This window comes from Haliotis rubra, unplaced genomic scaffold, assembly GCF_003918875.1.
Source record: "Haliotis rubra isolate DU_JTF1 unplaced genomic scaffold, ASM391887v1 Scf572, whole genome shotgun sequence".
Taxonomy (NCBI): Eukaryota; Metazoa; Mollusca; class Gastropoda; order Lepetellida; family Haliotidae; genus Haliotis; species Haliotis rubra.
In genome coordinates, this window is record NW_025767271.1 from 18,697 (window position 1) to 90,785 (window position 72,089).

At 39.5% G+C, this 72,089-nt stretch overlaps 3 protein-coding genes across 3 annotated transcripts; all 3 read left to right on the forward strand.

The window, feature by feature from the left end:
• Positions 1–20,094: 20,094 nt before the first annotated feature.
• LOC124254497 (transient receptor potential cation channel subfamily M member 5-like) lies at positions 20,095–22,904 on the forward strand. Its single transcript, XM_046688307.1, has 7 exons — positions 20,095–20,216; positions 20,577–20,683; positions 20,936–21,027; positions 21,294–21,487; positions 22,009–22,137; positions 22,649–22,797; positions 22,887–22,904. The coding sequence occupies exons 1-7, from the start codon at positions 20,198–20,200 to the stop codon at positions 22,902–22,904; spliced, it is 708 nt and encodes a 235-aa protein (XP_046544263.1). The 5' UTR covers positions 20,095–20,197.
• Positions 22,905–23,021: 117 nt separating this feature from the next.
• LOC124254495 (transient receptor potential cation channel subfamily M member 4-like) lies at positions 23,022–25,210 on the forward strand. Its single transcript, XM_046688306.1, has 5 exons — positions 23,022–23,098; positions 23,517–23,617; positions 23,751–23,970; positions 24,858–24,895; positions 25,050–25,210. Exons 1-5 carry the CDS (start codon positions 23,036–23,038, stop codon positions 25,141–25,143), a joined length of 516 nt encoding a protein of 171 aa, XP_046544262.1. The 5' UTR covers positions 23,022–23,035; the 3' UTR covers positions 25,144–25,210.
• Positions 25,211–25,621: 411 nt separating this feature from the next.
• LOC124254494 (transient receptor potential cation channel subfamily M member-like 2) lies at positions 25,622–32,841 on the forward strand. Its single transcript, XM_046688305.1, has 6 exons — positions 25,622–25,897; positions 26,701–27,021; positions 30,620–30,794; positions 31,106–31,271; positions 31,892–32,068; positions 32,518–32,841. The coding sequence occupies exons 1-6, from the start codon at positions 25,820–25,822 to the stop codon at positions 32,531–32,533; spliced, it is 933 nt and encodes a 310-aa protein (XP_046544261.1). The 5' UTR covers positions 25,622–25,819; the 3' UTR covers positions 32,534–32,841.
• The last annotated feature ends 39,248 nt before the right edge of the window (positions 32,842–72,089 follow it).

A 72,089-nucleotide genomic window follows, 5' to 3' on the forward strand; every position in this document is an offset into this window, starting at 1 on the left:
ATCTAGCATACTTTAAGACAGAGGGGGTGGTGGTGGTTCTAACGGTTATATCTCAACTACATGTAGAGGCGGGAGGCCTAACGGGTATGAACAACAATAAAAACTTTAATGCATTTATGACCCAAATTTTCGAACCTTTTATCAGTCTCTAAAAGGGAGCTGGCAATAGATTTTAATGAGCTTCGTCCTTCAAGCCTGAACACCTTTTAATATGGTTGATTAATCCTTTGTCATTTATCAAAGAAAGTAGTGAGGTTGTGCTTTATTGTTATATATATCTAAAATATATGGACACTATTTGTTGGTAACTGTCATCCGACATTATTTGACGACATTTCTCATGGTTTAAATATAGCCGACTTTATAGAAGATAAATATCAGTTTACTACACAACTGCCTAAATCTTGGTATTTTCGAAACCAGAGAAGGGATATGCCGATATTTAGGTCGTTAACCTAGCATATTATGGTCACGAATATAATTTTCTATTTATTACCGAAGTCTTTAATTGCGGAAATTACGCGATAATCTACTTTCCAACAAATGCAGGCTCCCCGTCATCGTTGCATTTAGAAGGCGGCTTCTTGGAAGCAACATTGTTCATGATGTCATGTCACCATGACAAAGTGATATTTTACCTGGTGCATATTGCATGAAAACAAATTATCCCCGATATGTTTGCCCTCGTATGTTATAAGCATTAACTTGTTTGAGTGGCATTTTAGAAGTTAAGGCGTACAATATGGAACAAGTTTTTATGGATAACAACTTCTTTATTTCGTGAGTGCGACGTTTCGATACAGATTCTTGTACCGTTGTCAATCAAGAGTGATACATGAAGTGGAGGAGCTGCATATTTATACTGTGTATAACAATGAAACTACATACATTGTAATTGACAAAGGAAACAACGTAATTGCCATAATTGGTTAAGCAGTAAGCTGATGAAGCCAGTGAGTACACAAAGGATAGTGAATGGAAGCCAGAGATGTATAAATACAGGAGTGGTACAATGAAGGAGATGTTTATACAATAGGTGCGATGTTTATACAATAGATTGGGCTTGGTGGAGGAGTGGATCATAAGCTGATGGAATGAAGTATCCTTGGTCACGGTTGATGGTGGGCTTATGGCGTTTGATGTGAATGGCTTCGGTGAGCTTGCGTTTAGTGAAGTCCGTTTGGTTGTTGGCGAGAATGGTGAAGTCGGACCACTCTATTTGATGATTGGGGTTTGCTTTGATGTGGTCAGAGATAGCTGATTTGGTGTCGGAGTTAGCAACAGAGGTGCGATGTTCTTTGACTCAGGTGTTGATGGGTCGGGATGTTTCACCTATGTAGCTTTGTCCACAATCACAGTTTATTTTATAAATAACACATTTCGGGTTGTTGTTGTTGACGGTGGGTTGTTTTCTTCCGTTGGCATGGAGGAGGTTGTTGAGGCTGGAGGACGCTGAGAAGGTTGTGTCTATGCCTGCCTGTTGTTTCAGGAGTCGGCTGATTTGATGTGATGGTTTACCTATGTAGGGAATGGATATCTTGATGGGGGCTGATTCTGGTTTAGATCTTTTGGCAGGAGGTGAAAGCGTTGCTTCGATGGTTCTGTTGACTATTTCAGGTGGGTAGTGGTTGCGTTCTACAAAGACTTTCCTTAGGTGTTCAATTTCTTCTTGTAGGTTTGTTGAGCAGATGTTTTGGCTCTTCTGGTCAATGTAGAGATGACGCCGTCTAGATGTAGTTTCTTTGTTATACACAGTATAAATATGCAGCTCCTCCACTTCATGTATCCTCTTGTGACAACGGTACAAGAATCTGTATCGAATTATTCGCTCCACAGAAATAAAAGAAGTTGTTATCCAACAAAACTTGTTCCATATTTTTATAAGCATTGTTATTATCATTCTTTAGGGTTAATGGCCACCCGTTGAATTCTTTGTTGTATTTTGAGCGGTGAAACTAAATAAATGATTTCTTTGGTCCACCCATAACAATTAAGGTGTCAACTTCCACTTTATACCTTACAGAAAGAAGTTTTGACTTTACTTTGATAACCAATGTACATCTGATCGATTCCTTTGAAGCAAATGATGCAATTCAATATCATTTGACATTTTATTTTAAACGCACCCAATCAAATACAACAACTGAGTACCGACAGATTGACAGCTATGTGGCAAAGGAATAACCAGGCGCCAGCGATTTATGATATCCTTAGCAAATGTAACTTAAAATTCCCTCTCATAAAAATACAATAATATGTAGTAATATGATGAAAGAAAATAATACGAACCAGGTTAAACTATGACAACGCAATATATGAATGTATGATCGAAACATAAATCATAATAAATCACATATGATTAAAACATTAAATTAACTTCAAATATGTCATTGCGTCAACATTGAAAATGAAGAAAAGAAACGTGCAAGCGTAAACAAAACAATATCCTGTTATTTTGGGATATGCTATGAAGAACTTCAAAATGTAATAGAAATAACATTAAATTATTGAAAGCTATTGCTCGTAAAATATGTCCTCGCGTCAACATCGAAAATAACTCCATAATGAAAAACAATTAACTTTAATTTTCAAAACATACACAAATAATCTCTGGCTTTTTAAGACGTGTCACGAATAATTTCACAGCTGGTAGAATTAACATGAAATTATAGAAACCATATGCTAACAAAATTAGTAAATTAGTAATGACAAAGCGTTTGTCACAAACATATCGCTATTACCCCCGCCACATGTCGATATCTGAATGTCGCAATTATCCTCTGTCTGACCCTGAAAAATTATGTAAACGTTACCGAAACCGTCATCTGATGCCTTGATACAAAATGCGAACAAATTCCATCCATTAGGTTTGGAGATATCGCAAGAATATTCGCTGTGACCTTGAAAATAATCCGAAGGTCACTGAATTCGACTGGCGTTAGACGATACTCCCAACGCATGTTGGTACTACCTTTAAAGCAAAAAACATATTAATTCTGTCTTGTATTTTCGCACTAAAAGTTAGACACGTGAAAAGACTTTTCACTGTGAACTTAAAATGAGCACAAGTTTCCCAATCAATTGGTGTTGGGGAATCCCGCCAATACACCTTGATATAAGATTGGATCAAAATCTATTAATACTTTCCTGAGTTCACGGCTACCAAGCTTGGCAGCATGTGCAAAACTGTTACACTTTCGCTGTGACCTTTAAATTGACCCCAAGGTCACTAAATTCAAGTGGTGTCGGTAAAATCTCCAATCTACAGTCAATAAACCCTTGGTACCAAATTTAAAACAAAATCCATCATTTCTTTCTCGAGTTCTTTCAGTAAACAGAATGGGAGTCATTTGAACAAGCGATTGTAGTTTTGAAATTGCTTTTTGTGCAGTTTAATATCTAAGTTTGATTCTAGCCGACTTCTACCAATCTCAAACATAGCATATTTTGTTTCCCTGTTTCAGTGATGCATTTTATTGCTGATTTTACGTTTTTTGGAAGTACCAAGCCAAGATACAAAGTCTCACAAAATGGGATCGTGAGGCTGCAACATAGCAAAACCAATTTGCTTGAAGCTGACAGATAATATGTAGACAAATAAAACATAAAAACATCTGCATTTGTATCATATTCTAGGTGAGGCTGACTACTATTTGAACGTCCCTCGTAGTTATACCCGTTAGAAAACCTACCCACCTCTCCGACTCTACATGCATGCAAGTGTGTTAGATATACCCGTTAGAAACCCCCTACTCCCCACCCCTCACTTTATATGTATACATATCAAAACCTCAAAAAGATATTTTGCGAAAAGACATGATACAGAGGACAGTTATATCGATTATATATCAGGACGAATATCATTTTCGTCATTTAGCTAAGATTTGTCAATTCATTCTTAGCTTATCCCGCTTAATAATCTTTATATTGGCAAAACCCTCAGTTTTTGTTGTTGTGACCGTGAAAATCTATCTCAAGGTCACTCCATTTCACTTGTGTCGTGTGAATCTCGCCAATATACCTTGGTACCAAATTTGAACAAAATCCATCATTTCTTCTTGAGTTATCGCCTCAACAAGCTTATTTTGATGTATGAAATGCAACGAAAAAAAAACAAACACCCGCGAATTAACGAGTGATTAAAACTGTTATTACAATTTACGTAAACATTTATTACATTTAACCGCAACGAAAATTATTACAATTTACGTCAATTTTTATTACAATTTGCGTATTACAATTTACGTCAATTGTTATTACAATTTACGTTTTTATTACAATTTACGTCAAGTTTATTACAATTTGCTGCAAGTATTACAATTTGCGTTTTTATTACAATTTACGTCGCAACAGAGCCAATATATATCAAAATATACAAACGAGGAATAACCTTTTGGCATAAGATCGCTACTTGTACCAGTACTTTGAAAATCTCCAGTAAACTGTACAATTATATCCAAGTTAATGTCCCAGATATGTTAGATCGACTGAGATGTGTAATGATTGCGGGTTAAACGAAATATATGATAACCCTTCCACTTGCCCCACCACGTGGCTAGCCTCAACAGTAGAACAGATACTCAAGGACCAAAATTTACAAAATTGGAGAAGTTCCGTCGAACAATGTTCCAAGGGATTTTATTACAAATATTATAAACGGAATTTATCTTTTGAACCGTACCTTTATATGCCAAAATCAATTTACATGCCTATTCTTCAGTTTAGAACTAGTAACCATTATCTACCCGTTGAAACTGGCCGGTGAACAAATACTCCAAGAAATGATCGTTTATGTAAATTATGTAACTCACCCGCTGTCGGTGATGAGTTTCACTATCTTTTCAGGTGCCAAACTCTTCACCAACAGCGGCAGCTGTACATACCTCAGTATGTCAATCGGGCCTGGCCCAACCTTTTATATACACTCTAAAAAGATTACTTTGTTCAAAGGAAGCTAAATATGTTAAAGACTTGTCAAATTTGTTAAATGTATCAATAGAAGTTTAGATATAAATACATGTAATTAAATGTTTGTATCATTCTAATGACACCCTTGTATATATGAATATGTATGTACATGTATATTGTATTGTACATTATCCTGCCTCAATTATATCTCCGATACCATCTTGGTGTATGTGTATATAATGTTTTTCCAGTTCACACTCATGTACCACAGTTGTATTGGTGGAAGTTGAGAAAATTAAAACCTTTGAACCTTTGTTTGCAAAAGGACAACGCGTCCTGCTCTGCCGGTATCACCCGCAAAATAAAAGGTATGTGTTTGTTACCTGACACTGCAAAATAGAACTGTTGAAGCATGTTTTGTAGCTATCAATGGCATGTGTATGACAAAACAACTTACCCCACGCTACGTAATCAATTTAACAAGGCCAGAGCGAAGTGGAGTGCCAGTTGACTGTCAGTGCATGACATCGGTTGATTGGTGACATCCACAGCAGACCAATCGATCTGACTAATTGATAATCAATAGAATTGGAATTTGTGTGACAGTACAGGTGATTGGCGGGACCAGAAAGACACAGCAGTAAGTAGCCATCTGGTTAAATCTTTTTGCTACTATCCAAGAACAGAACTCGAGGCTTAAATGCTTGTACCAAGACTAAGAGGGTATCATGTTTAAGATAGGATAGCAATATATGGATGAACAACTTCTTTATTGCAGTGAGAGAGACGTTTCATTGAAGGTCTTTAAGGAAGGATAACAGCGTATGGATGAACAACTTCTTTATTGCAGTTGGACCCTACACCAAAACGTCACTCACTGCATTAATAAAGTTTACTGCTCCAGCTTCTAAATGCCTCTCAGAGAAGGTATCATGTTTAGAATAAATATGGTAATCAAAATATTAGTAATGCTTGTTAACTTTCCCTAGACCATTCATTTGGGTTTGCAAACATGTATGTGTGTTTCGCTTTGAGTGCGCTGCTGTTTGTGTCTCTGTGTGTTGCTGTTTGTGTCTCTGTGTGGGGTTTATGTCTATCTTGTTTTCTATTTTTGTGCTTTGTATGCAGGTCATATAAAACTACGGCATACATTACAGTAATACACTTTATTGCGTGAGTTAGATCGTTTCATGCTAAAATTCATCAGACCATGCAGCTGGGTTTGTTTACTTAGCAACGTGTTGGGGGTGGGGGTATTGGTCTTGATCTCTGGTTATGTCTATTTATTTGTCTATTTTTGGTATGCTGGCCATCTAAAACCACGGTATACATTGGAGTAATATGTTTTTGTTGAGTTAGTCATATCGATTCATGCATTAACTTTCGTCTTTGTACATTAGGAAATGGATGAAGACAAGTGGATCAGAAAACATATCTGTCAAAGAAAATGTACAGTGTTTTCTCGGTAAGTATGTGAGCTGCATTGCTTTGATCCATTCCATGTACTTATACATTCTTGACCGCCTCCTTATCCGCCCGAGAGCGGAAGGTCGCGGGTTCGATCCCAGGCCGCGTCATACCAAAAGCGACGTTAACCATGGACCGCCTGCCTGGTGGTGTACAACAAGGACTGGTCGGCTCGGGGTGAGTATAATGTGCGTGGGATACGCCGGCATGGAGAGCGGAAGCACTATAAAACCAGCTTAAGTCTGGGGTTCGATCCATGCAGGCCGCGTCATCAAGCACGACGTTAAACCCAATTTCAGCTCACCTCACGTTAAATAACTGATGGTAGTTGTTGGTCCCCTTCGCCTGGCGTTCGGCATCGTGCAAATGACGTTAGTACAACAGGTTTTGACTGGATCGGCTCATATGCACGGGTGAGTATGAAAACACTTGTGTCTGAGTGGGATATTCATGCTTCACTGCGGCATGGTATCTCAGTGTGCTAGCACTATAAAACCAGCTTAAGTCGCAAGAGCTAGTCGTAATTACTACGACTTGCGAGGTCCTACAACAAACTGGACCAGTTCTGATCGCCCAAGGTCGGGTCGTTCGAAATCTGAGATGTTTAGAGGTCGACTGTCCTCACAGACCATTGAAATCGGTTGTGGGCTGCCAATCTCCATTCTCGACGTCCATATCGTGGGCCAATATTGACGCCGTTTCATCAACGTCAACGTCTGCTGTGGGCCCAACGTCACCTCCGATGGACCCAGAGAGACTGGAATCAAGTCGTCTTTAGCGATGAATCCAGGTTTACCCTCAGATTCGCGGACGGCAGGCATAGAGTCTTGAGACCACGTCGTGAACGGTATGCCCAATGGTGTGTACAGGAAGTCGACAGATTCGGGGTGGAAGTTGCATGGTGTGGGGTGCTTTCTGTGGGAACAACCGTTCCCGACTTCTGGTCATCCGTGGGAACCTCACAGCTGCTGCTTACCGCGACCAGGTGTTCACCCCTGCACTCGTTCCTTTCATGGCGGCTCATGGCCCAGGTCTACAGTTCCAGCATGATAATGCTCGGCCGCATACCGCGATGTTGACACGAAATTTCCTTCAAAACGCTGGAATCAACGTCATGGACTGGCCATCGAGGTCCCCTGACCTTAATCCAATAGAGCACGTTTGGGATGCACTTGGGAGAAGGCTTCGTGGTCTTAGCTATAGGAACCAACCTCAGAAATTGCAGGAACTTGGCGAAGCCTTGCAAGAGCAATGGCGCAGAATCCCCAACCACGTGTTCACAAGCATCAGGCAGTCGATGAGGAGACGGTGTTTGGCAGTGGTGAATGCGCGGGGCGGCCATACACGATATTGAACTGAGAAATTTCGCATTTTTATTCTTGTGACTTGACATTCTGTATAGCCATGTTTTGGAACGGCGGTGTAGCATAATGGAACTGATTATGGCACTGTCAGTGTATCGAGTACATTACACAGATCTCAGCAATGAAATAATAACAATTTAACCATCTTACCATCTCTTGTTCTTTTATAGTGCTGAAGAAAGAATGTGAATTTTTTTTTTTGACTCAGTATACATTATTAGTGTTCCGCATATTCATGAGTGAATCTATTGCCATTGGTCGTGACTCCAAGAGGGCTCAGACAATGTATCTCTTTTTGGAATCGAACCCGGGTCTTCAGCGTGACTAGGCAAACAACGAGGTGAACTACCCTTTTGTTTATGGCATTGAAGCTGACAGATATTGTCAGTGGCTGTATACAAATATATGTTGTGGTTTGACAATGTATGGAAACGAACATTACATTATGTAAAATACGTTTTCAATATTGCAATATTTAATGTTTACACTCCAATGTTCTTAAATATAAAACGGCGAAAGAAACGAAACAACTTGTCTCAAGTCAAAGCGGGATCTAATTTGCTGAAGTATCCTATTACATGTGTGTCACTAGACTACACAAAGAGTTCACCGACTAAATTGGAAATGAATACACCAAGAGGTTAACATGAATAGCGATTTACCTCTACAGGTACACAGGCAAACATGATTCTACAGGACGTTGTTCAACAGCGTTCCTTAACAGCGGAATACATTAGGTTATCACCACAGCTTTAAAGGAACACTGATATAGAGCAATTCTCCTGAACTGGTTGTTGCTATTGTTATTGTCTTTTCCCGTAGGTACGCAGATGGTATTACAGAATTCTTGATTGGTTCACGACTTCTGTTGCGCCACCCGCATGCGTAAATTATAGTGTAAGGGCGTAACCCTCACATTTATCAATAAAGATAAAATACTATTTCGTGTTGGAATCAAATGGGAATTGTAGTCATCTTTGTGACACATCAAGGTACAAAACACAGAAAAATCAAATCAATCTGAGTCATCATACTATCAGAAATCCGAAAATGAAAATGTGCTCACTGCTGGGACACATTATTAAAATCGGACAAGAACCGCAAGGGAGTATTCAAATAATGGCATCTCATGGGTATTCACACATGTTTTGGTTGAAGAAATTCATTGGTATACCCGCCCTTTTGGTATACGTATATAAACATTGTCTCAAAGTCCGCTGTCCCGGTCTCATGTCACGCACAGAGTAGTATACGGGTAACTATAGGTCCAAATTTACCTATTTATGCAGGTGTCCTTTTTGCATTCAAGGTCATACTGTAGCGTCCCCTAGGTTGACCTAATTAGGCATGTGAAGAATATTCTGGAAGGTGTGACCCACATTGCACTTGTAGAGAATAGTCTAGAAAGTATGACCTCATTTCGCAGGTGGCTCATCTAATTAGGCAGGAAAAGAATATTTTAGAAAGTGTGACATCACATCACAACAGTGCTAGAAAATGTTTTCTTTCTACTCTATATGGAGAAACGACAAAAACGCAATAGAATTTGTATTTTGCAGTACTGTAGACGCAAGATAAACAAAGCTCCCGCAACTCGCATCCACAGGGTTTAGTCGTTGATGGAAAACAACGATTACACTTTAGGCGTTGAAGTACGTTGACCAATGGACAATACACATTTCACGTTGATCGATAGCCATTGCAATCGTTGATAGAAAGGATAAGTCGATGATTGGATGAGGTTTGGACAACTAGAATAAATAGAAACAATTTGTAATATAATTTGACTATAAAATGTAATGCATTGACAAAAATATCATCTAAAATCATGTTTAACAACTTTAAAAACATTTGAACATTATTTGAAATTTTTTGGCAATGTTGTATGTAATAATAGCCATATGAGGCCATGAATTCCTAAAAAGACTATTATTAAACATTATATCTGCATAAAATATAAAATAGTAACAGTGAGATAATAAAGATGCAAGACTCACATTTGAGTTCCTGTGTGCTACATAAGATCTAACAGTCAGAGGAGACCTCTTGACAGTATGGAGGCTGCTAACACACTGAAGCATGGGGTCCCAGTACCACATGTGCTTTTCATGGTCACATGAAAGGAAAGTGGTACTATGGGATATGAAACATAACAAATCTGCCAAAGTTTTCTGTAGAAAGCTGGACTTGAACCCTAGCTGGCTGGGTTACTAACAAGGGAGGTAATAACTGATACTGGAATGAAGTAAGAGCTGCACTGTGCTACGGAGACAGTAGAGATTAGGAAGGCATTTATGATGTATGAAATATGTACATGAAAAGTATGAGATAATATCTGCAGGAGAAAAATGTGCACAGAATAAATGAAATATATGAATCTTGCATTAACACATGCAATAATTCTTTATGCGCTACAACACAAATCCGTAGACATCCTGTCACAAAGGTAAAGTTACAAAAAATGCGACTTTTCACGGAATTCAATTTATATATATTTTTTAGTCAATTTCAAAGCTATTTTACATACACATACCTTGGATACGGAAGTTTAATATACAAGTCAATAGTCTGTTAGTGCGCCGTTTCTCTCGATACACTGTTTGGTGTTCCCACTGTTCCGTTCCATGCTGTTTATCAAATTGTCTATGTATTCCTGGGGTAGATCTATCCATATTTGAGCGATGAGGTTGGACCATTCCATGACACTCTTTGGTTCTAGTTTATCTAGTTTGTCTTTCATTACCTGCCATGCATTTTCAGTGGGGTTAAAGTCCAGTGTTGTGGCTGGAAATTCGCGTGATTCATCTCAAACCAGTTACAGATGTGTCTTGACCTGTGTACGGTGCATTGTCCTGTAAAGGTGTGGAAGGTATTCCACTCTGACTTATATGTGATTCCACTATACCTTCTTGTATAAGTTGACAGTACATGTTTGAATCCATCCTTGTTGTAATAGTCAGAAGAGGCTTTACTCACCCCATACTCACCCCATCCCACCCCACCCATTTTACAGCAACGACCACCTCTTGACCGTCTTTTTCTGTCGATCCTATAAAACTGGAACTTTGATTCGTCCGTAAAGATCACATTTAAAAACTCTTGACCCTGCTTTCCATGTACCACTGGAGCTTTTTCTCCATATGCGCTGCTGTCATTAGTGGGATTTTCTTTGGCACTCACTTGACATACCTAGATTGCTTCAAAGATCTTCAGATAGTCCATTCTGGTTCCACAGGGTTTCTTTTACTTGAAGCCTTCACAGCAAGTTGTTTGGCAGACCAGTTTGGGTGTACTGCTACCGCCTGTCATTAACATCAAGAGAAGCAGGTCGTCCCGATCCAAATTTCGATACATTAAAGCCCGATGTAAACCTGTCAAATTCACACGTCTGTTTACTGATTTTATACCAGATTCATCAAACGCCAGGGAGTTTTAAATATCGTCTGCAAATCAAATAGGTCACGTGACTAAGCCGTCTGTAAACTCAAGGAAGATAATCACGTAACAACGGCATAAGCTACATACAGCTCCAAAGACATTATTCGGCCTATTTCATGACTGGGATCGAATCTGAGGAAAAATATGTTTGTCGCATTTTTTCTGCTTGCTACTATACATGATCAATATTTACAAAATACTGTGTGCCTGTCTAGACAGCTACTTCACGGTCTAGTGAATTTCTATAGACAATTGAATGGGTATTGTGTTTGAGTACTCTGGGCTCTCTTACAGGGCTCGAAGAGCTTGCATGAACATGTAGGGTGACTTCAGTGAATTTATGTACACACTTGAACACTAAATGGCCTTTCATTGTCCTGACAGATAGACTGGTGTGGTGTTTTCATTCTCGAATACTGTCTGTCAATACACTGCATAGGCCATTATTTGCATTTCCCACTCTATGATGTTACAGATAAGAAGTAGTTAGTAATGTAGCAAAATGGTAGCATAGGTGCATCCTGCTTAGAAGCTTCCATACTATCGCACGATAGCTTGGTTCCTGGCATTTTTTCTATATCCATGCACCTGCACAGCTCTAATTGGAGTGCACTTGCGTTGGGAGACGAAAAGTGGTCTTATCGAAGTTTTGTACAAAACACTCATTTTAGGGTGGCTGTAGAAGCGGAATTAGCTAGTATGGAAGCTTCTAAGCAGGATGCACCTATGCTACCATTTTGCTATATTACTAACTACTGGAGACGACATTATGACTTTGTGACATACTGTATTGCCTCAGTATAAGAAATTGCTGTTGCGAGATAAAGTCAATAAATCTATGCGCCAGTTTGACGTACTTCCTACAAGAGGCATAATGGGGGATTCGTTTATCACTTGGTTTTTCCTGTACATTTCTTGTTGGTTGGAGGTGAAATTTCTCTCTATAATATACACTTGGATTATTCAAAATGAACTTTCAGCCAATGATACTTAGTCTCTTTGCATTTTGGCAATTCCAAATGACCAATGAACATAGCAGTAGCAAATTAGGAGCCACGTGACCATGTGTGAATCCGAAATAATCGTCCCGCTTTACTGCATACAGTCGAGCCCAAATGTCTCGAACTCGTTTGAGACGAATTCTCGGATGTGTCGAACTCATCTCTAGGTCCCTGCCGATTTCCTTATATTTTTCATTATTTTATCCTGATGTCTTAAGCTAGATGTGTCGAATTCCCGGTTGTGTCGAACTCATTTAGGGCCCCCAAAAGCCCTAATAAGTACAAATTTACCCTTTTGTCTCGAACTGTCAAAGTTTGTTCTTGCAAATGAAAAGTTCATTCGCACAATCAAAAGTCAAGCTCATAAACTGCTACCAAAAGATCAAAGGTGAGGATTAACGGATTCAACAATCAAGTGGCATATTTAACTACATATCTATACACACATTGTCATCACACTTACCAACTGATTTATTACTCACACAGTGACCTTAATTAATCTGTTACCAGTGACATGTTGATCAAAGAATGACAGGAAATCTCTGAAAAAATGGCGGTCACTTTGGTTGTGTTGGTACTTGGTCGGTTCAATGCTGACGGATGTGTCGAACACTCGGATAAGTTGAACTTTTCCCTTGGATCCAACAAGACCGACACAGCGGGGATTGACTGTACTTAATGCGGAAATCAAGTTTTCAAAAAATCTGTTTTTACTGACCAAAAACGTTAATAAACTGACACACATTCAATTCAAAACAATTTTACACGTAATAGAGCACACTTGTACTAGTTCAGTGCATAATTTCGAATTGCAGAATTAGAAATTCCATTCTATTTTAGTAGCACCAATCAGCTTTTCCTGGAATTTAGCGAAAGGCCAACTGGTTTCCTATCAGTTCGAGAGGCGTGTTCAATAACAGTACCGAGAGTGCTGAACGCTGAGCGCTGAGCGTTCATGTTATCCTGTCTTAGTAATCACTGTGCCAACCCACGCGTGCTTAAACACGCTGGCTTGGCAGTGGCATTATATAGGACCATGTTTCCTCCGTCTGTCACTTGTACTTCATTTCCAGACATGGTTAAAGACATGACAAAGACCTTTGATATGAAATGTCATATACTGGAGATGAGAGTACGGTATTTGTGATTCGAAAACCGATCTCTAATAGAGGCAAGTCTCTAATAGATGGAGGTATGGTCATCGCGATGCTCTTGAAATCAGCTTCACCACCCAAATCACCACACGTCCTTCTCACTAAATTTCTTAATTTACTCAGGTGCCTCCAACGTTGCCTTTTTAAAGGCTTTTCTTGCTCGCTTTGTTTACTTCTGTTTGTGATGAGATTTCTGTTAAAGATGAGGGACTGAGATCGAATTTCCTAGTGATTACACTTTTATGATCCAAATTTATTTCATTGTTATATTTTAGTAAATGTGTGCGGTTGTTGTGCCAAGTTTCATTTTAAAAAAATCCATGATATATTTAAAACATTCCTACAATGAAGTTCAAGGTGAAGCAATACTGGGTTGTTAACATTGCTTTCAAAAGTATTTCACTGAAATGTCACAAAACACAGCACAAGCATATATACTAAAACACATTCATATGAATTTGCTACTTACTGAGATATTAAATACAAATTGGGGCATATTATAGCTAATCTTATTTATATTGGATATCCCTTTTATGTAGCAGGTAATATTTGTGTCATCTGGTCTAATATCAGTCCTCCAGCAACAGATATGATAGTATGATAAACAAACAAGAAAGATATACAGATTTCATATGATATTTATTAGCTCAATTTCAATCATTAGAGATTAGGATAGGAGCAGTCCCAAAGTCTACTGTACGTCTATTGTGAATTACAATGACTCATTGCATCGAGAGGGGAATGAGTCTTCTTGGAGGTAACGGAAATAAAGGAATAAAGGAGCGAGTTGTGATGAATATGTTTCATCTGCACAGGCCAAGACTGAAAGGAATTCAACCCTTCTTGGAACCTTGTTTGAGGTTCAATCAGAGGAGGGGTACTGTCCATACACAGGTGTTAGTGTCCGCATACATCCATGTTTTGTCCAAAGTAAGGGAATGCAACGGAAACACGTTTGCACAGTTCAATGTCTAATCCAAGCATGAGCTTCACCAGTTCAGATAATCATTAGGATTACAGAAGGAACACATTAAAGCTCCCTTCTGGTTCTGATGATCCCATTGTAACATACAGGGAAACATGTCCTTCAACTCAAGAGGAACAAAGTCAGGCGAAACTTGGACACAGTCTTTTAATTTGTCCCATTGCTGCATGGATAAGAAGATACCCATTGCAGTAGATACAACTTTTCCCATCTGTAGATTCATTTCCCACTGTCGGTGGCATACATGTTAGCCCCACATATATACATGACAACCTGAGTGACCAGACGCCATAACATCATCTATTTGCTGGAACACACTGGGGAGTTCGAGCCACTGTTTCAAGGTGAACATCATGCCACGTCGAGTAGGATAAGATTTGCTGCTGGAGTACACATCATACTTCCTGATGGGAATACACAAATACCCTTTCCTAGACTTGGTCGTTGCATATACATGTTCACCCAGAAGCAGATGACAATGGCGATTCTTGTTCATTGCAAGCATGAAGAGCCAGACAAAACATATCAAACGCCTGGGGCCTCTGTCTTGGCAATGTCATCAGTAAGGCACTGTTGCGATGTATGTCAGTTTGTTGACTTTCCTACAAAAACCAAATATATATTAAATGAGATTCACTAACATAACCAATTGAAAACCATTGAAAAAAAGACTTTCCATAATATAGGCATCATTGTAATCAGTCAATATTCCCCACTTTTCCAATACATTCACTACATTTTGTATGTCTTTAAGAAGTTTCTTCTCAGTACACTCATATCGGTGCTGTTCATAATGCTGGAAGAAAGAGATGGGAAGCATAATATTGTCTTATGTAAAACTGGATTAAACCGCATAATTCCTTAATATCATATGATGTCATATCTTCTAGAATAGTCTATGCTTCTGCTTAATTAGGTCACACGCCTGCGAATTTGGGTCACACATCTGCGAAATTAGGTCAGTTTGGACCCATAGTTACCCGTATACTACTGCTGCAAATACTACAAATTGTCTCTCGGCAGCTAATGCGTTCTAGGTGGCAGTGTCAGACTACTGGGTTGAAGCCACAAATAAGTGTCTTTTTAAGTAGGGGTGAAATATCGGTTTTTTAGATGATTGCACTTATGCAATGACACTTGTATGGCTCCGGGTCTATGTCTTTCCGTTCTCGCCAACTGAGATACCAGACATTAATACACATCAAACAGACGCCGATCCGACCTGTGCATGCTCCACCCCATGATGCAAGGAAAGGTAGCAACAAGTACCTCCTTTGAATGTCATTTGGTATGCTGGGGCCAGGAGATTTACTACCAATATTCAGCTCTACGGGCAGATGGTCCATCTCCATGTACTATACCATTGAAGAAGCCTGATCTGTGACGTATCGCTGGCCGTGAGGACCCGTGAGGACACTGCCACACCCGGTAGCACATTTCAAGAAACATATACAAAACAAGTAAACTTTTCGCATGAAAAACTCAATATGACGAGAACACATAGCCACCTATGGCGAATCTGTCGCTACAAAATTGCTTCAAATTTCATGCAATAGCATTGCAATAGTTACGCCACTGCAGTTGTATATGATAAGTGGCAGTAATTTATCTGGGAAGATTTCTGTGTGTAACTCAACATGACATCAAGTCTAACACATCCCGAATGTCCTTGATTTTGGCACTGCTAGGGAGTTCCTATGATCTATGTAACTTCAAAGCAAAAGATAACCAGTCAACTGTGCAACTAGAGAGAGAGAGAGGGAGAGAGAGAGAGAGAGAGAGAGAGAGAGAGAGAGAGAGAGAGAGAGAGAGAGAGAGAGAGAGAGAGAGAAAGAGAGAGAGTGAGAGAGAGAGAGAGAGAGAGAGAGAGAGAGAGAGAGAGAGAGAGAGAGAGAGAGAGAGAGAGAGAGAGAGAGAGAGAGAGAGAGAGAGAGAGAGAGAGAGAGAGAGAGAGAGAGAGAGAGAGAGAGAGAGAGAGAGTATAGAATATTTTCAGATCTTGCGCTGTCCTGGTAGCGTATTATTGCCGTGTCATCGAATTTTGTGGATACGAGTAGGTCAAGATGCGGCAGCAGGGAGGATCTGAGATAGCCCATCGGTGCAATAAAGGCATAACAACACGCCATTAATGGAGATATATACTGCACAATTCTTAATCATATACTGCACAATTCCTAATCATGCGTTATATTGAGGTGTTGGGTCTATCGATTCATCGATCTACCGATACATCGTGTTACCCGTGACCAGAAGAAACCTTAAATATCAAGGGTTTAAACGATTGCCGGGCTGTTATTAACACCAAAGAAGTAATGAATCAGTTGTTTATTGGCCGCTGTCGTTCAGCAGTGCTGTTGTAATATACAGACAAACTTTATGGATAAACAACTTCTTTATTTGGTAGATGCGACGTTTCGATACAGATTCTTGTATCTTTGTCAAGCAAGTATGAGTAAGGTAGAAAACAGGGGACTATATATACAGTTATAAATAAATACCCAAAATAATATATATCCTGTCAGAACAAATGTACGGTTATATATCAGAATACTGCAACAGTGCAATACATAAATGCGTCAAATAATCAGGACATGCGTACTTTCAACCATATTTTGTCTGGTACACAATTATTTCTGTCCCTTGACATTTACTAACAGTTGAAAGTCCTGTTCAAAGAGGTAAGCATTGGTTCAACATTCCATAAAATTTACAATTACAAGCTGCAAATATAGTAGAAAATGGAAAGTAACGTGCAACTGGAACATTTGAGAAAATGAAAACGATTTCGGTAGGTGGATATTTATAGGACAATTGGCTTCAACGGCAACACCAGCTAGATGTACGACAGTTACAGCCCATGGTTGGTCACTCCGTCTTGCAATGAAAAGAGAGATGCATGAAGTACAGTGATATTAAGTTTAACTGCACAAATCATCATTTCCGTTTCTTCGTCGAAAGTTTACAAGTTATTCTATTTAATCCGTTATATTCTGTACACATATTGTGGTCACCTTGATAACATAGTCAGTTCTTCACTCCCACCAGGAAATACAGAGACCAATATTCTACTGGGATTCTGCGATGACTGCATGTTACTAACGTATATACCTAACATTACAAGCATCACCTTATGTTTACGCAGAGGAAAGAACCTAAATTATTGCAAATGTGGGCGTCAAGAGAGTGAACATCCCGACCCCGAGTCTAAAAATGATGAGGACTGGTCAACATCACGGAATACAAGACCGGAACCTTGCAGGAACTACGGAAAGATATACTTCGGAGAAGGAAAGACTTCAAGGGTGCGTCAGACCGTGAAATACATATTACGTTGTCTATGAGCTGCATTTGAAATAACGGAATACCTTCTTTAAAACAATAGTTAATATATCTTTACACGCACAACTCGCAACATTTAAAGAATGCCTAAAAATTATATCGGAAACTCCGATAAACCGGAGTGTCAAGTGTGTGCTTCTGTTGAACTAGCAATCAACCAATGAAACATACTAGGATAAGAATCTATTCCAGCATCTGGGCACACTTGCACAAAGCGATCTTAGCGCTACAATGATTGTAACTCCCATTCTCCAACATAGGCTTAAGATAGTCGTAGCGCTAAGGTCGCTTTGTGCAAGTGGGCCCTGCTCATGACACCACCCAGAACTTGATACCACGCTACACAATTTTACTGTTATCCTTAGATAAATGCAGAAACAAAACTAGAAACAATGCTTAAATATAGCGGATATGAACTTGACGACTATAGTTGCAATAGTGTAGTTCATTAGCAGTTACATAACTGTAGTGCATTTCAATGAAATCTGTGAGCTTACATGTTTGTTTGTTCCTTAACGGGTCCTATGCGTTTACGCATATAAAATCAAGTTTGCTAACCATGCCTTTTGTTTAACAGTATGTTCGTATCGATGTCCAGACAGACATGTCGGTCGTTGAGCACCTCTTGGTGGAGGTATGGAGACTGCCTAAGCCAAAATGGATACTCTCTGTCATAGGAGACGAAGATGAACAGACTGACCCGAGGGCGAATGAAGTTAGGTGCCAGCTGAAGGGACTGGTGAAGTCATTATCCAATGGACAAAGTGAGAATAATTTATACATAAGTAGATATGGGCTATGTTTACATAATTTACGCCTTGATATGTTTTACAAAATATCATGACTCTTAAGTGATTGACGTGTGTAAAGATTTGTGACAAACATGTACGTAGTCATAGTTCACATCTCGCTTCATGTTTCGCAGCCAATCTTGTACATGGCAAGTATTTCTGTGATAGATATCTGGATTACAACCGAAGGCATACATTATGGGATTGCAAAAATGGTAGGAGAATATATCAAGGATATGTCTCCTAAATACATCACTCCTGTTGGAGTACATGGATGGGGAGCAATGGATCCCGAAGCGATTGAAGAGTTGGAGACCAAGAAGGTATGCGTATTTATAGTTAAACCTTATTAAAACAGCTTTTATAACAATACTTCATCGTAATGTCAACAATAATCAGTCAAATCATTAGTCAAAATGGTAGTATATTTAGTCTCATGTTCACATAAACTGTCGTTATATTTGTCATTTATCCTCCTAGTCCGACGATATGTGAGGTCTGTGAGGTCAGCATCTCGATTCATCAGCAAAACGTACTGGATCCCGGTCGTGGTGTATCCAATTGACGTGATCTTCAGCCAAATCCAAACGAGGCGTTGATTTGTTGGATCACCTTGAGGAGAAAATAGCACCTGTCTGACGAAAATCGTTAATGCCACTGGCGTTCCACGGGTTATCTATGAGCGTGGTGGCTGCCCTCCCTAAGTGGCGACGTCTTGCTGCAATCACGAGAAATCAATTTTCCCGATGAGAGGTGGAACGCTGTCGAGCACGCGCATGTCACTGGGTAGATGAACAAGATTTGTGGCATCGATTCCATGCCCTGCTGATCATACTCAGGCTGACACCAAAGAGGTTCACAATGTTGTGTTGAACCGGGATCAAGCATACCTGTGCACCTGCCAAATTCTACGGTCGTCAAACAACAAAGTGCATTTGGTAGTCCCAATCTTCAGAATCATACGTATGGTGGTCTCTAGGTTTCTGTCAAGAAAAAAACAAACAAAGGGGGCGATGGGATAGCCTAGTAGTTAAAGTGTTCGCTCGTCACGCTGAAGACTCAGGTTCGATTCCTCACATAAGTATAATGTGTGAAGCAGATTTCTGGTGTCCCCTGCCGTGATATTGCTGCAATATTGTTAAAAGCCGCGTAAAACCATACTCACTCACTCACTCCAAACAAAGGTTTCCAAGCACATTGTGCCGAATATTCCATGCATCTGTTCCTCGTAAAACTGAGTCACACAATCATTGTGTACCGTGATACGTGTATTTCAATAATAATTTGTTTTGTGTATTTTCCTACCATTAAAAGTTTATCCTTATCAAACGTTGAGTAGTTTGTATTAATGGATGAAACCAAATCAGTAACAGCACACCTTCTTCACAAACGACCTGTCAGGGAACATTGACAAGTAAGTAGGCCGAGAACAAATTGCAGCCAACTGGTCTCTGTGTTGGTAATCTCGTGACCGGATCCCAACAGACATGGGAAACATCTGTCTCGAACCCTCCACACAAGATCTGTCGTGTGACAAATTAAATAGTGACACAATTAGGACGTTTTTTGACAAATAGTTCTCTTTGATTTTTTTCTGTAGCCTCAGTTACCAGAGGAGCCAGTGTGGTGGGTATCAGGAAACAGACCCAGTGCTCTGTACAAGCATCACCTCCTAGTGGACGATGGATCTTTAAATTGGGTACATGCCCACAAATCGTTCCAAGAGTTTAGGGTGACATTAGAAACAGCAATGACGAAACATTCAGAAGGTAATTACAAACAAATGGCGACCTTGAAATAAGGTCAGTGTGTCGAAGTACTGAAAAAGGACCAGACAACAAAGGTGAAAATGTATGGATGTCAACTTCTGTAATATGAGGGACACGATGTTTTCAGAGTAACGTCGGAAACGTCGTGTCCCTCATGTGACAGAAGTTGACATCCGTACATGTTCACCCTTTATGTGTATCACTTGTAAATGCCATTCAATGACCGAACAAAAAAAATACATGAAATGATTTCCTCCTTGAAATAATAAACGTAAACAAATAATTATTGCATTCGTTTAAAGTCTTCATGCAATATAATGTATTACACAAACTGTAAATATCTAAAACTGATTTATTAAGGAACTTCCTGCACCCCACTGGTGGTTCTGCTGTATTGTGGATGGTCTTATGTTCTCGATGGAGTCCAATCTGCATTAGAAAACAACGTACCTGTGGTTGTATTGCAGGTAAATTGAATCTAGTATAAAATATTGCTTTAACTATGGAATTACATGTTTTTAGATGATGATAACGTGGTTATAGTGGTCACTTTTTGCTCGTAATAAGCACGAAGCCATGTGTCCGTTCACTTGTTAAGTAACCTTTTGTCTTCTGAATCTCCTTGCAATTTACTTAGTACCACGACAGTTAGAATGTTTCCGGTGTTATGTATTTACGAATGTGGCTAAGTAAAGTTTTAGTATTCTGAGTTTTATCAGGGGACAGGTGGTGTTGCTGATGCACTGGCCAATGTGTTAGAAACCTCCAAGAAAGACAGGAAAAGTTCTTCTGGTGGCAGAGACAAAGAATGGTGAGTTGTACAAGGAGTCATCTCCCCCTTTAAATACCCAAATGATGAAATACCCTTACACGTAACTATAACCATGTACATACATGTTGCACATCCGTTTCACATAGTTTCTATATTATACGTATGAGTAAAATAATATCTTTTGTCAAATGAATCTCATCCATTGAACGATTCAGATACCATAAGCATGTTAGAGAGTAAATTTGAGCAAGATAATTGCTCAATTTGCCTCCAATTCCTATTTCCATTTACTCTATGATATATAGGACGGGCACAGTGATTGATGAAGTTTTACGTCAGCAAGTAAAGGAGGAGTTTACCAAAGTTCACGAAAAAGGAAGTGAGGTTGGCGAGTACAAAATCATGCAGTGTCTACAGAAAAGAGAGCTCATCACGGTTGTACACATTGACGAAGAGGAAACCACGATGGTTAACGCAGTAATACGGGCACTGCTAAAAAGTAAATATATGCTCTGATATGACAACGTACTCAATATCTAATGCAAACGGCCCTTCCCGTGCGTTTCACATAGGTGTCTCCTGCCAACTGTTGAAACACCTACAAATGAATTTATTCTGATTCATTAAAACTTAAATTCCATATACATTCGGACATGGTTATGCTAATTGTAATTCAGGTTCAAGTCTATCAAAGGGCTTGCCTCGCACAAGCTAAAGCGCCTCTTTATGGCTGAAATACTGTTCACAAGTTTATTCTCAATCTTCTTGACCTGCAACACATACATGCTATAAAGATAATGCTACCGTAACGTGACATTGTATCTGAAAACCTTACACTGATTATTCCGTGTCTGGACAGCAGGTGCAGAGAAATATCGTTGCAACTCGAACCTGTAGTTCAGATCTGCCTTGAAATTTCTGATTCGGAACATGAATGGAAGTCTACATCAGAATTGTTCCAACTCTTAAGGCTGTTTCAATGATGTGAGAGTCCAAAGATACTTAGCTGTCCTGTTTTAGGTAAATCCGTCCCTGAAGTGCTACGCATCCTGGACTACTATATGCCGGCGAGGCTGTTTGACGGGGAAGGGGCTGCTGCGGCAGCTCACAACGACAATGAGCAAAATCCGAAACATCCCAGTGGTAAAGGTAGAGTGGAGTTAGACACGAAGCCTTGTTTGTATCTCAGCAGGACGACAACACTTTGGACCCGTGAAGATCCGGGTTAGAATTGATCTTCAGCAACCCAGGCTTGTAAAGGCGACTAACGGGATTGGGTGGTCAGGCTCGCTGACTTAGTTGACACATGTCATCGTATTTATGGCCAATTGTATAGATCGATGCTCATGTTGTTGATCACTGGATTGTCTGGTCCCGACTCAATTATTTGCAGACCGCCGCCATATAGCTGGAATATTGCTGAGCAATACAACTCTTTCAAACACGTCATCGATCGATACCCGTTTTGCTTGATTAATGTTTACATAACGATACATTTTATAGGTTGAACTCAACCAGACAGGGCACACGTGTAATATTGACACCTGATCTGGAGGAGTGTTTTGTAAACCTGATTAATAATTTGGCCTATTCTCCCAATTGCAACGTGTAAGTTTGAGATTTTAGTGAGCTAAGGACAGTTATCTTTTTTGGTTTTAAGACACAGTAGGCATGTTCCTGGTTCAAGCGATGCTGATGGACCAGGCTGAGATTGTGCAGTTCATTATAGACCATAACGGTGTGGACATTACAGCATTCTTCACTAAAGCTGTGATTTCAAAATTGTATGAAGTGCAAAACTGTTCACCGGTATGTATTTGTTTGATTAGCAAATTGCGTGCTTTCCTTTCATAGTTCTTATTTCCTTAGCTTGAGCATGTGAGTTATCAATCTTCTAGATACTAATAAAGTTGTGATTGCAAAGAACAGTAATCAGGTATTTGTTTTTGTACAGGAAACCGCATACAGTCTGTTCCCTCTCTCCAATGCTAAAGAACCCGAGGAGAACAATGATACGTCTCACGAGAAGAACCTATTCAAACGTTTAATGATATGGGCTGTGAGGACAAACCTAGTGAAATGTGCTGCACTCTTCTGGAAGAAAGGAACCGTAAGATACTTTTCATACACGAGGGCAAGCAGTGATTGAATAAGAAGGGTTTGAAACTCCTTGGAACATTATCTCCGTCCTACCATACACGGCAGCTGAAGTTCGGATTCCGTGAAGGAATATACTTATACAACTAATGTAGGCTTCCAGCAACCCTGGCTTGTCGTAAGAGGTGATTAAATTCATCGAGTGCCTCGGTTGATTGCCAGAGGCAAAGGAGATAACAGACTTAATCGTGATCATAAGCAGGGCGAGTCCAGATAACTTAAATCGTTAATGATGAAAGGTAACTCCACTGCACGTCAGTTTCAGGGTTTGGTTGGCAGAATTTATACGGACATTAACTAATATAGTAGGCTACTTTACACGTAAGTACATTTTGACAAGAAATTGCACACTCACTTGCACATTCCTTCAGCACCTGCTAACATCGTCCCTACTGGCTGCATCAGTCCTCAGCTCACGGATGGAAGATGAAGAAAACATTGGCCGTAAAAAAACACTGGAATCACAGGCAATGTATGTTCGACATTCTATTTATTTTTTTTAATTTCAATGTGTGTTTGGTTTTATCATCTATTTGTTTCTTTGTTGATTTTTGTGACTGAAATCAAGGAACACCATATGTTTCAGTAATATTTGGTGTGTTTAGATTGTTTCAGAACAGAGCTATCGGCCTCATAAACACATGTTATGACGAGGAAAAAGAAACGACTATAGATCTGATACAGTCCCAGCTAGCAGGCAACATATGGGAGGAAGATCTGCTAAGATGCTGTTTGGCTGAAGACAACCGGAGAATATTCGCCGAAGAAGCTTACAGGGAGTACACTGAACGTGTGTGGTTGGGGAAAGTTAACCCACCCATGCAGGTGAGTGTGACTATGTGTCTCTTTAGTCAGGTGAGTCTCCACTTATAATATTTGAGTGTTGTATAACGATACACTAATGATTATCTTAATTCTTGGGGGGCGGTGGGGTAGCCTAGTGGTTAAAGCGTTGGCTCGTCACGCCGAAGACCCGGGTTCGATTCCCCCATGTGTACAATGTGTGAAGCCCATTTCTGGTGTCCCCCGCCGTGATGTTGCTGAAATATTGCTAAAAAGTGGCGTAAAACCAAACTCAGTCAGTCAGTCTTAATTCTGTGAGTGAGTGAGTTTTGTTTTACGCCGCTTTTAGCAATATTCCAGCAATATCACGGCAGAGACATCAAGAAATGGGTTTCACATTGTACCCTTTGTGGGGAATCGAACTCGGGTTGAACGAACGCTTTAACCACAAGGCTACCCTACCCAGTTCTATGACGAAGAAGCTTACAGGTTCTATGACGACGGCATGGTTATGATTGAATCTAAAGTAGAGCGTTGACTGATGTTATGAGCAAAGTGAGTGAATGAGTAAGGTTTTACGCCGCTTTTAGCAATATTCCAGCAATATCATGGCGAGGGACACCAGAAATGGGCATCACACGTTGTACCTATGTGGGGAATCGAACCCGGGTCTTCGGCGTGATGAACACACGCATTAACCACTGGGTAACCCTACCGCCCCTTATACACCCTTCGGTATTCTGCTTTATTGATTTTTTATGAATAATTCATACTATTCACTATGGTAATTTATGATCGATAATATATTATCACTGTACACACGTCAGTGATATCACTGTACATGTGTAAGAGATACATTGAAACAGTAGCATTGGTTATCAATGCATACATCTACAATGAAAAAACACGTTTAATATATGTGTTTTCAGGATACTTACAAAACACCTACAAAGCTGAATATCAAAGAGTGAGTATTTCTTTTCTTTGCATATGATTGGAACGTGGACATTTTGGAGCTTTACCAAAAATCACAATACAATAATTCATTTGAGAAAATAATGAAAAATTGTTCCTTTCCGATATATTTAGTACATTTTTCATCCTATTCTGTATCATTTCAGGGGTGAAGCTGTCTCTGCTCCCTTAAGACGACTTGCGATAGCTCCAGTAACAACATACAGTTTGAACTTGGTACGAATGATTATAAGTGAATGAATGTGTGAACCCGGACGTTTACCCGGAGGCAACACGTAAACCACTGGGCTACCCTAAAAAAGTCTTAATAGTATTAGAACTCTTGTATTATATATATTATTTTATTTATCATTATCCCCCGCAGATTTGTCTTTTCCTGAGCAGAACTTTAAAAAGTTCAATATTTCTTCACCAAACTTGGCAGATAGATAGGTCTGGTGGTGAACAGCTGCCTTTTGATAGTTTTGGATTTCAGATTGTAATCATTTTTGCGTTTCGATGGCAACAAGTTTGACTTCGACTGAAATTGGTGTTTGTGCTCTTTTCCGGAGCAGAACTTAAATGCTCTCCTTCCACTCTGCATTATAGTCACTTGGTTGACACATATCATTGTATCCCAATTGTAAAGGTCGATGCTCTTGCTGTTGATTGCTGTTATTTACAGCCCACTGGCATATAGCAGAAATATTGCTAAGTATGGCATAAAACTAAACTCACTCACTGCTATGTACACGCCAAAAAAATTCACATATTCATGAAGAGTATTTTGCCATTGCTGGGGATATTGAATACTTGGTCTTCTTGTTATTAATCAAATGGATCAAATGGATGTAAATGGATAGGAGCTTGTTTTCTCTCACCACAGCTGTTTTCCGTGTGTTTCCTGATTATCTTCGGTCACACCTTACTGTTTGAAATGAAGGAAGAATTTTCAGTTCTTGAAGGCATATTGGCCGGATGGTGGTTCACGTTTGTTTGGGAGGAGATCAGACAGGTCAGTATGAGATTTGATGTACACCTTCTGTCATTAAAACTGATCTAAATAAGAGTGAAAATAGTCCGTTTTTTTAGGAACATCTGCTAACAGCAGAGGCCATTATACGATTCCAGTTATACCATATGTCTTCGACTAACTGACAGCAACTCACAATTTGCACGTGCATGTTCATGCACCACCCGCAGTATGGATTTCAAACGTTTTGGGGTACAATCGAATTTACCCTTTTTACTAAGATTTCAAAGAACTCCATACGTTCCATATGTTCAATTGTTGTGTGATCGAAGTTACAGCACTGATGGCCTAAGCAAAGCTTTCAAAACGTTTCTGAAAAAACAATGCAATTCCTTATCTTGACTTGTATCAGATGTTGCCCTGGTTAATCAGGCGAACAATTGACTTGTTTCTGCATGTGTTTGTATCCCGGTGCGTCAGGATAAGTTGACCATTTCGCGTTTGACTGTAATTCATAAACATCTCCTCATGAGAAAGTTGGAATGTTAAAGGCGACTGTTTTGTTCACAGATATTTCACATTATCAAGGAAAGGGTTTTCTCGCTTTTCCTAGTGGAGAGAAGTATACTCTTCAAATAAAGTAAGGATAGGAATTATAAGCGTTTACAATTTTTTCAAAGACAGAGATCTTATGAACGCACCGCCATTTCTCTTGAACACCATCGTTAAACACATGGTGCACATGCACAACACGGTATTCCCATACGCGCGCATAGGGTGTCATTCTTGATCTTGACGGTTTTCAAGAAGGTCAATAAGTGTTAATGTATCAAGATTAATTCCAGATTGTGAAAACCAAGCCAGCTGAACAGTGCAAGTGTTGCAGGGACAAATGCCAGTGTTGCTGCTCGTGGAAATTCTGCTCGGTACTGAAGACGCATTTCTTTGATAACTACTGGAATATACTGGACTGTGTTTCTCTTGGGTTCTTCCTGGTGGGTGCTATTCTGATGACCATCGTCCATCTGGACACCACTAGGAGTGATGTGTATGAAGCTGCTAGAGTCATACTGAGTCTGGACATCATGTTCTTTACCTGGAGAATACTTCAACATCTGGCCATATTCAGCTCCATGGGTTCTGTTCTTGATATGATCTTTCAAATGGTAGGTTGACTTTGACCATAAAATTGAAACAAGATAATAATAATCAAATATCTGTTTATATTCATGCCACTTAGGGTGAGAACTAGATTTTAGTATGCTTCAGAAATCGGTTGGAATATTAAGAAGTCGTTATTTACACATTAGGTTTCGAGAGTACAAAATTAGGGTAAAGACATTGAGCTAGGAATCTAGCTTTTTTCAATCAAATAAGCACTTGAGGGTCCCTCAGAATATATAGCACCCCAGATAGCATTGATATGTTGGCCCATAGTTGACCCATAATCACCGGTTTGGTTGGCCCATGGTTGTCAAACTGACGATGGGCCCACTTGGATATGCTCATCGGCTCCACGGTGGCCCATCATGTTGGCTCATTGCTGGGCCAACAAATGAAAATTCACACTAAACCATGGCCCATACTTGGCCCAACGTAGTGATTTTGTTGGCCTTTTTGGCACTACCGTGTTTCAACATTTAGCACTTTCTTGACCTTTGCACTAAACCATGGCCCATACTTGGCCCAACGATGTGATTTAGTTGGTCTTATGTTGGCACAACCGTATTTCAACATTTAGCTCTTTCCTGACCTCTGCAATCAGAAACATATATAAACAACACAACAAGTTAATCAAGTGAACTATTTAAAAAAAATTCATTGTTATTTGAACAATATTGTATTTCCCGAAAATATGCTTGCCTTAGGTCTTTCGGCTGCTGACAGGTTTTTTCAAACTGCTCTTGAAAAACCCCCACAAATTTCATGAAACTGAGATATCATAATTTTAGAAATTATATCTATCGTAAAAGGACATAGTATTGACGTTATGTTTTCATTTGAAAATGAAACATACAACTTTATGATTAACAACAACATGTAATTGAGTACCAACTGGTACATAATTGGGAAAGGACAGATGGGGATTAAGAACAACAAGTGGAACTGGTGATGAAGCCAGTAAACAATACTGGCCGTGATATTCCAACTTATTACAACTTAATCCCCTTTTGTGTATTGGCTTCATCCCCAGTTCCATTTGTTGCTCTTAGTTCCCATCTGGCCTCTTCCAATTATGCACCAGTTGTTATTCAATTACATGTTGTTGTTAATGTCAATCTGCTATTTGTCAAAACATACTATGCATATATACTTCTCGTCATTTGGTTAAAGTCACTTTGAGCTTGATAATGGTGTAAGAATCTATACTGAGAGGCGTTAAAAACGCATATTGGACTTTCTACTCTAAGTCCATTGTAAAGATGTTGCTGTTTCCAAAACTACAATATGGTGAAAACATATGGTTAAGAAATGCACAGGTTTAGGTTGAATCCCACGGTTTCAAATCACAGGGACGTGACATCTCAAACGCACCCAAGAGCATGTGCGATGACAATGCAGTTGGATGAACAGAAAAAACCATGGGGCACGTGCAATGTGCACACTCCCATAAAAGCACAGGTTGAGAAATGGCTTTCATTCACATTCACGATGCCATGGTTGACCAACCCCAAAGGAACCAAGCAATTGGAATGCTGCATGCTTGCCAAACACAGCGAGATGTTGCTAATCACATCCACGTCCATCAGACGACCATTTCGAGGCTACAGCAACGTCATAGGGCAACAGGAAGTGTCCAAGACCATCCACGTCCGGGAGCGCCTCGAGTGACGTCACAAAGGCAAGATCGGTACATCGTCGTTAGACATCTTCGGAATCGCTTCAGGTCTGCACGAAAGACTGCAAATGCCACAATAGGAACGAGAGGACGTTCCATCAGTGACCAGACAGTACGCCTTCGCCTTGCTGCACGTCACATCCGATGTCGTCGACCCTATCGTGGACAGATCCTCACCCATGCACATCGCCTAAATCGTCAACGTTGGGCAGCTGCTGGAGGTGCTAGACAGTGGCAAGATGTCATCTGTACAGATGAATCACGTTTCAACGTCAGTTTCCCTGATGGTCGGCTACGTGTCTATCGCCGTAATCATGAACGTTTTGCTCAGCCTTGTGTCATTGAGCGTGATCGCTTTGGTGGTGGTGGAGTTATGGTATGGGGGGATATTAACGTCAACTTCCGCTCTGACTTGGTTGTTCTTCAAGGGAATCTCAACGCCCGACGTTACATTGTCAACGTGTTGCAACCAGTGCTTCTGCCATTGATGGGTCGACACGGACGACATCGCCTCGTGTTCCAACACGTCAATGCCAGGCCACATACGGCTAGGATAACACAGTACTTTTTGCATCAGAACAATGTATGTGTCTTGAACTGGCCCTCGTGAGACGTCAGTTGAATCCTCTCCAAACTGTAGCTGAGTTGACACAAGCTTTGCAGTTTTACTGGAGAGCCGTTCCACAAGCTTTGATTCGGAGATTGTCCTTGTCAATGCCTGGCAGACTCCGGACTTGCATGGCTGCCCAAGGAGGACACACACGGTATTGAAATGTGTCATCTGACAGTTGTGTGTTCTCATACCACTTGTTTTGGAGATGCTCGCAAAGACATTGTTGCATCCGTAATCCTCTGTAAACTCTGCAGTATTGTTTACAAGTCATCACAATGCCTTTTCCTGCACCGCCATATGTTATGTTTGGACATAGGAGAAATATATCTGACATTTCTTCCTCCTATGCGGTTTTATTGCTTCTCAGTATACATCGAAACGTTGCTCTATGCAATAAGCAAGAAGTTGTCGTCCATAAAGTTGTATGTTTCATTTTTCACTCACCAACTTCTAGAATGCTGATCAAACAATGTTTTATTTGGATATGACTTGTAACTACTATAACTGTGACACATATATCTGGTATGATGATGTTTAGCAATTATAGGTTGGTTATAAAGATGAATAATAGAGAGTTGTATATATGCAAACAGGAGTGTAACTGACAGACACATAATGTTAATAAAGTAAATACAATAAATATATAAATTAAAAATGAAATAAGATTATCAAACTGGTTTAAAGAGGCACCTAAAGAAAAAAGTCAATTAAATCTTTTATCTACTCAATCAATTGTCCTTCAATACAGTATGTGTCAGTTTATTTAACTTAAATGATGATTTAAACCAATTATTTCACAATATATTTACAATTCAGTATCACTGAACTAACAATGCATATTTACCAGTTGAAGGCCTCCAGAAATGTAGTGTCGTCTGCTCTTTGAATATCAGGTGAAGCTATCAATGATGACACGTTTGGTATTCAATTTGGAGAAAACAACGCTGTAAAATTCACTGCAACATAGACGGCGAAATAGATTCTTACATTTTTCTGTGTAATTATTTCAACTTTCATCAAAATCTGAATACAAAACATGGGGAAAATGGACGTATGCTCACTCTTTTTATTCACAATGTTGGGACAACTTTGTGAAATAGATGTGAGATCAGGGACATTAGGCAGAGTTTATCAAATATTGGCCCACTGTTGGACCAACGTGTCCAAAGCCACCGTTACTTTTAAGTCATTAAGATAACGTTAATAATGTTGTCAAACCGTTGGCCAACCAACCAACCATTTGCCAATAAACCTTTGCTATCTGGGACATTGTGATACTGTATTAAGGTAGCTTTTCTTCATTATCTTGTAGATCAAGGACCTGTTTCCGTTCCTGGTGATAATGCCGGTGTTCATCATGTCGCACGGCCTGGCTGCACACGCACTTCTTTATCCTAACCGTGACTGGTCACCTGAGTCTTTGATTGACATACCTAAAAGTGCATTTTGGAACCTATTTGGAGAATTAGGATTGGATGAAATTGAAGGTACTCTATATATTATCTTTTGATTTCAGTCACTGATGTTTAAAATTTGGGAATGTCTTCCACGTGTACCAGAAATCTTTTGATAAACTTTACTAAGCCCTCGAATGGTGCCACCTTGATCAAACAGCTTCTAAGCAAGAAAGTAATATGATCACTATCTGATATCCATGAATACTACAGAATAAGATACATTGTGTTAAATGACTCTTTTGTATTGCCGTTCATCATTAGTAACACGACAGTAAATGACCTATTATTCAGTTGCTTTTAGCAAAGCGTACATTTCTGTGTACTTTTGTTCCTTGTGTTAGCCAGTGAAACCCAGGATGAGTGTTCGTCTGACCCACTTCTTTTTAAAAACGACACAAAGGATGAATGTCCATCCACCCTGGGGAAATACGCAGTTCCATTTTTTCTGGCCCCGCACATGCTTCTCCTGAATGTTCTCCTCCTGAGCATCCTGATAGCAAGATTCAGGTACGATGATACATCACCATCTCTGACATCCTCCTGGAGGTATATTCATTCAGCCTTTAAACACAGACAGGTTGAGTGTAGTTGCTCATAGATGTCATCTTTTAACACCATAAATGCAAGGTTTCCGTACAGTACGTGCATCCTCTGGAACACGCTTCCCTTCAACACCCTGACAGCAAGGTTCACGTACAGTGTGTTTATGAAGTCATACATACATCCTCAACATACTCAGAGTACAATTCGGGTACAGTCTCTTAACTACAAAGTAAAAAATGATGAGAGTGTACTTGTATAACATCCAAAAAGCATCAATCAAGTATGGTATTATATAAGCTCTCCAGTCCTGTTTTTCTAAGCATTCTGATTTCATATTTAAGATGCACTGTTTTCAATGTAAATGTTCTCCTTAACAAAGTAATAGTGACTGCTCTGTTAGTATGAATATTTGAATTGATCTAGCAGAGAGAGATGAACCATTCAAGCAAAAGGTATGTGCAGTAAGACATTGTATTTTACCAGCATACTTGTATATATGCTTGCACCCTGAAGGTACAGTCAAGGCTGAATATTTACTGCATATCGTAGAGCCGCTTTTTGTAACTATTCGGCTTTGTCCACAGTTTCACCTTTCAAAAGGTCCACGAACAGACCAAATGGCTGGCAGCGTGGAAAAGGGCCAAAGTAATAATGGAGTATTACGACAAACCACCACTCCCCCCCTCCTTTCAACGTCTTCTTTCACATTGGCTACTACCTCTATGCATGTTGCAAGACAGCACGAATGGCACCAAAAGAGGGTATGCATAGTAATGTAGGGTGGAGGAAAGGGGTTTAACAGTGCGTTCAGGATCATTAACCTATGTGTGGGGAGAGAATCTATATCAAATGTTGATCGATAATTTCATCAGAATAAGTTCAATTGCACGAATGAACGCACCCTGCAATAGTCTGTCTCTCTCAAAGTTCAGCTTAATAGTTTCAAAATAAATGTACTAGACGTGTATATCCGTTCGACTGTCATTGCGTCCTTTTGAACATATTAAATGATCGATTCGAATTATCAGGTTCATGCAGTTATTGCACTGGACAATTGTTCAGTAACTTTTAATGTATTCTACAAATACCACTCGGATGATCATAATAGCAATATAGGCTGAGAACATATAGTGAGTAAACTGTATTAGCATGTATCTTCCTAACAGATATTCATTTACCGTATGGACGTACCCAAGAACGTTTCTTTCAGACAAAAAACGGAATGAAGAAATGGATTCCTGGGAGAGGTCCATGGCAGAGTACTACCTGGCCACTGAAGATTTCGAGTCAGGAAGAGAACGGATATCTCCACTCGGGTTTGTCTTACTTGATGGCTCTTGATTAAAGAAACTGGACTAAAAATCAGAACGATCTCAACTCAAATCTTAGAAAATATTTTGGGTATACAATCCATAAAGTAACCACGTCTTGGGTTAAATAATAATTTATTCTTTTTTTTTCTTTCTTTATCCTTTTACTTCCTTATTTTCTTATAATAATGGTGTGGTGTGGTATTAGATTGACTGAAAATGAACAAACTTTCAATAAATAAACATTAAGAGCTTTGTACACAATATTCGGTCAAAATTATCAAACTGCATTAAACAGATATTTATATTCTTTATACTATTTAAATTGATAAATGTGAATAATAATAAAAACCCGACCAGTTTAACCAGTAAACAAGAGAAGCACATGTTTGGAAATTTTGCCCTTCTTAACAGCAAAACAAAATTATTACCAAATTTTCCATAAGAACATGAATTGTAATTTAAACAATAGGATAATTCTTCAGGCCAAAGGAGACAAAGTAATAAAAACTCACCATCATTGTTGGCAAAAAACAAGCACATGGCTGCTGAGGTTCGAGTCAGCTCATCAACTGCATGACTTCTTCGTGCACTGAATTACTAATCTCAACCAACAGTTATCTCCCTTTGCCAGATGCTTTATAAATGTTGACAAAATGATGAAATAAGAGTAATTTAGAACAATGTATGAAATTTAGAACAATGTATGAGACAAATACAAAAGAGTAAAAAATATGGGCCATTACAAAATGTATTTTTCTACTCTTTTTACATTGGGTTTGGTGAAAATGTTTTACTTTGTTTGAAATGACGCATTCTATTATCAGATGAACAAGAAGGTGGGAATTTGCGGCTTTTACGGCAGTCATTCCTGTCAATATGTAGTAGTTACTATGGTGTACTATAATTGCCATCGCATGGCGCGTAAAAAAGACTACGTCGACAACGACGTCGTGCAGAAATACACAAGAATGATCAACAACGAAAATACAAAATCGACGTCGCCCATGTCGAGGGTGACGTCGTGTTTAGAAATTGTTATTTTGGAAAATCGGGGAATAACCTTTTGTAATGCAGTTTTACTGCTATTGATCTCTAATCACTGATTTCATGTTCAACATTACTACTTATTTAAGTAAACTAGTCGAGGGGTTAGTGCCAGAACACCTTATGTAAAAAATTCTGTCAAATTTAGTTGTGAAAACGGTGTTGTTTTAAGGCATTAAGACACTGGTTTTCTACAAAATATAAAATGTGTCCAGTCAGGAAACGAAATATGACATTTGTACCAGCGGGTTGACATGTGAACCAGCGGGTTTAGTGAGTGAGTTTAGTTCACTCAATTCATTAGTAGTGAGTTATTCAATTTCTTACATAAACTTGCAATCTATAAGAATGTTGGAAGTGACAGTTTTCATCATCATTTCCACAACTTCAGTAATGGCAAATGCACAATAAGTTTCTTCCTACTTTTCGTGGTGGAACATACATATATGTAAATGGTTTATGTGAATGTTTATTGTGAACAAGAACAAAAGGGAAGAATGGATCTGTAGATGCATTCAAAATACTGCATATCAATCTCAACAGTGAACGTGATAATTTCCCAAATACCCCAAAACCACAAACATGGACCTGTACACAACGAAGTTCAAGGTGAATCTTTTCGACTGTACCAAAAAATACAGCGGGTGTTGGCATGGTCGTCTGAAGAAGGTTGTGGGAACACAACATCCCAACCTTTCGAGATGGCCAAGTTCTCGGCAGATGAACAAGGACTGAACGAGGCAAAGATGCTTGAGTACAATGCCGGCCAAAGACTGACCCAAAAAAGAAGTACAGATATTTGGAGGAACGACTCGATACTTTGAAGTTCAGGCTTGCAAATAACGAAATGACATTGATGGAGTACCTGGACAATGCCTACTATTGTGTGAAGTTGTTGAGTTCGTGATTCTTGGTTCTGGTATATCTGTGTTGCCTGTATATTTTGCTTTCACCATATATGATTTGTACTATTTAATTTAATTCATAAGGAAAGGTTATGATTATTTAAGGTGCTTATGTTATCGCTATGCACGTTTTATGTATAATATATTATGGTATATGAATATGTATTACTTATTATGTAGACAATAGGAATTACCGTCTCAAAGAATGTTTAAATAAAAATGACATTTTACAGCGTGAATCTTGTCCGCTTATTTTCAGTGAACATTTTAGCATGAATCCTAAAACATTGACTGCCCATTGTCTAGAACCAGTCGGCCTTAGAGACACACCCCTGCAAACCTACCATTTTGTTTTACACCCATCCAAAGGTCGCACTTACGGGACCTAACCCTTTAGACTTACAGCTGATAAGGACCTCTCTCCGGGGTCAGATTGTCTTAATTACTGTTATTCTGGTGTTGCCATATATAAGCGTTTCTGTCCCAGCTTTTTCAGGGTTTGTTTCACACTAGCCAGGATTAGTTTATTTTGACCATTGGGAGAAAAGCTATTTTCCAAAGTGTGTGTTTGTATTCGGAAGGTTTACAGTACGGAAATCCCACTGAAACATTACAGGTAAGTCATATCTGTAAATAGTAAATAAGTACTTGTTAAATAACTTTTATATATAACACACATGAGTGTGGTAATATACTTGTATTTCACTTACGAGATATGCTGTGAGTATAAAAGTTATTTGCCAGCTCTATTTAAAATTGAAACTAAATTGATTTAATTATTGCGTGTTATTATTATCAAATCTGGTTTTAGGTGTATGCAAGATTATTGAATTATGGTCCGACGCAGATGAAGATGAATTATCTCAATCTGACTTTGCCACATCTACAAGTTGCCACTGATATGTGAGACCATTCTAATTCTATTACATAAACCAAACCCATGTGGGGTGTTCCTGGATACCCCGGCACAATCTGATACACCATCGGATATACCAATACAGTAGGACGCAAATGATGAGGATGAGTCAATGGATATACTAGCACCGGGTCATACCACTGACGATAATCAAACCCAGTTTGTATCAATACAGCGTTATGTGCCTCTTGATTTACAAAGGAAAATAGATACTACGTCCAGAGATTTACCACAACGGGTTGACACGCCAGTACAGAGTGATGCGCCTACAGACACACCAGTACAGAGCGGTGCACCTACAGACACACCAGTACAGAGCGGTGCGCCTACAGACACACCACTACAAAGTGATGCGCCTACAGACACCACAGTACAAAGTGATGCGCCTATATACATACCAGTACAGAGTGATGCGCGCCTATAGACATATAGACAGAGTGACGATGCCTATAGACATAGCACATACAGAGTGATGCGCCTATAGACATACCACTACAGGTGATGTGCCTACAGACACACCAGTACAGAGCGGTGCGCCTACAGACACACCAGTACAGAGTGATGCGCCTATAGACACACCAGTACAGAACAGTGATGCGCCTATAGACATACCGAGAGTACAGAGTGATGCGCCTACAGACATACCAGTACAGAGTGATGTGCCTACAGACACACCAGTTCAGAGCGGTGCGCCTACAGACACACCAGTACAAAGTGATGCGCCTATATACATACCAGTACAGGGTGATGCGCCTATAGACATACCAGTACAGAGTGATGCGCCTATAGACATACCAGTACAGAGTGATGTGCCTACAGACACACCAGTACAGAGCGGTGCGCCTACAGACATACCAGTACAGAGTGATGCGCCTATAGACATACCAGTACAGAGTGATGCGCCTATAGACATACCAGTACAGAGTGATGTGCCTACAGACATACTTGTACAGAGTGATAACCCTATAGATATAATAGTACAGAGCGGTGCACCTGTAGGCACATTATTACTGAGTAATGCGCCCATAGACATGCCGGCACTGAGTGATACACCTATAGACATACCCGAACAGACTGATGCACCTATAGACATACCAGTACAGACTGTTGCGCCTACAAACATACCCAAACAGACTAATGCGCCTATAGACATACCCGAAAAGACTGATGCGCCTATAGACATACCGGCACTGAGTGATGCATCTACAGACATACCCGAACAGACTGATGCATCTATAGACATACCCAAACAGACTGATGCGCCTATAGACATACCGGCACTGAGTGATACACCTATGATGCACACTCATGAACAGACCGATGCGCCTATCGACATACTAGAACAGACTGATGCACCGAGAGACACCAGTACAGACTGATGCGCCTAAAGACATACGATCAGACTGATGCGCCTATAGACATACCGGCACTGAGTGATGCACCTACAGACATACCCGAACAGACTAATGCACCGAGAGACACCAGTACAGACTGATGCACCTACAGACATACCTGAACAGACTGATGCGCCTATAGACATACCCGAACAGACTGATGCGCCTAAAGACATACCTGAACAGACTGATGCACCGAGAGACACCAGTACAGACTGATGCACCTATAGACATACCCGAACAGACTGATGCACCTACAGACATACCCGAACAGACTAATGCACCGAGAGACACCAGTACAGACTGATGCACCTACAGACATACCCGAACAGACTGATGCGCCTATAGACATACCCGAACAGACTGATGCGCCTAAAGACATACCTGAACAGACTGATGCACCTACAGACATACCTGAACAGACTGATGCACCTACAGACATACATGAACAGACTGATGCGTCTATAGACATACCAGTACAGAGTGATGCGTCTAAAGACATACCGGCACTGAGTGATACACCTACAGACATACCGGCACTGAGTGATGCGCCTATAGACATACCGGCACTGAATGATACACCTACAGACATACCCAACCAGACTGATGCACCTATAGACATTCCCGAACAGACTGATGCACCTATGCACATCCATGGACAGACTGATCCGCCTGTAGACATACCAGAACAGATTGATGCACCTATAGACATACATGAACAGACCGATGCGCCTATAGACATACCAGTAAAGAGTGATGCGCCTATAGACATACCGGCAGAGTGATGCACCTATGATGCACACGCATGAACAGACCGATGCACCTATCGACATACCAGAACAGACTGATGCACCGAGACACCAGTACAGACTGATACGCCTAAAGACATACCAGAACAGGTGATACGCTCCGTAGACATACCAGAACAGAGTGATACGCTCTGTAGACATACTAATCCAGTCTGATGTGGCTACAGAATCATTAGGAAAGTGTTATGGGCGCGGAGGAACATCATCTCTGAGGTATGGTGACAGTGACTTTGACAGTTCAAATAATGAACTATTGTCAACACTAAGGAGTAGAAAAGGACTGCTCCCTGACAACCACCAGTATCATTATCAGGTGAAGAATATGATCTAGATACAACTACACTCGACTCATCAGGCACAGAGTTTTACTCTAGTTCAGAATCTTCAAATGAACCTGTGATCAAAAAGCGAAACTTGTTAAAAGTGAAGACAAGGAAACCACATGACAAAGCAAGCTTAGATACATCCAAGACCCCAACTTTGTCAGCTGCATCAAACAAAAGTCGACAAACCCAAAACTATTCAGCTCAAATGCGCCAGATTCATGAAAGAAGATCGTCACAGCTTGCTCAGTCTTACGGATATACTATACATCAGGTGCCTCGTGATGGTGACTGCTTCCTTACTGCGTCAGTGCTCCATCTATCAGGAAGTATGACTGCCACTCAATTGATAAAACAACTTTGCGATCATTTAGAAGAAAGGATGAATTAATACATTGACGTTTTTCCTATCAAGCAGGACAGTAATCTAGAAAAATGGCAGGATTATTTACTGGAAATAGAAAAGTTGCGTGAGGCTGGCTACTTCTCCAACAGAGTTGCAGACTTCCTCCCTCTGTCACTGGCAAACTGGTCTGGCCAATGTGTTCGAATATTTTGCAGCAAATCATCTGTCCCTCTCGTAGACATTACGCCAACAACCCAAGGAATTGAGAATAAAACAACGAATTATCTTGGCATATATCTCGATTACAGGATTTCCCGACCACTATGATTCATTTATGACTCCAGCAATGCCATCTACATCATCAACACACATTTGCCACGGCAGTACTGCATTGACGGCTGCTTCTGCAACATCCCAAGGCAATTCATTCGCCAATTCCGACGACTCGAATACAATTCCCGTTTCATTGAATTCTGAGAACGATGTTTTTGCTATATCACAATGTACTTCCACAAACGATGCTGATATTCCAACACCAACTTTTAATATTCCCAAACCACGAACACCAAGAAAATCAGCAGCTTTTAACACGCCTCCAAAGAAGTAATTATTCAGGAAACGTCGAGCAACTCCTGATACCTGGATTAAAAATAAAATGGGAGCACTTAAGACTCTCCGGACAAGAATATATGGAAGGAAGACAAAATTATGTGAGCTAGATCTGTACAAGCAGTCGACTGTTCTAACTGTAGGTACAAATGTTCTGCAAACATCTCTGAAGGAACCCGCCAAAGTATTTATAAAACCTTTTGGAACTTATCCTCATACACAAGACAGAAAGACACAACAGAGAAGAAGACTCGCACATACTTGGATGAAGAAGAAAATGTTGTACAGAAAAAAACGTCAAGTTCACCGAACGTACACTTTTCACCTTGATGGAGAACCACACAATGTTTGTAAAACATTTTTCAGAAAAATATTTGATGTTGGTGAATCCTATATCAACCAAATAATAAACCAAGGGATATTTGCTGGGACTGAAAAGAAGGGACAGCACAAGCCACATAACAAGACTACCACCGATACACTTAAACTGGTTCGAGAGCACATAGAATCATTCCCAACAGTTGATGCTCACTACGCCCGTCGAGATACGAACAGAAATCTTTTGGGATCGACATTAAATGTAAAAATATGTGCGAACTGTACAATGACAAGTGCACCAGTGATGCTAAGCAGTGTCGTCATCACTTTACAGGAAGGTGTTCACCGAGGAGTTTAACTGTTCTCTTCACGTACCAAAGAAGGATCAGTGTTCATTGTGCCAGAGGTACTACAGGGAAAAGGAGAGTGGGTCAGTTCAGCAAGAACTTGAAAACAGTACACCCAACAGCAAGACAGAACAAATGAGAGCCCGTGAAGAAAGGATAAAGGACAAAGCCCTTGCTCTGATTGACAAAATCCATTTTTGTGGCAACATTTGATCTGCAGGCTGCATTATATACACCATGCTCACTTGTCAGTGAACGTTTCTACATGAAGAAATTGAACTGTTTCAAATTTACTGTGTTCGATTTAGCCACGAAAGGAGGTACATGCCTTGTATGGTCGGAAGTGGATGCCCAGAGAGGATCATGTGAAGTTGCATCATATCTGCAATTTCAGCTGAAGGCTTTACCACCAACCGTCAAGCATGTACTTTTGTGTTCAGGACAGAACAGAAACTAGTATGTCGCAGCCTCCCTATGTGTGATCACTATTGAACACATCAATTCAATTGACCACAAATTTCTAGAGCCAGGCCACACACAGATGGAGTGCGATGCAATTCATTCCACCATTGAATTTGCCAAAAAGAAGACTAGTATCTATGTACCAAGCCAAGGGGACACTCTTATAAGAATGGCCAGAAGAAAGGACCCATATATTGTCGTCCCAATACAGTTCACCGATGGGATGGACTTTAAGAAATATGCCAATGGCAGACTGAGAAACACCATAATTGATACAGATGCTAGTCGTGTGAACTTGTCGTCAATCATCAGTCTGTACTGGTATGTCTATTGCTGTGTAAGTCTGTACTGGTATGTCCATAGGCGCATCAGTCTGTACTGGTATGCCTATAGGTGTGTCAGTCTGTACTGGTATGCCTATAGGTGTGTCAGTCTGTACTGGTATGTCTATAGGCGCATCAGTCTGTACTGGTATGCCTATAGGTGTGTCAGTCTGTACTGCTATGCCTATAGGCGCATCAGTCTGTACTGGTATGTCTATAGGCGCATCAGTCGGTACTGGTGTGTCTATAGGCGCATCAGTCTGTACTGGTATGTCTATAGGTGTGTCAGTCTGTACTGGTATGTCTCTAGGTGTGTAAGTCTGTACTGGTATGTCTATAGGTGTGTCAGTCTGTACTGGTATTTCTATGGGCGCATCAGTCTGTACTGGTATGTCTATAAATGTGTCAGTCAGTACTGGTATGCCTATATGTGTGTCAGTCTGCACTGGTATGTCTATTGGTGTGTCAGTCTGTACTGGTTTGTCTATAGGGTGTCAGTCTGCACTGGTATGTCTATAGGGTGTCTGTCTGTACTGGTATGTGTATAGGTGTGTCAGTCTGTACTGGTATGCCTATAGGTGTGTCAGTCTGTACTGGTATGTCTATAGGTGTGTCAGTATGTACTGGTATGTCTATAGGCGCATCAGTCTGTACTAGTATGCCTATAGGTGTGTCAGTCTGTACTGGTATGTCTATAGGTATGTCAGTCTGAACTGGTATGTCTATAGGTGTGTCAGTCTGTACTGGTATGTCTATAGGTGCATCAGTCTGTACTGGTATGTCTATAGGCGCTTCTGTCTTTACTGGTATGTCTATAGGTGTATCAGTCTGTACTGGTATGTCTATAGGTGTGTCAGTCTGAACTGGTATGTCTATAGGCGCATCGGTCTGTACTGGTATGTCTACAGTCGTATCAGTTTGTTCGGTTATGTCTATAGGCGCATCAGTCTGTACTGGTAAGTCTACAGTCGTATCAGTTTGTTCGGGTATGTCTATAGGGGCTTCTGTCTGTACTGGTATGTCTATTGGTGTGTCAGTCTGTACTGGTATGCCTATAGGTGTGTCAGTCTGAACTGGTATGCCTATAGGTGTGTCAGTCTGTACTGGTATGTCTATTGGTGTGTCAGTCTCTGTTCTGGTATGTCTATAGGCGCATCAGTCTGTACTGGTATGTCTATAGGTGTCAGTCTGTACTGATATGTCTATAGGTGTGTCAGTCTGTACTGGTATGTCTATAGGTGTGTCAGTCTGTACTGGTATGCCTATAGGTGTGTCAGTCTGTACTGGTATGCCTATAGGTGTGTCAGTCTGTACTGGTATGTCTATTGGTGTGTCAGTCTGTACTGGTATGTCTATAGGCGCATCAGTCTGTACTGGTATGTCTATAGGGTGTCAGTCTGTACTGGTATGTCTATAGGCGCATCAGTCTGTACTGGTATGTCTATAGGTGTGTCAGTCTGCACTGGTATGTCTATAGGCGCATCAGTCTGTACTGGTATGTCTATAGGCGCATCAGTCTGTACTGGTATGCCTATAGGTGCATCAGTCTGTACTGGTATGTCTATAGGTGTGTCAGTCTGTACTGGTATGTCTATAGGCGCATCAGTCTGTACTGGTATGTCTATAGGTGTGTCAGTCTGTACTGGTATGTCTATAGGTGTGTCAGTCTGTACTGGTATGTCTATAGGTGTGTCAGTCTGTACTGGTATGTCTATAGGCGCATCAGTCTGTACTGGTATGTCTATAGGTGTGTCAGTCTGTACTGGTATGTCTATAGACGTGTCAGTCTGTACTGGTATGTCTATAGGTGTGTCAGTCTGTACTGGTATGTCTATAGGTGTGTCAGTCTGTACTGGTATGTCTATAGGTGTGTCAGTCTGTACTGGTATGTCTATTGGTGTGTCAGTCTGTACTGGTATGTCTATAGGCGCATCAGTCTGTTCTGGTATGTCTATTGGTGTGTCAGTCTGTACTGGTATGTCTATAGACGCATCAGTCTGTACTGGTATGTCTATTGGTGTGTCAGTCTGTACTGGTATGTCTATAGGCGCATCAGTCTGTACTGGTATGTCTATTGGTGTGTCAGTCTGTACTGGTATGTCTATTGGTGTGTCAGTCTGTACTGGTATGCCTATAGGTGTGTCAGTCTGAACTGGTATGCCTATAGGTGTGTCAGTCTATACTGGTATGTCTATAGGTGTGTCAGTCTGTACTGGTATGTCTGTTGGTGTGTCAGTCTGTACTGGTATGTCTATAGGTGTGTCAGTCTGTTCCGGTATGTCTATAGGTGTGTCAGTCTGTAGTGGTATGCCTATAGGCGCATCAGTCTGTACTGGTATGTCTATAGGTGTCAGTCTGTACTGATATGTCTATAGGTGTGTCAGTCTATACTGGTATGTCTATAGGTGTGTCAGTCTGTACTGGTATGTCTATTGGTGTGTCAGTCTGTACTGGTATGCCTATAGGTGTGTCAGTCTGTACTGGTATGTCTATAGGTGTGTCAGTCTGTACTGGTATGCCTATAGGCGTAATCAGTCTGTGTATGTCAGTCTGCACTGGTATGTCTATAGGTGTGTCAGTCTGTACTTGTATGTCTATTGGTGTGTCAGTCTGTACTTGTATGCCTATAGGTGTGTCAGTCTGTACTGGTATGTCTATTGGTGTGTCAGTCTCTGTTCTGGTATGTCTATAGGCGAATCAGTCTGTACTGGTATGTCTATAGGTGTCAGTCTGTACTGATATGTCTATAGGTGTATCAGTCTATACTGGTATGTCTATAGGTGTGTCAGTCTGTACTGGTATGTCTATAGGTGTGTCAGTCTGTTCCGGTATGTCTATAGGTGTGTCAGTCTGTAGTGGTATGCCTATAGGCGCATCAGTCTGTACTGGTATGTCTATAGGTGTCAGTCTGTACTGATATGTCTATAGGTGTGTCAGTCGATACTGGTATGTCTATAGGTGTGTCAGTCTGTACTTGTATGTCTATTGGTGTGTCAGTCTGTACTTGTATGCCTATAGGTGTGTCAGTCTGTACTGGTATGTCTATAGGTGTGTCAGTCTGTACTGGTATGGTTATATGTGTGTCAGTCTGCACTGGTATGTCTATTGGTGTGTCAGTCTGTACTGGTTTGTCTATAGGGTATCAGTCTGTACTGGTATGTCTATAGTGTGTACTGTCTGTACTGGTGTTGGTATGTGTATAGGTGTGTCAGTCTGTACTGGTATGTCTATAGGCGCATCAGTCTGTTCTGGTATGTCTATTGGTGTGTCAGTCTGTACTGGTATGCCTATAGACGCATCAGTCTGTACTGGTATGTCTATAGGTGTGTCAGTCTGTACTGGTATGTCTATAGGCGCATCAGTCTGTACTGGTATGCCTATTGGTGTGTCAGTCTGTACTGGTATGTCTATAGGTGTGTCAGTCTGTACTGGTATGCCTATAGGTGTGTCAGTCTGTACTGGTATGCCTATAGGTGTGTCAGTCTATACTGGTATGTCTATAGGTGTGTCAGTCTGTACTGGTATGTCTATTGGTGTGTCAGTCTGTACTGGTATGTCTATAGGTGTGTCAGTCTGTACCGGTATGTCTATAGGTGTGTCAGTCTGTACTGGTATGCCTATAGGCGCATCAGTCTGTACTGGTATGTCTATAGGTGTCAGTCTGTACTGATATGTCTATAGGTGTGTCAGTCTATACTGGTATGTCTATAGGTGTGTCAGTCTGTACTTGTATGTCTATTGGTGTGTCAGTCTGTACTTGTATGCCTATAGGTGTGTCAGTCTGTACTGGTATGTCTATAGGTGTGTCAGTCTGTACTGGTATGCCTATATGTGTGTCAGTCTGTACTGGTATGTCTATAGGTGTGTCAGTCTGTACTGGTATGTCTATAGGTGTGTCAGTCTGTACTGGTATGCCTATAGGTGTGTCAGTCTGTACTGGTATGTCTATTGGTGTGTCAGTCTCTGTTCTGGTATGTCTATAGGCGAATCAGTCTGTACTGGTATGTCTATAGGTGTCAGTCTGTGTCTATTGGTGTGTCTGTACTGGTATGTCTATAGGTGTATCAGTCTGTACTGGTATGTCTATAGGTGTGTCAGTCTGTACTGGTATGTCTATAGGTGTGTCAGTCTGTACTGGTATGTCTATAGGTGTGTCAGTCTATACTGGTATGTCTATAGGTGTGTCAGTCTGTACTGGTATGTCTATATGGTGTGTCAGTCTGTACTTGTATGCCTATAGGTGTGTCAGTCTGTACTGGTATGTCTATAGGTGTGTCAGTCTGTACTGGTATGCCTATATGTGTGTCAGTCTGTACTGGTATGTCTATAGGTGTGTCAGTCTGTACTGGTATGTCTATAGGTGTGTCAGTCTGTACTGGTATGCCTATAGGTGTGTCAGTCTGTACTGGTATGTCTATTGGTGTGTCAGTCTCTGTTCTGGTATGTCTATAGGCGCATCAGTCTGTACTGGTATGTCTATAGGTGTCAGTCTGTACTGATATGTCTATAGGTGTATCAGTCTATACTGGTATGTCTATAGGTGTGTCAGTCTGTACTGGTATGTCTATAGGTGTGTCAGTCTGTACTGGTATGTCTATAGGTGTGTCAGTCTGTACTGGTATGCCTATAGGCGCATCAGTCTGTACTGGTATGTCTATAGGTGTCAGTCTGTACTGATATGTCTATAGGTGTGTCAGTCGATACTGGTATGTCTATAGGTGTGTCAGTCTGTACTTGTATGTCTATTGGTGTGTCAGTCTGTACTGGTATGCCTATAGGTGTGTCAGTCTGTACTGGTATGTCTATAGGTGTGTCAGTCTGTACTGGTATGTCTATAGGTGTGTCAGTCTGTACTGGTATGTCTATAGGTGTGTCAGTCTGTACTGGTTTGTCTATAGGGCGTATCAGTCTGTACTGGTATGTCTATAGTGTGTCTGTCTGTACTGGTATGTGTATAGGTGTGTCAGTCTGTACTGGTATGCCTATAGGTGTGTCAGTCTGTACTGGTATGTCTATAGGTGTGTCAGTCTGTACTGGTATGTCTATAGGCGCATCAGTCTGTACTGGTATGTCTATTGGTGTGTCAGTCTGTACTGGTATGTCTATAGACGCATCAGTCTGTACTGGTATGTCTATTGGTGTGTCAGTCTGTACTGGTATGTCTATAGGCGCATCAGTCTGTTCTGGTATGCCTATAGGTGTGTCAGTCTGTACTGGTATGTCTATAGGTGTATCAGTCTGTACTGGTATGCCTATAGGTGTGTCAGTCTGAACTGGTATGCCTATAGGTGTGTCAGTCTATACTGGTATGTCTATAGGTGTGTCAGTCTGTACTGGTATGTCTATTGGTGTGTCAGTCTGTACTGGTATGTCTATAGGTGTGTCAGTCTGTTCCGGTATGTCTATAGGTGTGTCAGTCTGTAGTGGTATGCCTATAGGCGCATCAGTCTGTACTGGTATGTCTATAGGTGTCAGTCTGTACTGATATGTCTATAGGTGTGTCAGTCTATACTGGTATGTCTATAGGTGTGTCAGTCTGTACTTGTATGTCTATTGGTGTGTCAGTCTGTACTTGTATGCCTATAGGTGTGTCAGTCTGTACTGGTATGTCTATAGGTGTGTCAGTCTGTACTGGTATGCCTATAGGTGTGTCAGTCTGTACTGGTATGTCTATTGGTGTGTCAGTCTGTACTGGTATGTCTATAGGCGAATCAGTCTGTACTGGTATGTCTATAGGTGTCAGTCTGTACTGATATGTCTATAGGTGTATCAGTCTATACTGGTATGTCTATAGGTGTGTCAGTCTGTACTGGTATGTCTATAGGTGTCAGTCTGTACTGATATGTCTATAGGTGTGTCAGTCTATACTGGTATGTCTATATGTGTGTCAGTCTGTACTGGTATGTCTATTGGTGTGTCAGTCTGTACTTGTATGCCTATAGGTGTGTCAGTCTGTACTGGTATGTCTATAGGTGTGTCAGTCTGTACTGGTATGCCTATATGTGTGTCAGTCTGCACTGGTATGTCTATTGGTGTGTCAGTCTGTACTTGTATGTCTATTGGTGTGTCAGTCTGTACTTGTATGCCTATAGGTGTGTCAGTCTGTACTGGTATGTCTATTGGTGTGTCAGTCTCTGTTCTGGTATGTCTATAGGCGAATCAGTCTGTACTGGTATGTCTATAGGTGTCAGTCTGTACTGATATGTCTATAGGTGTATCAGTCTATACTGGTATGTCTATAGGTGTGTCAGTCTGTACTGGTATGTCTATAGGTGTGTCAGTCTGTTCCGGTATGTCTATAGGTGTGTCAGTCTGTAGTGGTATGCCTATAGGCGCATCAGTCTGTACTGGTATGTCTATAGGTGTCAGTCTGTACTGATATGTCTATAGGTGTGTCAGTCTGATACTGGTATGTCTATAGGTGTGTCAGTCTGTACTTGTATGTCTATTGGTGTGTCAGTCTGTACTTGTATGCCTATAGGTGTGTCAGTCTGTACTGGTATGTCTATAGGTGTGTCAGTCTGTACTGGTATGCTTATATGTGTGTCAGTCTGCACTGGTATGTCTATTGGTGTGTCAGTCTGTACTGGTTTGTCTATAGGGTATCAGTCTGTACTGGTATGTCTATAGTGTGTCTGTCTGTACTGGTATGTGTATAGGTGTGTCAGTCTGTACTGGTATGTCTATAGGTGTGTCAGTCTGTACTGGTATGTCTATAGGTGTGTCAGTCTGTACTGGTATGTCTATAGGCGCATCAGTCTGTACTGGTATGTCTATAGGCGCATCAGTCTGTACTGGTATGCCTATAGGTGTGTCAGTCTGTACTGGTATGTCTATAGGTGTGTCAGTCTTAACTGGCATGTCTATAGGTGTGTCAGTCTGTACTGGTATGTCTATGGGCGCATCAGTCTGTACTGGTAAGTCTACAGTCGTATCAGTTTGTTCGGGTATGTCTATAGGCGCTTCTGTCTGTACTGGTATGTCTACATGTCTATATTCCGGAATATTACCTGACGGATGACTTTCTGGTTCTATACGCCCCATCTACAAAGGCAAAGGTACCAGCTCCGATCCTAACGCTAACAGACAATACTTAGCTGCTTTGGAAAACTTTTCGCCACCATTCCCAATTAAAGGTTGAATGTTTTCCTGGAGACAAATAAAATTTTGAATTCAGCGCAAGCAGGATTTAGAAAGAGTTACTCTACAACTGATAACATCTTTGTCTTGGATATGCTTATTCAGATTCTTTAACGAAGTAAGGGAAAATTATATTGCGCTTTTATTGATTTCTCAAAAGCCTTCGACAATGTGTGGGAAGTCGGCTTATGGCATAAAGTAAGAAAATGTGGTGTTAGGGTAAAATTTTCCAGTTAGTCCAAAATATGTAATGCAAATATAAGGTCATGTGTGTCTATAAATGGTGCCGTATCGCAGTTTTTTCCATGTTATTCACCTCTGTTATTTTGTCTCTTCATCAATGATCTTCAAACATTCCTACTGAAAGACGGATGCACGGTTGTTAAAATTGGCGATACGAACAATTTACATGTGCTATTATGTATATGTTTCTTAATACTTCTCTATGCGGACTACACGGCTACTTGCTGATTCTGCTACTGAACTCCAGAAAACATTATATTCCTTTAAAAACTATTGCAATACCTGGAAATTGGATGTCAACCTGAAAATTGTAAAGTTTTTGTCTTTGGAAGCCGGCTGTCCAAAACCTGTAGTTTAACTTTTTATTTGGAAAAAAACGAAATTAAGATCGTAGATAATTACACATACTTAGTTGTTATATTCAGTAGAAACAGGAACTTCAGGTCAGCAATCAAATGTTTATCAGAAAGTGCTTCTAAAGCCATGTTCTGTCTTTTAAAGAAATCTAGAATTTATAATATTCCTCTGGATCGTTTACTGAAGGCTTTTGACGAGGCGATATCACCGATATTATTATATGGCTGAGAAATCTGAGCCTACCAAAATATGAATATAATCGAAAACATTCATTCAAAATTCCTGAAACTAGCCCGTGGGCTTCGACATTCAACCCCACAGTTTATGGTTTATGGGGAATTATGTAGGATGTCCTTATCAATTTATGCAGCCAAAAGGGTAGTTAGTGTCTGGATCTTCCTCGAAATTATCACAAATTATCGATCAATTTGCTTACTTGCAGTCTGTATCTATTAATGAACACATTGTCTGGACGAGTAATGTAAGGCACATACTTAACCTCTGTGGCCTATCCTATGTATTTCATGACCCACTAAGTGTTTCAAGCCACTGCTCGAGTAGAACAGACTCTAAAAGATCAGTTCTATCAAAACCGGAGATCTGACGTCGAGATGAAGCCCGAAAGGCTTTATTATAAATACTTAAAAGATATTTCTTCATTTGATAACTATCTCCTTCTGCCTAAACAAATATATTATCCTGTCCTGAAATACAGAAATTGTAAACATTATCTGCCTGTCGAGGTTGGCCGTTGGCTTGGCATAGAGAAAGAATTTAGGACATGTAAACTGTGTATGTCGCCAGCTATAGCCGATGAATTCCACTTCCTGTTTAAATGTGAAGCTTTTTATGAATGCACATCCAAACTTATCCCAAATCAATACATACAGTTCCTAATATAATAAAGTACCTAAACAAATTTAGTAGTAGAAATGAAAAAGAAATCAAGAACCTTGCACAATTCATCTGTATAATAGATAAGTGCCTTCGAGTGTAATTATATATTTATCTGTCTAGATTTAAATATTCATATATGCGACGTCGTTCTTTTTTTACGCGCCACGCGATGGCAATTAAAGGACACATTAACATACCTGTGGGATATTATTCAGTCTTGTAATCGTGTACGATTCCATTTAAAGCCTAAATAGCCATGACACATGGTATTTCGGAGAAAGTAGATCTTAAGATAACATTAATTTGTCGTTACCACACTTAACCACACACAAATGCCAATATTCGCATCCTCGATTTTTTATTGAAATATATATCAAGATGAACATGCATATGCATTACCAAAGTTTAAAGTCCCACAATTCGTTTTGTGCCAGCGTATATTCATATCAATACAAAACTGCCCATGCAGAATACATACAATAAACAAACACGATATAGGGCTGATATGGGTTGCAAATGAACTAAAAATAAAATGTGTCATGTTGCGTTCACAAACAGTGTTTCGAGCAATGCTACTTGCCTCAGATTTGGCTGTTGCCAGAGTCTTAAGATATCCAAGCCATTGACGTTGAAATCGAATTTTTGGAGAAAGAGGACACTGAGATGCCCTTGGTGACCCTCTACCACCACGATATTTCCTATTCCTGACATCCGGTTGTCCGACCTCCATTTCTGTGGAGTGAGTGAGTTAATATTTAGCGTCACATCGGCAATATTTCAACCATATCGTGACGAGAACAATTTAATTTATATCAATATTAATATCAATAAATTGAAAACGTAAAAACCTGTCATCGAAGGACAGTAAAAATACTAGAATATCACAGATATATAAATTTACAACTAGTACGCTATTGTAAATTAGATCACTATAGACAGTACAAAAAATAAAAAACGGCTATAGATCACCAACAACTTAAGGTAGATCACCATACTGGTGTTCATGGGGACTTACAGTACTTTTGCTACCTGCATGGACCCTAGCTGGATTTACACCATTCCTTCAGCCGCTGGCGATTGTGCTGACTTTTAGCCATTATTAAAAATAACAAATATTCTACGATTAAAAGTTTGGTAGAGCTAAATTGACTTTGAAATTTTTGGACTTTCATACTCCATTTTTGTTGAAGCCGCGGTGGCTGAATGTGATAGATTGCTGACTTTGTGTGCTGGCGATTAGGTGCCTGACTCTGAGGGCGTAGGTTCGAGGACTTAATCTAACAAAAAATAACAATTCACTGAGAAGGTGTAATGCCACATATAGCATACGTATACGTTATATGCCGACGTCTTTATATGACATGTAGATATTTGCTAACGTTTAAACACAATGTGTGGATATTTCCAGGGTTGAAGATCTTGTTGGTGCAATGAGTACACAGATACAGAACATGAAGTCTGATCTGGAGAAAATAGCTGCAGAAGTTGGTAAAGAGATGAAACTATTCAGGAAACAACATAGATCTGGCAGAACCGGGACGTCCACAACAGCCGTGTCCGACAGTCGTGATGCATAAGTGTGTATGAGGATGTTCTGACATTTAGTTCTACGCTTGGTTGGCTGGCTGGTTGGTTGGTTCACGCCGCACTCAGCAGTATTTCAACTATATGGCGGCGGTATGTAAATATTCTAATCCGGACCAGACAATCCAGTGATCAACAGCGTGAGCATCGATCTAAACAATGAGGATACGGTGACACGTGTCAACCAAATCAGCGGGCCTGACCACCCCATACCGTTAGTAAGCTCTTACTTAAAGCATGGGTTACTGATAACCCCGAACTTCACGGTAATATTGATTGTGAATTTCAAGTATATTGCTAAATACTGTTTCAAATTGAAATCGAAACGTCATTTACTTAAGAAATATTATTCATCATTTCCGCATCCTCATATAATACTATTTTGTGACGGAAAGTCCATAACAATCCATGGAAACGTTCGAATTATGTATACATTATCTTCAAGATCGATTATGAAACCATTACATTTGTGTTTTAACCATTATGCTAAATTAGTGACTCAAAGTAGAAGTTACGTCGTATTAGTGCCTACAATACTTTCATGTGACATCTGCAACGAACCATTCATAATAGATGCTTTCTTAGTATAGGAGTATCATAATCTATATTCATATATATCAAATATTATATATATGTTTTGGTTTTTGGTTTTCTTTTGTGATAGAAAAAGGCGTTGTTGCTAGATACTGTATCAACATAGAAACTTTTATGAACGATGTTTTTTTGGGTTTTTATTATTTTTCTATTTAATCTCCATGCTTCCAAGTCATGCAGGTAGTTCATTCCATAACAGGTTGGTATAAACCCGATTCACAAATATATACAAAGTCGATTTACAGGCAATTGTACATTCAGGTTGGAATGAATAGGTACATGAGAATATAATAGCAGTACATTATACATAACACCAGATTAACAGAACATTTTGTGACATAGTGACCAAACGTTTGTAAAGCTGTCATATTTGCAATTTGAGTAGGCATTAAAACGTTCAGCATAGTATGTTGTTTAATGTCTTCTATAATGTACTTCAAATTTGGTATTTTATCTCTTTGTTTCATTTTACATATATACTGTATTTCACTACTGTTATTATCAAGTTCAGAACATGGTTTCTCTTTTCGCAATATCCTAAAATAATGTTTTCTTTGAAAAGATAATATTTGACCCTGTTTTTTCGAACATCCATTCTTCTATTTTCTTCCAAATAGTTTTTAGGACTTTACAGTCACAAAGTAAATGTAAAATTGATTCTTTCTCGGATTTGCAAAATGTGCATATATCAGAATCGTTATTATTTCATTTTTATTAGTAAAACATTTGTTGGCAGCAACCTATGCATTATGTTGTTTTACACTATTATACGATTTATAGGCTGTTTTTTCCTATAGATTCCCATGTGTTATCGTCAATAGATTCATTAAGTTCTTTTTGTCACTTGTTTTGGTGTGTTAAAGGTTTTCTAGATTTTCCATTGATGAGCATGTCATCGATATCTCTACATCCTTTTGGATTTCCTACTATATTTTGTAAGAGATAGGGTTAAATCGGAGATTGGATTTTCTATTCAATATGGACGTTATGGATTTGCAGTAGGATTTAATTGATTCTTTTATTCCTTGTATGTTTCGCATGTTTGTATAAAGCTGTCGATGTCGCAATGTGTCTTTGTTTGTAGCAATTTCCTTATTTTTGAGTCGGAGTTGGTTAGTCTTTTAATCCATAATATTTTTGGTGATTGAATAAGATTTATTATCTCTGGGGCTCGTATTCCACCGTGTTCATAATTCTTTGTGATAGGGTCTCGACTAACTTTGTCTGGTTTGTTTTTCCATATAAATTAATAGCAAAGCTGCTCAATTTCTTTAATCATTTGATCATTTGAGTTGGGTAGAGATACACATAAATGATTACGTTGCGGTAAATAAAAGTAAACTGGTATTTCTACCTAAGGGAGTTAGATCTCTTGCTAACCATTGATTCATTGATATTTTAAGAGCCTTGAGTTTGTCCTTATAGTTGCGTTTAACCATTTCTGTGATGTTGTGAGTTAATACAATTCCTAATGGTGTAAACGGGTTATATTTTCAATCTAGATTCCAGTTTCAGCAACATTTTTTAAAAAATATTTTTCTGAGCCTATCCACAATACCTGTGTTTCGTTACATTGATTTTAAGCCTGAAAATTAGGCATATTTACTATTTCGCCTGTAAACATTTTTCAGTGCCATCTAATATTAATGAAGTATCGTCAGCGTATTGGGAAATTAGGTATTATGTATCTCCAATGTGTATTTCTTATATTTTGTTATTATTTCTAATCCTAGTTGCCAAAATGTCTGCGCACAGTATAAGTATATAAGGGGAGATTGGAAACCATTTACAACTACACATGATTGAATGTTATTAAGGAAGGTATTTATCCATCTTGTAATCGATGGTCCAAAGTTAAACAATAGGATAACTTTTTGAATGAAATGCCTGTCAACAGAATCGAATGCCTTTTCAAAGTCGATAAGAAGCAGAAGTCCAGGTATATTCATATACTCAGTATAGTCAATGATGTCGTATATCAGACGAGTACATTCACCAATATATCTTTTGGACATAAATCCTTTTTGATCCTCATTTATTATAGAGGGTATGACTGTTTTTATTCTGTTTGCAATGGTCGATGATCCGATTTTATGTGCTACATTTAGCAATGAAATGGGTCTCCAAATCTGAAGCAAATGTTTAGATTTACCTTTTTTTGGAAAACAGGTTATAATACCTTGCTTTTGAGTCAAAGACAATTCTCCTTTCTCGTAAGCTAAATTTAATGATCTTATAAGATACTCGTGAATATTGGACCAAAAGAATTTGAAGAATTCAACAGTGAAACCTTTATCATTTTTTAATTTTTAAGACTGTTTAATACTTCTTCATATTTCAATTGCCCTTCTAGATTTTCTCGTTGAAATTTTGATAGCTTTAGGACATCAATGTTTTTAAACAATTCTGTTAGATTCACTTTTTCGCGTGTATAGGTTATGATAAAACGATTTAGTTTCAGTTATAAGATCTTCTTTTTTGGTAAGCGTTTCTTTTTGGTTGTTTTCGAGTTTATATATTGCTATGTTTAAAAAAGTTTCTATTTTCTAGTGACAGAAAATATTTTGTTGGTTTTTCTCCTTCTTCTTTCCATTTGGCTTTTGATCGCAATAATATCCCTTCTGTTTCCTTTTATTAATAGTTTCTAATTCTCTATTTGCTTCTTTAATTGTTCCTGTAACTTTGCTTTGGAATCTGTAGCATGTGATGAATAGGATGAATAATTTATTGTATGTCCCCTGATCATTAGCAGAAGAGTTTCAAACAATAACTGATCGTTTATTTTGAAGACATATTTCCCTGTTTCATCTACGTATGATTCTTTGATTGCTTTTAAGTATTTTGATTTTTTTTCTCATATGTTTTCTCGTAGAGTAAAGAACTGTTGAATTTCCAGTAACCTTTGCCTCTTTCTAAACTAGCGAGCAAAAGAAAGTATAACACCTAATAATGTCACACAAACAAACACCAACGAGAGTTTTAATACAGTGTATATACAATAGTATTTGCCTATCTACTGTAGTGACAAATGATAAAATGTATCACTTTGAAAGTTGAAATGGACGATAATTCCTAACAAAATCGAAAAACACGTTTTGCACGTTTAGCTCCAAAGCTTTGGGTCTTTCCTGCCCTAGCTTGCCGTCAATGTGTACGGATAACATACAGCTGAGAGAAAACACGTTTAAAATGGTCAGGCTAACAATGCAACAACGCGAGCTGGCTATAGGAATGCGTCAAATGGGGGCAACACAACGCCATATTGCAAGAATGTTTAATTGTACGACTACAACCATCAATAAGTTGTTTCAACGATTGAGGCAGACTGGTAGTTTCCAGTTCATGCCAAGGTCGGGTAGGCCACGTGTCACGACAACCCGCTAAACCGACATCTGCGCACTCTCCGCCTACTTAATCGTTCGCTAACTGTGACGTCATCGGGTTTGACGGGTTTGAGTCATCATGTCAGCAGATTGACTGTGGCCAGACGACTACGTGATCGATAGGATCAGATGTCGGCGACGTCTTCGTGGCGTCCAGTTGACTCCTTAACCTGTTGTTTTGGAAACTCATGGTGTCTTACACTTGACTGTATTTTGTTTACAATGTTACTTTAACAATAAACTTCATTTATCATGATTGTCATGACACGTACCAATCTATTAAACTTTATTGCACTCAAATACGGTTTGCACTTTCGATTTTCTGTTGGTTCAAAATCGGTGTTATACTTTCTTTTGCTTAGTATATTTCGCTTATCTTTAGATTAATCCAAATTATAGAATGGCCGGACCTATATGCTGCGTCAATGCCGGTATCGTGAATTAAGCTTTCGAGATTTTTGGATACGATAAAGTAATTTTGACTGGGGATTTCTGTCTCTTGCTATCTAGGTTTTGTTCTCTCCATGGGTCTATTTAATCGTTTTCTTCCATAAATTCTAACCAGGTTTCTCTAGCTTTTGCATTATTAATGGGTTTTTTATAGTTATAATAATCTATTTTGGGGTCTTGTACAAAGTTCCAATCACCGCGAATGTTTTTATGTTGTTGGTGTATGCCTAGTATACCGTTATGTACCACCAATAGCCGCTACCTATTGATATGATTATTAGTTTATGAATTTTGATGTCAGTTGAAATATCACAATACAGACAGGCATTGGGTACTTTTGCTGCAGCTCTTCATTACAAACAGTCAGGTCAATTTGCTCTTTATCTACATTTGTTCAAATTTCGATGTGTGTATAGTACTCGTATTTCATTAATGTTTTTGTTATTGTTATTGTGTTGTGGAGATATTCACCCCCATCCAGGACCTGATTGCCCATTTAAATGTCCGTAGTCTTAAGGATAAATTAGATATTTTACGAATTGAACTCGGATTCTATGATGTAATTTGTCCTACATGAACTTGGTTAACTTCCGATGTAAACCGCATCGATGTAAAAATCTCTGGCTTCCATAAAGAATTCCGTAAGGACAGACAAACATGTGGCGGCGGTGTCGCAGTCTATGGGAAAGACACTATTTGTGCGTCCTTAATTAATGATTTGGATATAGTCGGGCTTGAGGCGATATGGATGCAAATTAAATGTAAAGCAACAACCTATTTGATTTGAACATTTTATCGCTTCGACAAGCGCTCCGAATATTGGAATTTGATCGATGAATCACTAGGCAATGCAGTCGATCTTAATATGTCGACGATTATAACTGGTGGTTTCAATATTGATATTCTTCATGGACATAATCAAAAGATGAACTATATGCAAAGTGTTTACGGTCTTCGACAGATAATCACGGATGCTATTAAAATAACCCCAAGTAGCAAAACTTTATCGATATAATTTTTGTATCTCGCGTCGACAATGTGAGAGATTCTGGTGTATTAGATCCTACATACAGAGATCACTGCCCGGTGTTTCTTAATACAACAGGAACTGTACAGAAAGATAATTCATTCATGAGGAAATCTATGATTATTCTTCAGCTGATGTTAATAGTACGAATGAAAGTATCAAAGGGATAAACGCAGATATATTTTTATCTTCGGAGAACGTTGGTAATATAACTGAAATTCTTACATCTTTAATATTGAATATCATGAATGAATATATCCCAAATAAAACTGTAACAATTAGAATCAAAGATCCGGCATGGAGGAATAACGTAATCTGATCCTTAATAAGGAAACGTAATCGTGTACATTATATTGATAAAACACGAATTGGTCTAGTTTCAGAATGCTAGGCAACAAAGTAGTATCAAGTGTTAGAAATGCAAAACGTGCCTTTGATGCGAAAGTTGATGAAACTTTGAATATCGTTTCCGTCAATTGTCTCCAATAGCATAGTTTATGACAATGAACAAGATAGTGGAGATGTACTTAACTAATCCCAAGTCGTTGATCCTAACGCAGATATTACACCGCGTGAAATCAATCATCCTATGTCATCAATCACAATGAGTATTGAAGATATGTTTGAGATATTCTTTTGAATTAAGATACCACGGTGCCTGATGTCATTGGAAACATTTTATTGAAATTATCTTCAGTCTCTCCAACGCCCTTGTCAGCTAAGTTGTTTAACATCTCCCTTTGTACAAAACTTTTCCTTCATCTTGGAAACTAGCTTCGGCAATTTCGCTTCATAAAGAAAGGTGATGAACACAATTACAGACCAATTGCGCTAACTAACTGTGTCGCTAAGGGGTTTGAAAAATGCATTTTTCAATACGTTTTCAACTTCTTCAGAGTTAGCACTTTTTAATCAAGTTTACAATCTGGATTTATGCCTGGCGATGCTACAGCAAATCAAACTTTAGTTATCTTTATAATGTCATCGCAGGTGATGTAGACCAAGGAATGGAAATTAGAACAGTATTCTGCGATATAAGCAAAGCCTTTGACAGAGATTGGCATGGGGCAACTTCATGCTAACGATATAAAGGGTGAACTCTTGGAATGGTTTGAAAGTTATCTAGATAGTAGAATGCAGAGAGTGGTAATAAATAGAGAATCTCACTCAAGTGTCTTCTGATATCAAATACATGTACATGTATATCAACACAAGCTGATTAAAGCTACAAATATCCGAGGCTTGCCGAGGATATATTTACTTTAATCAACGAGTGTTGATATATTTGCTATCAGAAGACACAAGGGTGAGATTTTATTTATCATTCAAAATCATTCAAAATCATGCACGATCAGTTATCAGTAAAAGAATGAATGTATCTGAACACAGAACTGCCAATAAGCTTCTTGAGCAGTGATCCCAGAGAGGTCATATCATTGTGACGTCATCAACTGTGTGACATCATAACATTGTCAGCTGTGTTCTTAGTGATATCAAAGCATTGTGAGGTCATTAGCTCAATTCAATTGTTGCGATATCTACAATGAAGATATCGCTTGTAGATATCGCTTGAACTCACACAAGCGATATCTACTGTGGGAGTCAGTTTTGGATGATAAATGGCTGTAGTTCTGATATTGAATTTGTGGAAGCTGGCGTGCCCCAAGGTTCAGTCTTAGGACCGCTTCTGTTCATCATTTATATTAATGACATTGTTGATCATATAGATAGCAACATCCACCTTTTTGCGGATATTACATCGATATATGTTACAATAGAGGATTATATTACAGAAGACGCAATTATAAATAATGATTTGTCAAATCTTTCAGACTGGGCAAGAAAGTGTCAGGTTAGTTTTAATCCTAGCAAGACTGAGGGTATAACAATCACTCGAAAAACGCAAGACCGAGCTTATTAATGAATGGTGAAACTATAAAAGAAGTTGAAAACCATAAACACTTAGGTATAACACTTAAAAGGAATTGATCTTGGAAAGTACATATTTAGTGACATAATAAAGAAAATTAGTCCAATGATCAATTGTCTGAGAAGTTTAAAATACCGTTTATCTCGAAAAACGTTAAATACTCTCTATAAGTCTTTTTATCTTACCGCGTTTTGATAACTGTTGTCATATATGGGATAACTGTACGATTGAACAGGCGATTTTACTGTAAGATTTGCATTTAGACGCATTAAGAACTATATGCGGTGCGGTTCGCGGCACCAGTCATGATAAAATATACAGGGAAACCGATTACAGAACATTGAAAGATAGAAGAAATCTCTTTAAACTTATTACTTTCTCTAAAATGTTTCAACGTCTGACCTCTGAGTATCTGACCGATCTTGTACCAGGTAGAGTATTTGAACAAAGTAAATATAATCTTAGAAACAGTTCTTCCATGCAAACAATTAACCGTAGAACGCAAAGATATTCTCAATCATTTTTACCAAGCGCGATAATGTCGTGAATTTCTTTGAACAATGAAGCTGTTAACGCTATTTCCCTCAATCAATTTAGAACTATGTTAAGCCCAACAGAAACCCATAACTACTTTGATTTAGATTTTGGGACTAGATTTTGTCACATTATCCATTGTCGCCTCAAGCTCGGCTGTAGTGATATCAACGCAGACAGATTTAATCGACACGTATCGGAAACATCCAGGTGTTGATGTGGTCACGATAACGAAGACGCTGTTCACTACCTTGTCTCATGTCGAAATAATCAAAATTTTAGACCAAATATGTATTTTTATATTCAAGGAGACGATAGTAAATCAGTACTTCACGGTAATGACTCACTAAATAAATCAATTAACAGTAAAATCCAAAACTCATTGCACCCGTTTATTACTAAAAGTAAACGCTTCACCACAACATATATATCTAATGCACTTCAAGTTGTATATTTTGATTTGAAGCTGTAGGCATTACTAGGCATAACCAACTCCTTACGTTAAAGTATATATCGTGTAATCACAGTTATGACATTGTGTATATGTGTCCATTTCCCCAGTATTCTTTTATTTTCTCGTTGTTACGTTTTTCATTTCATTATCCAGCTTATTTAAATCATGTGTACTGGAGCGGCGTTAACATAAGCCTTAAGGTTTGTTCGCCAATTCAGGTTTCTGTTTTGCGAAATAAAAATATGTGTAAACCATATCCATATTGAGTGGAATGTGCTGTTTCGTCTACTGGGACCCGTGACGGGTTAGAATGAACCTTCAGTAACCCATGCTTGTCTTAAGAGGCGACTAACGGGATCGGATGGTCAGGCTCGTTGGCTTGGTTGACACATGTCATCGGTTCCCAATTGCGCAGATCGATTCTCATGCTGTTGATCACTGGATTGTCTGGTCTAGACTTGATTATTTACAGACCGCCGCCATATAGCTGGAATATTGCTGAGTGCGGCGTAAAACTAAACTCACTCACTCACTCGTATACTGGGGTTTCTGACTATAGTGAATGAGTGAGTGTGGTTTTACGCCGCTTTTAGCAATATCACGGCGGGGGACACTAGAAATGGGCTTCCCACATTGTTCCCATGTCGGGAATCGAACCCGGGTCTTCGGCATGACTAGCGGACGCTTTAACCACTAGGCTACACCACCGCCCCGTTTCTGACTGTAACACCAGTGCATCACACAGATATCTTAGGAGACACGAGCTGATTCTAGGTTGTCTGTATTTTCTGAATATTTGCGTACACAATGATTGGGGTAGTTGCATGTAGTCTGTGTATATATGTATAAGGCTACAATGAAACAAATCACTCTGTTTGGCTACCGTAGAGTGACTAAAGCGCCTGGAAAATAGTACATGAATTGCATGAATAATATTTAGGTAGATTGTACGTGTGCATCATAAACGTTGCACATACTTTCTAGTGCATACAAAACGTGAACTTTAACTTGTTTTCAACACAATAGAAGTGAACATTAGTGAGCATTAAAACACGTCCTAATGATTCCTAACAATAGAATAGAAAACCTACACTTTGGACGAGTGAAAGACACAAGAAAGACGAAACACTGGCGGTTTGATGATGCGCACGATTCTATAGCAATACTGTTGTTTGTAACAATAGACTCCTCTGATGACACACAACTGAAAGTTACGTGTTCTACAGAGTCAAATAACACATTCATAAAGTTATTGCCTCGTCTGCTGTGGAAAACAGGGCACTTGTGAAACTGGACGTGCTTACGTCTTTGTTGAGTTTTCTCAAATACCACAGATGGGAGCATTTGCAGTCGGGAGAACCTTCTCCACTATACCCACAAGCCATTTATTTCTGGCAGTGTTCCTTTCCTCAAACCAACATGGTCTTGCATGGCGTTGGCTCATCAAGTGACTACTTGCATATACCTTTTAATGTTGGGAGACATTCGTCTTTCTACCGAAACTGTGAGCTTGTGTCTATACGTATGGCCATTATCATAATAGTCTTTCGACACAACTTCTTACAGTGGCATTTTAGGCCAGGAGCATTAGACACCAATAGGTAACATTGGGGAAAAAAGTAGAAAGCTGAACTTTTCAGGAAAGCTTCAGAACATCATTGCCATGTGCAAGATACAAAGTTCTGCAAATTCTACTTTGTGGCATTTTCAAAATGGTCACAATTTCAAGATGGCCGCCAAAATCATTAAAATGATTATGCAAGCAGATATTTTGTCACTAATTATGCCATGTGATATATCAAATGAAAGCTCATCTCACAGGGATTCTAAATATATTGATATCATGCCTTGTGGCATTTCAAAATGACCACCAAATTCAAAATGGCCACCATTGTCCATAAAAAAATCTAAATATTCTCACGAAAATATTTCTTTTTAATTAACCATACCTTGTGATACATAAGGAATCTAAATATATTACTTTTATCACCGCACATACATAAGACAATTAATTATGGCATGGTAACCACACATTTGATGCTGCTGCTTTTGGCTCCAGACGTCGAATTTATATCCACTTACATTAACCGTAAGTATGAAAGCAGAGTTGATATCCTGAGCAGGGCTTCCTTTGCTGATGAATATAAAGAGGTCCAACGCTTGTATGATGCACTTCTTTCAGACGACAAATCTGTGAATATTGAGTGAGTGAGTCAGTGAGTTATTGTTTAACGTCACATCGGCAATATTGCAGCCATATCGTGACGAGAACATATTTGATTTTGAAGTGGAATATATGTATATTATAAAAACCTGTCGACGAAGGACAGTAAAACAACTAGAATATCACAATTAGAATTAAAACTAGCGTGGAAAGTTTAAAACTAATAGCACTATTGGGACAATACAATATAAAAACAGGCTATAGATCGCCAACAACAGAAGGTAGATCACCATACTAGGGACCATGGGGACTTACAGTACCTTTGCTACCTGCATGGACCCTAGTTGGATTTACACCATCCCTTCAGCCGTTGGCGATTATAAGAAATGTTAGCAAAATTAAAATAACAAGAATACTACGTTTAAAAATCCTGGTTAGTTTAAATTGACTTTCAAAGTTTTGGGACTTACGTACCCTCTCAGGGGGACAATAATTTTACGATACTTCAAGCCCCCTTGAGGGTACAGCCACTAACAATCTAAGTTACTAATCAAAACTACCAATCATTAAAACACATCTATCTACAGAACATATTTATCAAAAATAATTAATTAAATCAATTTCTTTTAAAAAAGCAAGAATTAAATGAAGATGAACAGTATTAAAAAGATTCTTAACAGTTTTAACATTGAAATATTTATCCCTTATGATGGAGAATTCAACACAGTCAAGCAGGAGATGCTTTACTGTGACTCTCTCATCACAAGGGATACAAAACGGAGGATCTTCACCTTTTAACAAGTATTTGTGAGTGTACCTTGTATGGTCAATGCGACATCGTCGCATGATGACCTCTTCAAATCTGGACTGACAGCCCAAGTAGGTGTAACCAATATAGGGTTTTATTTCATTTAATTTATTAATACCTACCTGGGTGTCCCACTTCTTCTGCATCAGATCGCGGTTGTAAGGTCTAATGCTAGCTTTGTAATCAGAGTATGGAATAAGAAGTGGTGTCACAGATTTGTTGAGTGCTGCCTTAGCAGCAAGATCAGCCAGTGTATTCCCAGAAATGCCAACGTGGCTGGGTAACCAACAAAAGACGATGTCGCATTGGCCAGTAGCAAGCTCATTATACAATTCAATCATTTCTATTAAAAGTGGATGTTTACAATAAAGATTTTTAATAGCCTGAAGACACGAAAGAGAATCAGAAAAGATGTATTGTTTATATTTACGGTGTTTATTTATATATTTAAGAGCTGTTAATATGGCGTTAGCTTCTGCTGTGAAAATAGAGCTATTATTTGGTAGTTGAGAAGATTTTGTTCTGGTTCCAATGACAGTGGCACAAGCCACCGCGCCACCATCCTTGGATCCATCTGTTGATAAGGATTTATATGTATTATATTTATTTCTTAATTGACTAAATTCTTGTTTATACTGTAAATCATTAGTTTCGGATTTTTTAAATGTGGTTAATGTTAAGTCAACGTCTGGCCTCACCAATTGCCAAGGAGGAGAAGAAAGAAGACGAGAAGGAGATATATTCTCCAGCTCAATTCCGGCAGCAGAAATGAATTGTTTAATTCTCAAACCAAGAGGCGGAACAAGAGAAGGTGTTTTTTTGTACAGATCCTCATAAAGAGGATTAAAAACACAGTTAAATGCAGGATTTGACTCATTAGAATATAGTTTTGTTACATACTGCAAGGATAATTTTATACGGCGTTGTGTAAGAGATGGCTCATCGGCCTCGACGTAGAGACTGTCAACAGGAGAAGTTCTAAAGGACCCAAGACAAATTCTTAGACCTTGGTGGTGGACAGAATCCAGTTTGAGGTTGCTGTTGCAGGCTCCACCATAAACGATGGAGCCATAATCAAGTTTGGAACGTACCAGTGATCGATATAGATGTAGGAGGGTAGCTTGATCCCCTCCCCACTTAAAATTGGAAACGACTTTCAACAAGTCAAGTGCCTTCAGGCATTTAGTTTTAAGGGATTTAATATGTGGTAGAAACGTTAAGTGTGAGTCAAAAATAATACCCAAGAACTTTGCCTCCTTCCCAACTTTAATGGGTGTGCCATTTAGAGATAGTTCAGGGTCTTTATGCGGTTTGTATTTACGGCAGAAATGTATACAATTAGTTTTGGATTTCGAAAATTTAAAGCCGTTTTCAAGACAACATTTATTTATCTTGTTTAAACACAACTGCAGTTGCCGTTCAATAGTATGCATATTTCTACCACGACAAGAAATATTAAATTGAGGCAAACGGCCTAGCAATCCGAAGCCTTGTAAACCTCTTAAAATGCCATATTTCCATGTAGTGTCATATGCCTTTTCAAGATAAAAAAAAAGATGGACACAGCGTAATGCACTAGGTGATCGACAGTACTTCTGTTTTTACGGAAACGACATTGTATATCTGTTATAAGGTTATTAGTTTCCAAGTACTCAAACAAGTCGATTATTTATCATGCGTTCCATGGTTTTGCAAACACAGCTTGTTAATGAAATCGGTCGATAATAGGACGGATCCGTATGATCACGTCCAGGTTTAGGTATTGGTACTACTATAGCATCACGCCATGAGGTAGGAAATTTCCAAATATCATCAAAAATGTGTAAGAGCGTCTGTAAACATGATTCTGGTAAGTGTTTCGGGAGTTGATAATGTATGTTATCAGCACCTGTAGCAGTATCGTGAGCTTGCTCAAGAGCAGTATGGAGTTCATGAATAGAAAATGTTTCATTATAATCTTCCCCATTATCTGAATTGAAATTAATGGTTTTCTTTTCTTCTTGTTTTTTGATATTGTTGGAATTTAGGCACATAATGAGAAGATGAAGAATGTTTAGCAAGAGTTTCACCCAGTTTATTTGCAATATCTGATTTATTGGTAAGTAATTGATCTCCATGTTTAAGATGATGGACACTAGATTTAGTACCTTTACCTTTAATTTTCTGGACCATGTTCCATACCTTGGACATGGGCGTTCGAGAATGTATTTTGCATACATAATTTTGCCAAGATTGGCGTTTATTCTTTTTAAAGGTACGCCGCGCTTTAGCATCTAACATTTTAAATTTATTTAAATTATGCACCATAGGATGGCGACGGAAATAATGTTCTGCTTTTTTCCTTGCCTTCCTAGCTTGTTTGCACTCAACGTTGAACCATGGTTTTCGGATATGTGGATTTGCAGAGGACTGTGGTATACACTCATCAGCTATGGTATTCAGTTCATCAGAAAAACAGTTAATAGCATCAGGAACGTCAATAAAAAGTTCAGGTTTCAGTTTTGTAGCACACAGTGTTTCATATAAAGCCCAGTTAGCCTATTTAAAATTCCGCCTTGATGATGGAGGTACATCAGATTGAGTTACATGTTTTTAGTATAGTAGGGAAATGGTCACTTCCACATAGGTCATCGTGAACTGACCATTCAAATTCATTCAGTAGTTCTGAATTTGTGACTGACAAGTCGAGAGCAGAATAGTTTCCTGTACCAGGGTTTAAATATGTGTTGAAACCATCATTATAAATACATAAATCATTATCTGAACAAAACTCAATTTACCTTTAGCGTTTGTATTTGCACTACCCCAGAGTGGGTTGTGCCCATTTAAATCTCCCATAATAATACAGGGCTTCGGGAGTTGGTCATACAGAGCTTGAAGATCAGTTTTGTGAAACGTTGAAGACGGAGATATATAGAGAGAGCATGATGTAAACGCAACGTGCTAAGTTAGTCGCACTGCAACAGCCTGAAGATTAGTATTAAGTGCAACAGGGCTATGGATAACGTTCTGTTTGACTAGGATGGAAGATCCTCCAGTGGCCCTATCACCCGGAGGTGAAAAACAATGATATGCATTAAAATGACGAAGGTCAAAAGTATGTCTATTTTAAATATGTCTCCTGTAGACGGATCACTGATGGTATAAAATCTTGGACTAATAGCTGTAAATCGCTTAAATTAGTCCTCAGTCCTCTACAGTTCCACTGCACAATACTATTGGAATAAACTATCTTTTGGGGGGATTTATTGGGGATCTACCCCGCGCTTGTTTGGAGGGCGACAAGCTATGTGCCCTAGAATGGACGTTTTCAGATACGTCCATGTATTCAAGAGATCCATATTTGTTGAACAACTGAACTCTATATATTTTGCGACCCTTTTGGGGCTCTGCCACTTTGTTTTTTTTAAACATCAGCCTTAGGTTTGATTTTACTTTTAACAATTTGTTGACTATCGGATGACGATTGAGGCTCTGAGCATGACTGAGAAGATGATTTATGATCAGAAGAAGACTTTGACGTACCAGGAAGTGATTCCTCAGTCTGAGATGATATCGCAGGGTACAAAAGCTGGGGAGAGTCGCAATTGACCCAAGTCAAGGTTGTTTGGTAGCTAGTGGATGATTTTGTTATTTTAGAGCTAGACTCAGATGGTGTTTTGGCTACTGCAGCATAACTTCCTGGAAGGTCGGATCTCTTTGCCAGTTTTTTTGTCTCAGAAAATGTGATATTTTGGGTAAATTTGATTTTGTGTATCGCCATTTGCTCTTTCCAAATCGGACACTCTTTTGAAAAAGATGAATGGTCGTCTGAGCAGTTGGTGCACTTTTTAAAATCGCTGTTACAATCTTCTGTTGTGTGTGTCTTCTCACCACAGTGAGCACACATAACAGACAATGTGCAGGTATTTACACCGTGTCAATATTTCTGGCATTTAAAACACCTGAGCGGGTTGGGGATATAGGTTTTAACTAGGATGTTACAGTAACCTGCCTTCAGTGATTTGGGAGCATTTGGAGACAAAAGGAAAACAGATAGGTATTTGTTTTGAAAGTTTCATTGTTTTTTCGAGTTGAAAACCGCTTTACATAAAGCACACCTTGATCTTTCATCTCTGACACTATGTCAAGTTCTGACATATCAGCAAACAATCGATCATCACGATCTCTGACGATACCTTTACTTGTGTTCGGAATGCCAGCGAACGATTCAGTACTCATCAGGTTGATTGACTGTTGCTTTTTTCCGCACTCAACTAGCAGCGCACCCGAACGTAAGCGTTTAATGTTCTTGACATCCCTAGCAATACCTTGGATACCCATAGATACTGCGAAAGGGTTCAACTTCAACGGTGTCTTGTCAAGAGTCTCAATCACAAGGAAACGTGGCCAATATTCAATCGATAGGGACGGTCTGTGGTCAGTATCAACAGGATCAGTGTCGAGTGGACGTTTTGTTTTTTTAATGGGGGTTTCGTAAGCCATGGTTAGTTTTTAATGGTTCATCATCCGAGCTCCCCACCCACCACGGAGTATCACAAGGATAATGCTAAACACAAGTTGGTCTCCAACTTGCAGCACCAAGGATACTCGGATGATATACTCAAGCAGAAAAACTAAAAGATTATTTTTCCACCAGATTGGCCCATGAGCCATCGCCTTCTGGCACCAGCATCTAGGCAAATTTCTACTTTTCAGACGTTTCAAAAAGCAGTGTATAAGAATAAACTTACAAGCACAATAAGTTTAACAATGTGTATACAAAACCAAGCCAAACGGTGATAGCTTAATGAAAATAGAGTGCTCAGGGCTCGGCATGACCAGCCGATTGGTTGAACCGGGCCCATTCAACCACCCGTCTATGTGAAGTCAGGGCCGAAGTGGTGTGTTGGGCAAAGGAACACTGTTCCTGGAACCAGTGCCCCCAACCACCAGAATCCCTTCCTCCACCGACACAGGGGCGCAACCCACGGCAAACGGGTTGGTGGACCAAATATACCCCCGGGTCCACAACGGGGGGTTGAAGAGCGCTTAGCGTTACCCAGCACCCAGCACCCACCACGAGGAGGTGGCTCTTCACGAGTGCCCTGAATATTGAGGGTGAGCTTGTCAATTTCATATTTGAAAATGCTGATATCAATGTTAGAACTACCACTGGCTTTGGTACGTGGCATGTTTTAGGTGGAATTGCTTGTGTGACGCCAGTCAGGAAAGAGCCCGTTCAGATATCTATACCTCGCTCCAGTCATATCATGACATCAACTGACGTAGCAGCTAAGGGCGCCAAGGTATACCACAAACCTTCTACATCGGGCATACAGTCTGTCAAGATTGGACCAATTGAACTATCCAAACAAACTTCGCCAATTCTTCGCTTGACAAAACCTTTGGACAATCTATGGATAGCAAGTTTTTCACTTGATATTCCACTCTCACAACGTCCAACATGGAGCGGATTTATGCAGTCAGCTATAACTGGAGACAACAACGAAAGAAGCAAAATTCATATTTTGCCATTTGTCAACCAGGACCCATCAAGGCCCGACACCATCTACTCTGCTCTAGCGTTTGTACCGTTGCTGGCTGAAAAGCAACATCTTGGGATTTGTCCAGTAACAGCTTAACAGGATTGGCTTTAAATTAGGAGTGTTTCATTTACTCATGTCATACATGGGTTCAATTGGAGATGTGATGGGTGCAAACGGCTTGGAAGGTCTTTAGGCGACTGTTTACGCACATAATTCTGTAATCCACATGCTGACAGGCCATGCTTATGCCCGTGCACTTCGAGCTCTTTGAATGTGGAAAAGCTCCGTACCGTACATGGCAGTTTTTAGGTGGCGAATGCGATATTGGCTGCCTTGACTATCAAAACCAGGACAATATCCTACGGCTAACTGAAACTGTCAATGATTTGAAGACACAAACCTCATCAAAAAGCAGGACATGTAGACTTTGGATAGAATATTTGTAACAAGTGTCATTGATTCGGCAGTTCAGTCACGCGGAACGTACAGGAGACTGGAATCTACATCTGCTGTCTGACAGCAAGATGATTCCCTTATTCCATGCTGCTTGCCTATGCCAAATCTGCACGTCTGTATCTGGAAGAAATGAAAAACCTGAACGACATAATGTCGCCAGAGCAGTTCACGGCCTACACAGAACAAGGGCACATCACCATCCGTAGAACTGACAAATTCTGGAGTGGCAAATTCACTGACCAAGTGATCGACGAAGATCTGATGCGACTACTGAAGATCTCTGGTGGCATGGCTCGTGGTCGTGGTATGACTGACAGGACTCTCGCCAAATGGGTCCATGCAATGCCTCAGTGCATACCAATATGTGATGCTTTAGAGAGGTTCGCAGGAGTGCACAGCCAAACATCTGAGCAACATGTTGACCTCTATTTATGTAACATCGTGAGAGACAACAAGGACTATGAAACATTCTTCCATTGGCTGAAAAATCATTCTCCTTTCTCATATGAAGAGCATGAGTCACCCATCTGCATAGCAAGTGGTGTTGTAGCTGGCAAATCGGTAAACGCAGACAAGCAGTTTCTATAGGAATGAAGGCAGCTTCAGCAGTGACAGGGCAGATGTTTGCTGACATAAAGTTGAAGCGCAAAGATAGGGTGATAAGCATCAATGGCTAATCAACTGAAATCACAAGTCCAAGTCCACAATGACCATCCAAAGGGAGCGCATTTTATCACTGACGGTGATCACCTGCTACAAAGTTTGCCTTGGCCCATGGATGCTACATACAGCCATATATGTGACAACTATGTATCGTTTGTGCTTCAACATTACGGTTCAGCATCTTCAGTGGTGTTTGATGGATATGGCAGTGCATGTCCTACAAAATCTGCTAAACAGAGTCGATGGACTCAGCCTAACATATCATCTGAAATCATATTTGAGCCAGACATGAAAGCAACAACTTCACCAAAACCTTTTCTGAGCAAGAAGAAGAACAAAGGTCGCTTTATAACATTATTGAAGGAAAGACTTGCCAGAGAAGGTTTAGCTGATGCTGACTGGTTGATTGCTTCAACTGCAATGTACAAGGAGACAACCAATCACCTGTTGTTGTCGCGGGGAACGACACAGACCCGTTGGTATTGTTGATTGCACAAGCCACAAATGACATGGATCTTCACATGTTATTTGGAAGGGCCCCTATGCAGATGTACAGCATTTCCGAAATACAGAAAACCATGCCCATGATACAGCATCAGCCATCTACAATCAGGGGGAAAAGAAAGCTCTTGCTCTATTCCAGGAGAGGTCCAATTGAGATTGCTTGGAAGTTTTCCTTCAATCTGGCAGTTCAAATGATGACATTGCACAAGTTGGAGAGATGTTCATGCCTTAACTCTATGGAGCTGTGGACTCAACATCACTGGACGAACATCGCTACAACATGTACTTCAAGTCCATTTATCAAGTCTGTGTCCTCTTCAGGTTTCAAACTGTAATCACTTCCCCAACTTCAGCAGCCGCTGAATTCCACAGCTACCGAGTGTACCATACGGTTCAACAATGGCAGAGGAATGAGCTTTCACCAACAAAGTGAGGATGGCATTTCAAGGATGGGGTCATTGTTCCTATTGAGGCAGATAGAGCAATTGCTCCAGAGAAAGACTTGAAGATGATATCTTGTGGATGCAAGTTTGAGTGCAGGGGACGGTGCAGTTGTCGAAGAGCTGGAATTGAGTGCACCTTGCCTTGCTCTAGATGTCGATGATTGCCAACCTGCCAAAATGTACTCTGTATTGAAGAATGAGATGTTGTGATTGACAAAAAGACCTTATGATACATCAATCAGAGACTGAAGATTAAAGTGAGTTTCAAATTTCACTAACTTAAAATGATGGTATTGATATTTGTACAAGTGATTTACCATCAATGTAGTGACCACGGCTGTCTTGATTAACCAACCATGAGTAGCCATTTTGACGTCTGGTACCAAAAACACAAACATCAAATGTGTGGTTATGTGTAACTAATTGTCTTATGTGTAATTAATTGTCTTATGTATGTGTGGAGTTAAAACAAGATATTTAGATTCCTTGTGAGAAGGACTTTCTTATAATATATCACAAGGTATGGTTAATTGAAAAGAAATATTTTCGTGAGATAATTTTGATTATTTTATGGACAATGGTGGCCATTTTGAAATTGGCGGCCATTTTGAAAATGCCATAAGGCATGATATCAATATATTTAGAATCCCTGTGAGATGTGCTTTCATTTGACATATGACATGGCATAATTAGTGACAAAATATCTGTTTGCATAATCATTTTAATGATTTTGGCGGCCATCATGAAATTGTGACCATTTTGAAAATGCCACAAGGTAGAATTTGCAGAACTTTGTATCTTGCACATGGCAATGATGTTCTGAAGCTTTCCTGAAAAAAATCATCTTTCTACTATTTTTTCCAATGTCATATCTAATGTTCTTATCCTATTTAGGAGTTGGTGTGATGAGCAACGAGGAGAGTTCTACGGATATACAACAGTTTTATGGTATATATCCAAAGAACCCTTCTCGTTGTCTTTCGACACGTTCCACAACACGATCATTGCTACAACTGCAGATTATTCAGGGCGTAATGAAGAGACATTGGGTAATACAATTACACAACGACACAATATTCTGTCATCAGTGAATGTGTAAAATGGAGTGGAGTTTGGAGTAATTATTCGACTGATGCTCATCATCCTTTCACAAACCCCTCCCACATGTGAGAACAGAGGTGGATCGGAAACTAAAGCTGAAAGCCTTCTGTCCCTATAATGTTGGTTCTACAATCAGACCTACGTTCCTTCACTTTCACCCCGGTAAATATGGATAATTATAGCAGAGGTACTTGGCTCTTCAGTAACTTCAGCGTGGATTGCTTTCACAACAAGATGTGCAAATCAATGCCCTACTTCCACCTTGGGTGAACCTATTGTTCTCAAAGCGCAAATCTTCTAAATCTTCAGCGAAAGAGTTTGATGCAATTGCGTGGAGTCTTAGACTGTGAAATGTTTACAAAATGAGTTGTGATGATTTCACAAGATATAGAGGCTAATACAAGGTTCCCTGGTGCATATGTAATTGCCATTAGTTGTACGAATTCTAGTGTTCTCTAAATATATATTGAGTGATATATGTAACGGAAACTCATTAGAACTATATTTGTTGTACCCTTGTGGTACTTTGGTATCTAACATGGCCATAGGCTATTATCAATGAGTCTCATGTATTCTACAATAGTTGCATTTTCATCCTTTAAGTCATCCATGTTTCCCGTGTACAACTATCAAAATAGCTTGAGTGATATTTGCGTAATTGTTTCGATGACTATTTATGGGAATATATCCCTGATAACCTAGTAACAGCCCCAATTGTAGATATTTAAACGCATTTTACCTGACTAACGAATAAACATCGAATTCAGACACACAGCATTGAGAGAACATGGGACGTATGCAAACATTAAGTGGGGTCCGATGTATCCAGAGCATGTACAATGGATCGTCGAGTGTTACATTACATTTCATAGTGATATCCACAGTGTATTGTGTGTGGGAGTATTGTCTGTGGTTTCCTAATGCAGTCCGTCTGCCGATACAGTCCGTTATCCATCTTCAACACGACAGATAAAGTGTCATTAAATTAATATCAGCAATAAAAAAAACACCTCAAGCTACAATACATGATACATGACAGATAGCAGTCATCGTGTTGGTCTCTATTTCTGTTTTCACTACAACATATAATGTGTTTTCCTTTCCTGTGCTGTGAACATTCAGCAACAAATGTATACTGAGTCAAACTAGAAACTTCGCAATCATATATTAAATAATATATGAAAGAAAGGACACAAGAATGTGGTAAAGAGGTTATCGTTTACGCTCGATAGGATGAACTGATAATAATCACAATGCCAAATATCGGTTCCATGTCGTTACAGAATTTATCAATAAAAGGCGTAAACAAAGTGTCAAGTCACAAATCTTATGTTTCAAACGTTCAGTAGCGTGTATGGCCACTCCGTGCGTTCACAACTACCAAGCAACGCCTCCTCATGGACTGTCTGGTGC

Coding starts and splice junctions, on each gene's coding strand:
- LOC124254497 (XM_046688307.1), top strand. Junction 21,028..21,293: donor GGTGGCAGAGACAAAGAATG/GTGAGTTGTACA, acceptor TATGATATATAG/GACGGGCACAGTGATTGATG. Junction 22,138..22,648: donor GAAACATCCCAGTGGTAAAG/GTAGAGTGGAGT, acceptor TTTGGTTTTAAG/ACACAGTAGGCATGTTCCTG.
- LOC124254495 (XM_046688306.1), top strand. CDS start 23,036: ATGATATGGGCTGTGAGGACAAACCTAGTGAAATGTGCTGCACTCTTC. Junction 23,618..23,750: donor ACACTGGAATCACAGGCAAT/GTATGTTCGACA, acceptor TGGTGTGTTTAG/ATTGTTTCAGAACAGAGCTA. Junction 24,896..25,049: donor ACAAAGCTGAATATCAAAGA/GTGAGTATTTCT, acceptor GTATCATTTCAG/GGGTGAAGCTGTCTCTGCTC.
- LOC124254494 (XM_046688305.1), top strand. CDS start 25,820: ATGAAGGAAGAATTTTCAGTTCTTGAAGGCATATTGGCCGGATGGTGG. Junction 25,898..26,700: donor TTTGGGAGGAGATCAGACAG/GTCAGTATGAGA, acceptor GATTAATTCCAG/ATTGTGAAAACCAAGCCAGC. Junction 30,795..31,105: donor AGGATTGGATGAAATTGAAG/GTACTCTATATA, acceptor TCCTTGTGTTAG/CCAGTGAAACCCAGGATGAG.